General features: G+C 29.9%; 1 protein-coding gene and 1 pseudogene across 3 annotated transcripts; both read right to left on the bottom strand.

The window, feature by feature from the left end:
- Positions 1 to 19,211: 19,211 nt before the first annotated feature.
- LOC126842170 (uncharacterized) lies at positions 19,212 to 51,639 on the bottom strand. 3 transcript variants are annotated; one of them, XM_050579057.1, is made up of 5 exons: positions 50,960 to 51,639; positions 50,585 to 50,732; positions 50,355 to 50,467; positions 49,262 to 49,403; positions 19,212 to 19,284 (listed from the first exon to the last, which is right to left on the bottom strand). In XM_050579057.1, the coding sequence occupies exons 1-5, from the start codon at positions 51,044 to 51,046 to the stop codon at positions 19,220 to 19,222; spliced, it is 555 nt and encodes a 184-aa protein (XP_050435014.1). In that variant the 5' UTR covers positions 51,047 to 51,639; the 3' UTR covers positions 19,212 to 19,219. The 3 variants fall into 3 exon arrangements, with proteins under 3 accessions (XP_050435014.1, XP_050435015.1, XP_050435012.1); XM_050579055.1 differs by lacking the exon at positions 19,212 to 19,284 and adding an exon at positions 48,782 to 48,961; XM_050579058.1 differs by lacking the exon at positions 49,262 to 49,403 and having other exon boundaries at positions 19,213 to 19,284.
- An 870-nt stretch (positions 51,640 to 52,509) lies between these two features.
- Positions 52,510 to 61,757, bottom strand: LOC126842168 (bifunctional glutamate/proline--tRNA ligase-like; annotated as a pseudogene).
- Between the last annotated feature and the right edge of the window lie 10,332 nt (positions 61,758 to 72,089).

The following is a 72,089-nucleotide window of genomic DNA, read 5'->3' as shown; positions in this document are numbered from 1 at the left end:
TATATTGATTTGCCATTGCTTCTTTAGTTATTAATAAATACTTTGTAGCCTGCATAGCCTGAGTGTCGACTACCGTTATTTTAGTGTGATCGCCCGTTAAGCTCCTCGGGCGATATAGTAAATTTATAAAGGAGACTTTAGGGTTACTTAGGCGTAAAGCGGACTAGCCAACCGTTTCCCGTCAGGGGCCGTCTACTTTAACCTTATCGACGAGCACTCAGACTAGTTTGGTAAGCTAGTCAAGTAGCGACGTTACAACATTTTAATTATTTCATTTAGTAGGATGATTTACCTATGTAAATATGTATGATCACTATCGAGTACTATCACTAACCGTTTAGGGTTTTTAAAATTGTTTTTTGACTTAATTTGTGGTTTTAGTATTTTTACTTTGGAAAATTCAGACATCGTAGGTAAACTATGTGGAAATCAACAATTCAAGCTAAAAAAATCTCATAATTGTCATTAAAGTTGAAAATATAGTTTGTATTCTTTGAAATTGACAAACATATAACTTTACTTTTTTAAATCATGTATCTGATTTCACTTTCCAGATAATTTTTTTTTTAGGAAGTATTATTGTAAATTATTTAGTAGAAAAACATTTATATACCTATCTAAAAATAACATAATACATGGATTAATTAAAAAAAAGTTTACTGTTGTTAAAATAATAATATATATATAAAATGAAAAATATTTTTTTAAATAATAATAATAGTTTATTCGATGCACTGAATAAAAATTGTTCGGATCTAAAAACAATCGATTTTTAGTTTTTTACACCTGGAGCTACTTTTGTGTGCTTAAATTTATATACATTATTGACATAAAATATCTATGTGTTCATTCCGCTCTAATAAGAAAGAACTATATTATATGATCTATTTAATTTTAATCACATTATACATAGCAACATACATAGCATTATACATAGCAACATCTTATGCTATTGTAATCATTTCAGTTTTTACTCCCTGGCTTTATAATACTTATTCAACCAACGAATAAATGCATTTTTACACAGTGTTATAATAAAAAATTATAGGTATGTTTTTTAAAAGCATCAGCAGAAGTCCCTATATCATCTTTTTAAATTCTTAAAACAGTTGTCTTTAGATTATTTTAGCGTTCAACATTTTGTGTTCTTAGACCGTTTTTATGAGTAGTAATCAAAAATCAAAAAAATTGTCTGAACATTTATTTTTACTAACTATTTAATGTTAATTTTTTATATTATATGTATGTATATATATATATTTTTTGAGCTGCTGTTGATATAGCTTGAACTAAATTAGATACTTATTAATATTGATATTTTGGTTTTTTGGTGGTGTGATTTCAGACATAGGGCATTATTAAAACATAAAAATAAAATATTAATTTCAAATCATTTTATTGCATTTTAACATTTTGAAGCATGGTGGTATAAGTAATATACCACTTTTTCAAAAAATAGCCTACTCTCGCACAGTGGTATATATTTATTACCACCTTCATAATCATGTTCAGAGAAAATCGGAGATAAAAATGCTGTGCTTCAAAGGGTTAAAATTTATATTGAAAATCGACATTTAATTTACTATTTTATTATTTATAGAAGTATAATATAAGTATTCACTCCACCCTAAAAAAGTATAGTAAATCTATAGATTTTGCTATATTTTTTTAAATTGATACTACAAAATAAAAAATAAAATTATTTTAAAATTTTTGATTATTATCATTTAGTAGGATGAATTGTTGGTTAGCCATCTAAAAATATATCAACATATGGATTTATACCTTTCATGGTTTACTTAAAAAAGTATTAATGTATATATCAATTTATCTATTATGTATAAAATATGTCTGGATAAGTATCAAATAATTTAGGTATTTTATGCACTGAATATTATTATTATTATTATTATTTTGTACTCTGACCGTTTTTATAATCACCGCCGGACACTAGAATAATCAAAAATATTTGCTACAAATTATTTCAGACATTTCATTCATGTTTTGTACTCTTGAGTTCCCAAGTAACCGTCACACGAACATATCATTCTTCCACACTTTTAAACTTCTAATAACCAACAAACGTCAGACCTTAAGTATCAAAGTGCCTTTAGCATTGAAGGTCCAGATCCAAAAACTAAAAGATTTGCATCGAGACATTTCATTTAACCTCTCTTTGGACATTTTTATAAGCTCTGCCAAATAGTCGATCAATAATAATGTATTTATCACTCTTCACTTCTTTCCCTTTTAAGTTTTAATATAAACTAGACATTTCATTCATGTGATTTACTCTTGATTTCTTAAACACTTATGAACTTCTGTTAAACCACCAGACCTTTAATATACATATTTAATGCATTATGCTGTTGGTTAGCTAGACTTACTCTACACTTAATCAGTACTTAGCTTGCAAAATATTTGTCCATAACTAGGTATGAATTCTGATTACTAGATACAGCCTATAGGTACCATGAATTATAACGTCATTCCTTTAAGAGTACTCGTTTTAGAAAAAAAAGGCTTGAAGAGTGAAAACAGTTCCAAGTTATGCAACACAAAAGGGACAACGTATACTAATGGCTAACTGTTAAACACGTAGTCGTTTTCTGTAGGTGTTCTGTACACGGGATTTATGCAATATATTATATTTTGTTTTTGCGAATAGTCAAATGATAGAGCAGTTGAAAACAACGTATTATGACATCTGTGTATACAAATCCTAGTACTGTATATCTGTATTGTCGGCTTACGATTTAATACTAGTATAACCATCGATTTTCCAAGCTCTTAGAAAAAGCTTACACACTAACACACACATAAAAAACCGAATTCGAGCGAAATGGTGTTATAAGGTGAAAATTAATTAAAAGCATTGGATTTAAAAAAAATTCGGGTTGTTACTTTGTGAAAAAACCCAAATTAGTTTTGTAAATTGTCAATCTAGTAAAATAGAAGTATAATAGGGCTTTGAAAAAATAATATAGTCTATGAAGTATAAATAGTTAGTAAGAGCTTGCTCTAATGGAAGTATATAATATATAAATATTAATTTTATTGAGAATAAGCGATTATAAATTAAACTATAAAGTACAAACGATTGAAATATTATTCGTTGACTATTCCAACTAAATTAACAAATACATGACATTGTATATGGGCTATTTGGCCCACAATGTTCTTGCAAAAAAATAAAAACTGGTACAGTGGGGTCGGGGCATAGTTTTACTGTTTTTTTTTTTTCATGGTCGCTATCTGTATTTAAGCCAATGTGACTACGGAGACTCTGGTAAAATAGAAGTATAATAGAGCTTTGAAAGAATAATATAGTCTATGAAGTATAAATAGTTAGTAAGAGCTTGCTCTAATGGAAGTATATAATATATAAATATTAATTTTATTGAGAATAAGCAATTATAAATTAAACTATGGAGTACAATGGAATGAAATATTATTCGTTGACCATTCCAACTTAATTAACAAACACATGACACTGTATACGGGCTATTTGGCCCACAATGTTCTTGCAAAAAAATAAAAACTGGTACAGTGGGGTCGGGGCATAGTTTTACTGTTTTTTTTTCATGGTCGCTATCTGTATTTAAGCCAATGTGACTACGGAGACTCTGGTAACACATCACTTTTCAATAAAAACGTGAAAGCATAGAACAAGACTTAAATATTTATTCGAAAGAATTTCTCGGTATAAGTACTTTCCATAAACTGGACAGGTCATCTAGATAGCAACTTTTGCCTTATTTAAATGTAAGTTTGATTTTATTTTATATAATTACTTTTTGTCAAAAGAAAAACAACTCCAAATTATCCTATTTGTTTTCTACTGTCACGCCGTCCCCTAAAACTCATCGGTAAACCTTGGCCAGATTGCAAACGGAATCGGCGAGTCATTGTACTTTGTTCTGATCTGTTCTGCGCAATAGCAGCTGCTCCCCTCGTGGGTATGTACCTATTATAACAAATCTCCCGGGTGGTGGCGATCAATGAAGCTATTCGAGGGTAGAGGGTTCAGTTACATACATATATTGTACACAGAGTTCATTTGTGTACCGTCCACGGTCTGGGAAATACTGCCGCCCAAGTCTGTTCTTGAATGCTGTGAAAAAAGGGCCGCGTTAAGTGAGTTTTAGATTATTATTATTTTTTAAATGCACGCACGTAATATAATAATATATTAGGTACGCCATGATTTACACGAATGTGCAAGTTTGTTTATTTATTATCGCCGGGTTTGCACCGTGTACTTGGATTTGCTCTCAAATATTAAAAAAATACTTTACAATTTTTACAAACCGTAAAATGTTTCAATGAAATTGTTAAACTTATTTTGTTACTGGTTAATACCTATTTTTGTAGCCAACAACTCAAAATGCTCTTAATGCTATTATTAAATTTATAAAATACAAGTACATTATTTCGTCGAGTGTACTATAAAGCCAAAATAATGACCTCAGCAAATTCTACAAGGAAAATCTTATTAGTATAGTATCTGCAAAAAACTTTTAGATATGATATGATAATAATCTAAAAGATTTTTTGCAGACACTGTATTGGTAACGAATTTTCTACATTAGTAAGACACTAGTGCAATAGCACTAGCATAGGTTAAAACAAGAACGTTGTGAACATTATTAATTATTGTAATATAACTTACCCATTTTTGTCAAAAATGACTTAACCCATTTTACCCGTTATCCGTCGATTATAGTCTCTTGTTAACTTTATTTATTTTTTACTTCTGTAAAAAGTCTTTACTATTTACTATTGTAAAATGTATTATATTGTTTACTGCGGGCTAGTTCCGTTCAGAATAAATACATTATTTCGTCCGGTGTACTAAAAAGCCACATAAATTACCGCAGCAAAATTATACAACGAAAATCCTATTAGTATAGAGTCAGCAAAATTAACTACCTACATAACTTATTTCTTTTATATTAAAATTCTTCATAAAACAACATACCCTAAAAAAAATGTTTAAGTTCTGATTTAAAATATATTTCTATAAATATTTTTTAAATGTATTAACATATATAATTTATCAAACACAAATGAAAAGTTTTAAATTGTATTCTGACCAAAGAAAAAAAAAACAAATAAAAGTTTTTATTATACTTAATATAATAGTTATCGCATTGTAAATGCCATAGTTATGGCCAATGTAAAGTAAAACATATCCACAGCGAAGAAAATTTACTAAACAAATCCTTTCAGTGCCGTGTCTGTGAAAAACGTTTAGATATGATATTCTACGATAATCAGAACAACTTTTCACAGACACTGTATTGGTAGAGAACATTCTGCCTCAGAGTCAAGTCGTGCATAAGCAATTGAAATAACAAAAATAACTCATAGTGAGATTTCTTTAAAAATCCTACTAGTATTGCGTTTGCATTAAATCGTTTAGATAAGAAATATTAGATAATCAAAATGATTTATAGCACACGCTATAGTGGTAGTAAACAGTCTACGTCCGAACCTGATCTAGCTATTGAAAATTTTATTTTTTCATCTGTATAATATTTTAGGTTTTTTACCAAGTAACAAATGTGAAAACAATATGTGTAACTTATATTAGTGTAAAAACTTATTATTTTAGTGATTTTACACAAAAAATGGTAGAGAATAATTTTGTAATAATTTTTGCTTCAGTGTCTAAGCGTGCTTAAGATATTGAAACAACCAAAATGGCTTTAATGATTCTTTAAGAATGTGTAATGATGTAAATTATTATATAAACATTGTACACGTGCCTCATATGTTCTATTAATGTGTGATTTTTTTTAAAATCCTACTGGTATGGCGTGTGCTATAAGTCGTTTAGATATGACATATTAGATAATCAAAAGGATTTATAGCACAACCTACATTGGTAGTGAAAATTCTACGTCAGAACCTGATCTAGCTATTGAAAATTGTATTTATTAATCTGTATAATATTTTAAGTTTTTTACCAAGTAAAAAAAGTCAAAACAATATGTGTAACTAATATGATTGTAAAAACTTATTATTTTAGTGATTTTACACAAAAAATGGTAGAGAATAATTTTGTAATAATTTTTGCTGCAGTGTCTAAGCGTGCTTAAGATATTGAAACAACCAAAATGGCTTTAATGATTCTTTAAGAATGTGTAATGATGTAAATTATTATATAAACATTGTACACGTGCCTCATATGTTCTATTAATGTGTGATTTCTTTTAAAATCCTACTGGTATGGCGTGTGCTATAAGTCGTTTAGATATGACATATTAGATAATCAAAAGGACTTATAGCACAACCTACATTGGTAGTGAAAATTCTACGTCAGAACCTGATCTAGCTATTGAAAATTGTATTTATTAATCTGTATAATATTTTAAGTTTTTTACCAAGTAACAAATGTCAAAACAATATGTGTAACTAATATGATTGTAAAAACTTATTATTTTAGTGATTTTACACAAAAAATGGTAGAGAATAATTTTGTAATAATTTTTGCTGCAGTGTCTAAGCGTGCTTAAGATATTGAAACAACCAAAATGGCTTTAATGATTCTTTAAGGATGTGTAATGATGTAAATTATTATATAAACATTGTACACGTGCCTCATATGTTCTATTATAGTGTGTTTCTTTAAAAATCCTACTAGTATGGCGGTTGCTATAAATCGTTTAGAAATGACATACTAGATAATCAAAAGGATTTATAGTACATGCAACATTAATAGTGAAAATTTTACGTCAGAACCTGATCTAGCTATTGAAAATTGTATTTATTAATCTATATAATATTTCAAGTTTTTTAACAAGTAACAAATGTCAAAACAATATGTGTAACTAATATGATTGTAAAAACTTGTAATTTTAGAGACTTCAAAGGCCAATTGTGCTTGACCAATTGAAGAAATAACTATATTGGAAATAATGATTCTTTTGATTTGTTTCAGAAATATTATAACTTGCCCCGTGTGTTCCATAATATATTAATTCTTTATCCAGGTTACTAAAAATTTAGAAATAGCTATAGTGGATGTCTACAAGAAAAACCTTACTAATATGTAAAAGAAAGGTTAGGAATTGAGTTGAACTGGCTACATGCAAGTGCTAAATATTCGCATTAACGTATTATTACTGTGTACAGGATACTGTCAAACTGAGGAAATGTCCACAGCGAAAATCGACTAAAAAAATCCTATTCGTATACTCTCTGTGACAAAACTTTTAGATGTGATATATTAAGAAAATCCAAAACCTTTGTCACATAGAGTGTATTGGTAGAGAACATTCTACTTAGAACCTAAAAATTGTGCGTGAGCAATTGAAGAAGATGTCTTCAGTAGATGTCTACAAGAAAAACATATCCACAGCGAAGAAAATTTACTAAACAATTCCTATTAGTACCGTGTTTGTGAAAAACGTTTAGATATGATATTTTATGATATTCAGAACGATTATTCACAAACACTGTATTGGTAGAGAACATTCTGCCTCGGAGTCAAGTCGTGCTTAAGCAATTAAAATAACAAAAATGGCTCGTTGTGTGATTTCTTCAAAAATCCTACTAGTATGGCATTTGCTTTAAATCGTTTAGATATGATATATTAGATATTCCAAATGATTTATAGCAATATTTTAGGTTTTTACCAAGTAACAAATGTAAAAACAATATGTGTAACTTATATTATTGTATAAACTTATTATTTTAGTGATTTTTCACAAAAAATGGTAAAGAATAATTTTGTAATAATTTTTGCTGCAGTGTCCAAGCGTGCTTAAGATATTGAAACAACCAAAATGGCTTTAATGATTCTTTAAGAATGTGTAATGATGTAAATAATTTTATAAACATTGTACACGTGCCTCATATGTTCTATTAATGTGTGATTTCTTTAAAAATCCTACTAGTATGGCATTTGCTTTAAATCGTTTAGATATGATATATTAGATATTCCAAATGATTTATAGCAATATTTTAGGTTTTTACCAAGTAACAAATGTGAAAACAATATGTGTAACTTATATTATTGTATAAACTTATTATTTTAGTGACTTTACACAAAAAATGGTATAGAATAATTTTGTAATTATTTTTGCTGCAGTGTCAAAGCGTGCTTAAGATATTGAAACAACCAAAATGGCTTTAATGATTCTTTAAGAATGTGTAATGATGTAAATTATTATATAAACATTGTACACGTGCCTCATATGTTCTATTAATGTGTGATTTCTTTTAAAATCCTACTGGTATGGCGTGTGCTATAAGTCGTTTAGATATGACATATTAGATAATCAAAAGGATTTATAGCACAACCTACATTGGTAGTGAAAATTCTACGTCAGAACCTGATCTAGCTATTGAAAATTGTATTTATTAATCTGTATAAAATTTTAAGTTTTTTACCATGTAACAAATGTCAAAACGATATGTGTAACTTATATCATTGTAAAAACTTATTATTTTAGTGATTTTTCACAAAAAATGGTAAAGAATAATTTTGTAATAATTTTTGCTGCAGTGTCCAAGCGTGCTTAAGATATTAAAACAACCAAAATGGCTTTAATGATTCTTTAAGAATATGTAATGATGTAAATAATTTTATAAACATTGTACACGTGCCTCATATGTTCTATTAATGTGTGATTTCTTTAAAAATCCTACTAGTATGGCGGTTGCTATAAATCGTTTAGATATGACATATTAGATAATCAAAAGGATTTATAGCACACTGGTGACACTTAGGTTTTCTTTTAAAGTTTTTAATTATTATTCGTTGTGCGTTTACATATCAGCGAAAAGTATTTTCCACTTTCCAGATCAGCGCTGTGCCGTTTGCTCTATAAATCTGATTATCTTGAAGTAGCTGTGTAAGTACTGATATTAACATTTAGACTTACAAAGTGAGAAGCGCTATCTACGACTATAGGGATGATAAAACTAGCTTACTGTTATTTTGGGCCATAGATTTCTCTAAATCTGTAAATGGACTTGCTGAACTTGGAAAAATAGTCAAAATGAAAATTGATAAGTTTTAATACACCATCTAATATATAAAATGTCAATTCAAATAGCCGACGTCCCGCCAGTCGCCTAATCGTCTCTTCCATGGGATTCATATAATACATCTCGCTCATTACACAAGCATCTGAGGCGGCTTAGGCAGCGCGTGGCGTTGGCGCGCGTTTTTATCATGTCACAACGTTATCGTATCAAATAATAACGGTGACGGCGTGTGTTGTTTTTTTTGCCGAGATTGTACTTTCTTTAAATTAAATTAAACGTAAAATTATTATTATTATTATTAATTACACTGTTGTTCATTGTCATACGTGGTTTTTTATTCATTAGTGTTTCCCGGTGTGTCAAACGTTATCATATATATAGTAATAAAAATTAAAAACGGCGAACGGCGTTTTGTTTTTTTTGGTGAATTTTTGTCTTTGTAGTTTGTTATATTATATATATACAATTATATATTAAACGTATAATAGTTATTATTAATTACATATTTGTCCGTAATTCGCTCACGGTTTTCGTTCAAGAGAAATCGACGTGTTTCCCGGTGTGCAAACATTACCTATTAATATGCGTCGTTGGATATCGGTACGTTTTTTAGATTTAGAATATATATAATAATATATAGTATAGTAGTATATTACATTTTGCTTAAACCAAATTATCAAATTAATTAGATGTACAAAATTCTTATCTTTTTCAAACCGCTGTGCGTGCTGATAACGATACATTTCATATTTTTTGTTGAAAAATTTGTTGACATATACATCTACTATTTATTTTTAATTAAATAACTTACTGACTTATTTTATAAATATGTAAATTATTTGTTTAAGGCCAATACTATAGTGAAATCATAACCGACGCGTGTCCGTTTAGAAGATTGATTGCTACTTCTATCTACTCTGTCTTTAATTAGTACAATAAGTAGTTATTATTGTTACCATCGGTTACAGACTATTATCCTTTGCCGTCACCGATTAATTTGCCTGCGGCCATCAGAGAACTTACACCGTAGAAGTTGATTTTTTGTTATTTATGAAGTATTTTTTAATAATTAGTGCCTATCTAATCTCTATACTCAACCCTAATTTAAATTGACAGTTTTGTTTAATTTTACAGTGTCTTAACCGACTTCTCTTAACGCTTTAGTTTCTAAACGTGCACACACATACGATACTGATGTACAAATAATTAAAACATTAATTATTTCACATTTTTTTGTTAAAGCTGTACAATTATGATCACTACATAGAATACAAATTATTTTAGTTTTTTTATATATTTTTTTTTAATGATATATTATTTCACGTTAAATTGGCATTATTTGAATACGTTTTAATTATTTCATTTAGTAGGATGATTTACCTATATAAATATGTATGATCACTATCGAGTACTATCACTAACCGTTTAGGGTTTTTAAAATTGTTTTTTGACTTAATTTGTGGTTTTAATATTTTAACTTTGGAAAATTCAGACATCGTAGGTAAGCTATGTGGAAATCAACAATTCAAGCTAAAAAATCTAATAATTGTCATTAAAGTTGAAAATATAGTTTGTATTCTTTGAAATTGACAAACATATAACTTTACTTTTTTAAATCATGTATCTGATTTCACTTTCCAGATAATTTTTTTTTTAGGAAGTATTATTGTAAATTATTTAGTAGAAAAACATGTATATACCTATCTAAAAATAACATAATACATGGATTAATTTAAAAAAAGTTTACTGTTGTTAAAATAATAATAAATATATAAAATGAAAAATATTTTTTTAAATAATAATAATAGTATATTCGATGCACTGAATAAAAATTGTTCGGATCTAAAAACAATCGATTTTTAGTTTTTTACACCTGGGGCTACTTTTGTGTGCTTAAATTTATATACATTATTGACATAAAATATCTATGTGTTCATTCCGCTCTAATAAGAAAGAACTATATTATATGATCTAATTTATTTTAATCACATTATACATAACAACATACATAGCATTATACATAGCAACATCTTATGCTATTGTAATCATTCCAGTTTTTACTCCCTGGCTTTATAATACTTATTCAACCAACGAATAAATGCATTTTTACACAGTCTTATAATAAAAAATTATAGGTATGTTTTTTAAAAGCATCAGCAGAAGTCCCTATATCATCTTTTTAAATTCTTAAAACAGTTGTCTTTAGATTATTTTAGCGTTCAACATTTTGTGTTCTTAGACCGTTTTTATGAGTAGTAATCAAAAATCAAAAAAAATTGTCTGAACATTTATTTTTACTAACTATTTAATGTTAATTTTTTATATTATATGTATGTATATATATATTTTTTTTGAGCTGCTGTTGATATAGCTTGAACTAAATTAGATACTTATTAATATTGATATTTTGGTTTTTTGGTGGTGTGATTTCAGACATAGGGCATTATTAAAACATAAAAATAAAATATTAATTTCAAATCATTTTATTGCATTTTAACATTTTGAAGCATGGTGGTATAAGTAATATACCACTTTTTCAAAAAATAGCCTACTCTCGCACAGTGGTATATATTTATTACCACCTTCATAATCATGTTCAGAGAAAATCGGAGATAAAAATGCTGTGCTTCAAAGGGTTAAAATTTATATTGAAAATCGACATTTAATTTACTATTTTATTATTTATAGAAGTATAATATAAGTATTCGCTCCACCCTAAAATAGTATTGTAAATCTATAGATTTTGCTATATTTTTTTAAATTGATACTACATAATGAAAAATAAAATTATTTAAAAATTTTTGATTATTATCATTTAGTAGGATGAATTGTTGGTTAGCCATCTAAAAATATATCAACATATGGATTTATACCTTTCATGGTTTACTTAAAAAAGTATTAATGTATATATCAATTTATCTATTTTGTATAAAATATGTCTGGATAAGTATCAAATAATTTAGGTATTTTATGCACTGAATATTATTATTATTATTATTATTTTGTACTCTGACCGTTTTTATAATCACCGCCGGACACTCGAATAATCAAAAATATTTGCTACAAATTATTTCAGACATTTCATTCATGTTTTGTACTCTTGAGTTCCCAAGTAACCGTCACACGAACATATCATTCTTCCACACTTTTAAACTTCTAATAACCAACAAACGTCAGACCTTAAGTATCAAAGTACCTTTAGCATTAAAGGTCCAGATCCAAAAACTAAAAGATTTGCATCGAGACAGTTCATTTAACCTCTCTTTGGACATTTTTATAAGCTCTGCCAAATAGCCGATCAATAATAATGTATATATCACTCTTCACTTCTTTCCCTTTTAAGTTTTAATATAAACTAGACATTTCATTTTTGTGATTTACTCTTGAATTCTTAAACACTTATGAACTTCTGTTAAACCACCAGACCTTTAATATACATATTTAATGCATTATGCTGTTGGTTACATTCTAAACGTACAGTACGTCATTACCGAATAATGGCATAGACGGTGATTTCTGAACAAATAAGGATTTTAATTCAACCAATATCTAGACATATAACGTATACGTTTGAAAAAGTTTTGTTGCACATAGGAACACCATATCAGACACATAGCCGACTGACCTCTAAACATTTCTATCTATTTTTAACCATAGCTATTACCAAGCCCGTGAAGTAAACAACACCTCAAACAATTCAAATTAAAAAAAAAAATAATTGTACTTTAAGCAAGTAGCACACTCGCTTTAGTAGTAGGACATTTCTGATCTGACAGATAGCTAGACTTGCACTACAGTTAACCGGTACCTAGCTTGCAAAACACTTTTTCGAAACTAAGTATGAACTATGATTACTGGATAAAGGTACTATGAATTATAACGGTATACTGTAAAACGTAGTGAGCTGACTCGACACCGTGGCCGGCGTAGCCGGGCACCCCCCCGGAACCGCTGTGTACAGACATATAACATACTACGTTTAAACAAATTTTGTTTCACAAAGGCAAACCTTAACAGACATTTAGCTGACTGTCCTCTAGACATTTTTATCTGTTTTCAACTCATAAAGTTAAGCGGGATGACACCGGCCTTTATTGATGACGTGGTCTATAATTTAAAAACTTTTACCAAAGACAATTTCCATTATACACTTTTTCCCAATGGCCAGCTTCTTATCAAGTCACTTTAACTTTTTAAAATTTTAATTTAAACTTAATTTTAAACCTGTTACCTCTTCATAGACTGTAGCCTACAAACCTAGGATCAACCCAAGTAAGCAACACCGGACACTTGATATTTATTAACCGTCTAACTTCTAGACTATTCTTTTCAATTTAAAATTTAAAAAAATTACAGATACATAGCTAGACTTACTCTACACTTAATCAGTACTTAGCTTGCAAAATATTTGTCCATAACTAGGTATGAATTCTGATTACTAGATACAGCCTATAGGTACCATGAATTATAACGTCATTCCTTTAAGACGTATCGCGATGGCTCGACACCGTGGCCGGCGCATCCGGGCACCCCCCTAGGAACCGCTGTGCACTGACTTCCACATACCGTGGCCGGCGCAGCCGGGCACCCCCCTCGGAATCTGTGAACTCCCCAAAAATACTTTGCAGCGAGGGGACGTGAGCGTGCCCGGCGTAGCCGGGTACAGTACCGGGAATCTGTGACCTACCCGCCCGACTCGGGGGCCTGGGGGCGGAGCCCCCAACTAGAGCGAAGCTCTAGTATAAGTAATAATTTTGTTAATTGAGAGTTCTAATTGAATTGGTCATTTCAACACAAGTCATGAAATTTTACACTAACCACAAAAAACTTCAATACTCCAGAAATTTAACTTAATTCCCACTTACACCTATTTACTAACTTATTTTTAGGATTCCTGGTATTCATAAGCCTTAGTTTAAAATAGTCTAACTTTGACTATGATTCAATAAATTGAGATTAAACATATTTGACTTGCGTGGTTTTGCAGGGAATAGATGATTATAGCAAAATTGAAATACATCTTTATTTTTAGGTGGAGTAAAACAGTGATTAGGTATGGCCATTAAGATTATGGGTTATTTTCTACTAGCTGTAACTAATTAAAATTTCTACAATTTTAATTGTTGTTCCCCATTACAGAATAAGCGTAGATTATTCATTTTGATAAATTAACTATGAGTTCTTATACTACACTTATACCGTAATAAGTGTAAACATGCTTCAATCGATGTGATTCAGAGGTAAAACTTCTGGGTTTCTGTAATAAAGCTTTGCTTACACTCGTGTTTAATTTGTATATGTTTAAACTCAGGCTTAAGTCATTTTGATAAATTAACTATAAGCTCTTATACTAATTTTTGAAAATGTGATTTGTGTTCTAGAATTAACGTAGTGAGAAGCCAGCTGAGAATCAGAATAAAAATGGACGATTATTGCCGTGAAATGTGCCCAGGTTCCAGGGCTCGTGGCGGCCGCAAACCCTCGATGCCAACTTACTATACTAAAATAGTGTTTTGACGATAATTTGTTTATAATTTAATTAATATGATTTTGTAAAATATTTATCGTCGGTGTATTGGGGTGTATGGACTGCCCCTTAGAATAATAGACTATTGGCAACACAACGTACACTGACACCAAGACACTAAAAGGTATTTTAATATTTTATGATTTTAATATTTTATTTTTCATTTACTTATATGTTTATCACGGTTTTCACTTAGAAATCATTATTTTTTTGGCTCAAGTGAATTTTATCGGTCATATAAAAACAAACTAATATTGTGAAACTGATTTCAAATAAAATAATAACAATTGAATCATTAAAAAAAAAAGCATGTAATTATTCAGTATTTAAAAATATTCAATTATACATATATCTAAACATACCTATTTAAAAAGTGATTAACAATAATAAAATGTAAAAAAATGAGTTGTATTCATTTTGCTTAATGATTTCAGTTGACAAAAATTACTTTTGTCTTACTATGTTAACATTCATATTGTTGAGAACATTTAAGGAAAAAAATAATACATGACAATAAAATGTAAAACATTTTGATATAAAAAATTGTGTTTTTAATTTTTATTCGTGGCAGGACTACTTTAGACTGTAATTCCAATCTTACGAAGACATCACATTTTTCGGTGAAATCGTTTCGACGTGAGGATTGTTTTTTTAGCAGAATTTGTCAAAGGTGTGTTTAATATTATTTAATTTGTTTTTTGTTGATTTAATCTCAACTGTTTGTAAATCATTTGATACCTAGTTATTAGCTTTATTATTTATACCTACTAAATTTATGACATAATTAGTTTACGTTAATTTTATTTTTTAGGTGAACAGAAGCACAAAGCCGCGACAATTTCCAATTATTTAAAATCTCACGTTCCACGATGGACCAACAGAGTAAAATTAATTTTTTTATCCAAAAAAAAAGATAATTTTGTATAATAGTTTATCCTAACCAACTTTCTGTTTCCAACGTTTTATGAGCCCTCGGCTTTCCGGACCTATTTATCGTTTAAAATCATGTAATTATTAATAATGTAACCCTACTTATTTCTCTCTTTAGTACTGTTTAATTGTCGAGCCAAATATTTTTTTTACCTATAAGAGGATATTACCGACCTATGGGAAAAAAACAACATAATATACAATAATAAGTCAGTTTCATAAACAAACTGAGTAAATTCAGAGTTAAGAGTATCCATACTTCATGCAGACACATAAATACTTAGATATGCAATCTAGTATCTCTAATATCTTATCTCTAATCCCCTATCTCTATTAATTCACCTGCATACTCCTCCTTCATATTACTCTATAATTCCTTAATACTCCTCCATAGTTCGTCCATTATTCCTCCATTATCCACAATGACATCAGTACTGTTTTCATCCATGGACCATGTCAAAAATAAAATAATGTCTTAATTTTTTTTAAAATTTTTTTTATAATTCTGTAGTACTTATACATATATTAAACAGTGCACTAACGAAATACAAGATCAAAATAATTAGCTAATCAAACAAAACTACATTAATCGTATGTGACATGCACTAATTTAAAAACAGTAAAAAATGTAATCCAACCCTTAAATCGAAAATAGTTTTTTAATAACTATGTTTTCAACTTGATCCACAGTATAGTGTGCGCGGTCTGAAAATACAAAATATTAAACAATTTTTAAACAAACGAATCGGGCCAACTTAATAGCAAAAAACAAGATGACAATATTAACGTGTTACACTGGCAAAACATTTTTATTTCAAATTGTTGAATTATTGAAGAAAGGTTAATAAAATGTTTTATAAAAGCTGAACGCGTATCTCGCATGTTTCTATTTGTGTTTTGTACGACAGCAAAAAAAAGGTCACTCGATTATTTAAATGTCAATAATGAAAATTGTTTGACCAAAACATTTTCCTACTTTTCTACTAATATTTAAATCTCATTATTCACTTGAAATTATTATTCACTTATTCAGTATTAATTATTTTGTTTAAGTGAATTACGTTTTAAAAATGACATGAACATATTTATCAATCTTATCAAATTACAAGTTTAGTGATGGCTTCAATATGATAAATTAAGTACTGTAAAAAATTGTGTTTTATTCTTTATAAATAGTTAGAAAAAGTTATCAAGTTACATACAATTTATTCACAATAAACAAATATAATTTTTTAATTTGCTTATTTTAAATATTGGATTAGTAATTTTAATTGACCAAACGGCTCGTTTTTTTTCACTTTGTATTTTTTAATGATAAAATGATGCTCTTTTAAGGTGTACAACTAAAAGTCTCATCACATATTATTGGTGAAACATACTTTAAAAAGTGTTTGTTTTTATATTAAGCACAATTTTTAATTGTTTTGAGCTTGAACTTTTTTTAAACCACATAATTTGTTATTTCCAACTTCTTTAACTGTGATAAAATAATTAATTAGTTTCTAGATTAAAACTAACATTTTTTGCGTATAATTTTTTAAAAATGGTTTATTTTTACAAAATTGATGCAATATTAATTTTTTTTCACATTTGCCAACTACTGTTTTTGAGGCACTATCGAGTAAACTATTATTAACCCAAGGATTGCAGTCGTCAGGCATTCGATTGGTGTACAGTCGCAATGAAAACCGAGCACTTAATTACAAAATATTGATGAAAAATAAACGAACAGTGTGTTGTAAGTTTTGTTTTATCGATTATATCGTTAGACATCTGTGTTATATAAATCTATTTTAATGGTTCAAGTTTACAGTTACTTTGTTTAGTTAAATTATCTTAAACAAAAAATGTTCAACTTCAGTGTTTAATTATACAGTATTTTTTAAAATTAACAGAGTTACATATTGGATCTTAAATAATATTTTTAAAAAAAACTAGCTGATAGAAGACAAGGAGTTTTTATTTTTACTAAAATTACTTATATGCCAGGAAGACTGATTTATTTTATGCGCCTCACCATATTTAAAAAAAAAACATACTATGTAAAAAAACAAACTTCAATCTCAAAAAAATATTCAATATATCCAATGAACGATTTTTCATTGTTAATCGTTATTATTATATTAATAAATTCCAAAACCTACTTTTGTTATCAGAAGAAATCTGTTATCAAGTATCAAGTTTTATTAGTTGTAGTTATATGCACTTATGTAACGGACCCACCCTTATCAGGGCTAATAGATACATATATATATATATATTTATTACATTGTACAACTTATCAGAACTAACATATACATATATCTATACATTATATTATATAACTTCTCATTATTAAATATTGCTAAATATGAATGTACCACACGTGCCGATTTCACATCAGACCCAAAAGGTCATTACAGCATCTTGCGAAAGCAGACAACTTGCAATTTTGTTCACAGTTGACCTCAAACACGAGGCCAACCACTAAGAGAAACTTAACGTTTTTGGCAACTACCGTGCGAATCTCACATCGAAGCTAGCCAATTTCGACCATGCGAAGGCTGCACTCTCATGCCTCTACCCTTCCTCCACCGTTGACATAAGCGGATGTCATGGACGAGCGAGGTCATCCACACGCGGACTTTCGATAATTGCGAGGATTCCCACGGCCATTCAGCGAGCGGACCAACATATAAGGGAGAACTTCAGTCATAGCAGGGCAGATGTACTGGGACCACCATACACTACACTTGAAGTTTCTACCTATCATCTTCTTTTGAAGTCTTAAGCGGCTTATAATTGTCTTAATCATCATATTTTTGAAGCATACTGAACTTATGCTATTAACTGTTTGTCGTTGTACATGTTTTATAAGTATATTAAATTAAATGTTTGTGATTTACTCTGAAGTTATTCTATTAAATATCTAAAAACCTATCACCACGATTGTAACAACACTCAAACAGCCTGCAATACATACGTACAGGGCTACAGGGTTGCTACACTTATTAGATTTAGATTTTTATTTTTGTATTAATTAATTTTAATGATATAATAAATTATATAGCTATCCATTTAAAAGTAACCAAAAAGAATCATATCCAACCGTCCCGTTCCTGTCAATCTTGCAATTCTTTCCTTTATAAAGAGCTCTGGGTTTTCAGCTTAATTAATGTTTATATTAATTTTTTTAAGTCTTACACACTCTCTGGTTTTTTTTCTCTATCATTTTATATTTATTGTTTAAAATCATGTAATTATTAATAATGTCGAGCCAAATATTTTTTGTACCTATAAGAGGATATTACCGACCTATGGAAAAAAAACAACATAATATACAATAATAAGTCAGTTTCATATACAAACTGAGTAAATTCAGAGTTAAGTGTATCCATACTTCATGCAGACACATAAATACTTTGATATGCAATCTAGTATCTCTAATCCACTATCTCTAATCCACTATCACTATTTAATTCACCTCCATACTCCTCCTCCATATAACTCTATAATTCCTTAATACTCCTCCATAGTTCGTCCATTATTCCTCCATTATCCACAATGACATCAGTACTGTTTTCATCCATGGACCATGTCAATAATAAAATAATGTCTTAATTTTTTTTAAAATTTTTTTTTATAATTCTGTAGAACTTACACATATATTAAACAGTGCACTAACGAAATACAAGATCAAAATAATTAGCTAATTAAACAAAACTACACTAATCGTATGTGGCATGCATTAATTTAAAAACAGTTAAAAATATAATCCAACCCTTAAATCGAAAATAGTTTTTCAATAACTATGTTTTCAACTTGATCCACAGTATAGTGTGCGCGGTCTGAAAATACAAAATATTAAACAAATTTTTAAACAAACGAATCGGGCCAACTTAATAGCAAAAAACAAGATGACAATATTCACGTGTTACACTGGCAAAACATTTTTATGTCAAATTGTTGAATTATTGAAGAAAGGTTAATAAAATGTTTTATAAAAGCTGAACGCGTATCTCGCATGTTTCTATTTGTGTTTTGTACGCCAGCAAAAAAAAGTCACTCGATTATTTAAATGTATCTTTAGTGGTTATGAACATTTTACACAACGCATTTATCGAAAATTATATTATAATGTTAATTACTTGATAACGCCGATTTATGTTCTTGATAAGTAGGGAAGTGTTTGGTAACTTTAAAATCGTGCTTTATCTCTTCAATTATACAGTCTAATGCTTCATAACGTATAAAACACGTATACAACCCGAAAATGTATGTTGCCCTTCTCTACAGAACAACAAGAAAACATTTAAATATATATTCAATTTTACAGAAAAAACTAATAGTTCTTTTGCAAAACCACCATTAACGACTTGCTGTGATTGTTTTAACATTATAACATCAGTTGTATAGTAGTTAAAGAGTTTTTTTGTCATATTAGGATCAATAGTGTTTAGCTTCGATGCTATTGGTTTTACAACGATGGGGGATTTTTTAGCAACTCTATAAATATCATCTAGTTTGTACCTGGGGGGGGGGGGGGATTAAAGTTTTAAAAAACAAAAAAACTTAAAAACTATTTATAATATTTACTGAGCTCTGAAGAAGGAACATGGAAGTGTTTCAAAACGTTGGCGAAATAGTCAAGATATCCAGATGGGAGTAACCGCAACGCGTGTAAATACAATACCCCATTCAAGTTATTTTTTTTTTTTGCTTTTATTTGTAAAGGATCATATCCATTTTTGTTAAATTTTAACAATAAAAAAGCCAATACTGTGGGGTCAGGGCATAGTGGGACGAGGAGGTCACAGGGTGTACAGGAATTATTACAACTGAAAGTGATAAAATCACACAAATTAACGTCTCGATGCGAATCAGTATTTCCACGCCAGTAAAATCCAAACCAAGCACAGTGTAAACAGTTTACAAATTAGCAGCAAAGCGTTTGTTTGATAGTGATTTTAACATTTTTATTTATAATTGTTCCTGTAGAGTGTAAACGGTCACACTATGCTTTGATCCGTTATGCCTCGACCCTACTGTATTGGCTAACTCGGATACACTCACTTTCAAATAGACCCGTTGATGCTAATTTGTAAACAGCTTATTAGGAAATATTAAATTTTTTTTATTTAAGTTTTTTCCTTTTGGGGTAAAATCGGCAACGAATCATCCAAAAATGGTTCTGTTATTTAGTATTTTTTTATGCGTAAAAAAGTCATTCACTAAATCGACTACTATGAATATCACAATGTTTTTACCGATGGGAAGCACAAACAATCACACAAGTATTTTATTTGTAATACTAGAGCTTCGCTCTAGTTGGGGGCTCCGCCCCCAGGCCCCCGAGTCGGGCGGGTAGGTCACAGATTCCCGGTACTGTACCCGGCTACGCCGGGCACGCTCACGTCCTCTCGCTGCAAAGTATTTTCGGGGAGGTCACAGATTCCGAGGGGGGTGCCCGGCTGCGCCGGCCACGGTATGTGGAAGTCAGTGCACAGCGGTTCCTAGGGGGGTGCCCGGCTGCGCCGGCCACGGTGTCGAGCCATCGCAATACGTCTTAAAGGAATGACGTTATAATTCATGGTACCTATAGGCTGTATCTAGTAATCAGAATTCATACCTAGTTATGGACAAATATTTTGCAAGCTAAGTACTGATTAAGTGTAGAGTAAGTCTAGCTATGTATCTGTAATTTTTTTAAATTTTAAATTGAAAAGAATAGTCTAGAAGTTAGACGGTTAATAAATATCAAGTGTCCGGTGTTGCTTACTTGGGTTGTTACCACTTTTACCAATTTTTATGAACTTCCAATGTCCAGTTCCTTATCAGCGGGCGGAATTCGTGTTGAAAACTGAAAAGGACGGCAGGTCTCCGAGTGTTTTAGCATTCGCTCGCTCTGCGTCGTCGCTTCGCTTCGCCAATTAAAAATATCCTAGGTTTGTAGGCTACAGTCTATGAGGAGGTAACAGGTTTAAAATTAAGTTTAAATTAAAATTTTAAAAAGTTAAAGAGACTTGATAAGAAGCTGGCCATTGGGAAAAAGTGTATAATGGAAATTGTCTTTGGTAAAAGTTGTTATATTATAGACCACGTCATCAATATAGGCCGGTGTCATCCCGCTTAACTTTATGAGTTGAAAACAGATAAAAATGTCTAGAGGACAGTCAGCTAAATGTCTGTTAAGGTTTGCCTTTGTGAAACAAAATTTGTTTAAACGTAGTATGTTATATGTCTGTACACAGCGGTTCCGAGGGAGTGCCCGGCTACGCCGGCCACGGTGTCGAGTCAGCTCACTACGTTTTACAGTATACCGTTATAATTCATCGTACCTTTATCCAGTAATCATAGTTCATACTTAGTTTCGAAAAAGTGTTTTGCAAGCTAGGTACCGGTTAACTGTAGTGCAAGTCTAGCTATCTGTTAGATCAGAAATGTCCTACTACTAAAGCGAGTGTGCTACTTGCTTAAAGTACAATTATTTTTTTTTTAATTTGAATTGTTTGAGGTGTTGTTTACTTCACGGGCTTGGTAATAGCTATGGTTAAAAATAGATAGAAATGTTTAGAGGTCAGTCGGCTATGTGTCTGATATGGTGTTCCTATGTGCAACACAACTTTTTCAAACGTATACGTTATAGGTCTAGATATTGGTTGAATTAAAATCCTTATTTGTTCAGAAATCACCGTCTATGCCATTATTCGGTAATGACGTACTGTACGTTTAGAATGTAACCAACAGCATAATGCATTAAATATGTATATTAAAGGTCTGGTGGTTTAACAGAAGTTCATAAGTGTTTAAGAATTCAAGAGTAAATCACAAAAATGAAATGTCTAGTTTATATTAAAACTTAAAAGGGAAAGAAGTGAAGAGTGATATATACATTATTATTGATCGGCTATTTGGCAGAGCTTATAAAAATGTCCAAAGAGAGGTTAAATGAAATGTCTCGATGCAAATCTTTTAGTTTTTGGATCTGGACCTTTAATGCTAAAGGTACTTTGATACTTAAGGTCTGACGTTTGTTGGTTATTAGAAGTTTAAAAGTGTGGAAGAATGATATGTTCGTGTGACGGTTACTTGGGAACTCAAGAGTACAAAACATGAATGAAATGTCTGAAATAATTTGTAGCAAATATTTTTGATTATTCGAGTGTCCGGCGGTGATTATAAAAACGGTCAGAGTACAAAATAATAATAATAATAATAATATTCAGTGCATAAAATACCTAAATTATTTGATACTTATCCAGACATATTTTATACAAAATAGATAAATTGATATATACATTAATACTTTTTTAAGTAAACCATGAAAGGTATAAATCCATATGTTGATATATTTTTAGATGGCTAACCAACAATTCATCCTACTAAATGATAATAATCAAAAATTTTTAAATAATTTTATTTTTCATTATGTAGTATCAATTTAAAAAAATATAGCAAAATCTATAGATTTACAATACTATTTTAGGGTGGAGCGAATACTTATATTATACTTCTATAAATAATAAAATAGTAAATTAAATGTCGATTTTCAATATAAATTTTAACCCTTTGAAGCACAGCATTTTTATCTCCGATTTTCTCTGAACATGATTATGAAGGTGGTAATAAATATATACCACTGTGCGAGAGTAGGCTATTTTTTGAAAAAGTGGTATATTACTTATACCACCATGCTTCAAAATGTTAAAATGCAATAAAATGATTTGAAATTAATATTTTATTTTTATGTTTTAATAATGCCCTATGTCTGAAATCACACCACCAAAAAACCAAAATATCAATATTAATAAGTATCTAATTTAGTTCAAGCTATATCAACAGCAGCTCAAAAAAAATATATATATACATACATATAATATAAAAAATTAACATTAAATAGTTAGTAAAAATAAATGTTCAGACAATTTTTTTTGATTTTTGATTACTACTCATAAAAACGGTCTAAGAACACAAAATGTTGAACGCTAAAATAATCTAAAGACAACTGTTTTAAGAATTTAAAAAGATGATATAGGGACTTCTGCTGATGCTTTTAAAAAACATACCTATAATTTTTTATTATAAGACTGTGTAAAAATGCATTTATTCGTTGGTTGAATAAGTATTATAAAGCCAGGGAGTAAAAACTGGAATGATTACAATAGCATAAGATGTTGCTATGTATAATGCTATGTATGTTGTTATGTATAATGTGATTAAAATAAATTAGATCATATAATATAGTTCTTTCTTATTAGAGCGGAATGAACACATAGATATTTTATGTCAATAATGTATATAAATTTAAGCACACAAAAGTAGCCCCAGGTGTAAAAAACTAAAAATCGATTGTTTTTAGATCCGAACAATTTTTATTCAGTGCATCGAATATACTATTATTATTATTTAAAAAAATATTTTTCATTTTATATATTTATTATTATTTTAACAACAGTAAACTTTTTTTAAATTAATCCATGTATTATGTTATTTTTAGATAGGTATATACATGTTTTTCTACTAAATAATTTACAATAATACTTCCTAAAAAAAAAATTATCTGGAAAGTGAAATCAGATACATGATTTAAAAAAGTAAAGTTATATGTTTGTCAATTTCAAAGAATACAAACTATATTTTCAACTTTAATGACAATTATTAGATTTTTTAGCTTGAATTGTTGATTTCCACATAGCTTACCTACGATGTCTGAATTTTCCAAAGTTAAAATATTAAAACCACAAATTAAGTCAAAAAACAATTTTAAAAACCCTAAACGGTTAGTGATAGTACTCGATAGTGATCATACATATTTATATAGGTAAATCATCCTACTAAATGAAATAATTAAAACGTATTCAAATAATGCCAATTTAACGTGAAATAATATATCATTAAAAAAAAATATATAAAAAAACTAAAATAATTTGTATTCTATGTAGTGATCATAATTGTACAGCTTTAACAAAAAAATGTGAAATAATTAATGTTTTAATTATTTGTACATCAGTATCGTATGTGTGTGCACGTTTAGAAACTAAAGCGTTAAGAGAAGTCGGTTAAGACACTGTAAAATTAAAAAAAAACTGTCAATTTAAATTAGGGTTGAGTATAGAGATTAGATAGGCACTAATTATTAAAAAATACTTCATAAATAACAAAAAATCAACTTCTGCGGTGTAAGTTCTCTGATGGCCGCAGGCAAATTAATCGGTGACGGCAAAGGATAATAGTCTGTAACCGATGGTAACAATAATAACTACTTATTGTATTAATTAAAGACAGAGTAGATAGAAGTAGCAATCAATCTTCTAAACGGACACGCGTCGGTTATGATTTCACTATAGTATTGGCCTAAAACAAATAATTTACATATTTATAAAATAAGTCAGTAAGTTATTTAATTGAAAATAAATAGTAGATAAATATGTCAACAAATTTTTCCACAAAAAATATGAAATGTATCGTTATCACCACGCACAGCGGTTTGAAAAAGATAAGAATTTTGTACATCTAATTAATTTGATAATTTGGTTTAAGCAAAATGTAATATACTACTATACTATATATTATTATATATATTCTAAATCTAAAAAACGTACCGATATCCAACGACGCATATTAATAGGTAATGTTTGCACACCGGGAAACACGTCGATTTCTCTTGAACGAAAACCGTGAGCGAATTACGGACAAATATGTAATTAATAATAACTATTATACGTTTAATATATAATTGTATATATATAATATAACAAACTACAAAGACAAAAATTCACCAAAAAAAACAAAACGCCGTTCGCCGTTTTTAATTTTTATTACTATATATATGATAACGTTTGACACACCGAGAAACACTATTGAATAAAAAACCACGTATGACAATGAACAACAGTGTAATTAATAATAATAATAATAATTTTACGTTTAATTTAATTTAAAGAAAGTACAAACACGGCAAAAAAAACAACACACGCCGTCACCGTTATTATTTGATACGATAACGTTGTGACATGATAAAAACGCTCACCAACGCCACGCGCTGCCTAAGCCGCCTCAGATGCTTGTGTTATGAGCGAGATGTATTATATGAATCCCATGGAAGAGACGATTAGGGGACTGGCGGGACATCGGCTATTTGATTTGACATTTTATATATTAGATGGTGTATTAAAACTTATCAATTTTCATTTTGAATATTTTTCCAAGTTCAGCAAGTCCATTTACAGATTTAGAGAAATCTATGGCCCAAAATAACAGTAAACTAGTTTTATCATCCCTATAGTCGTAGATAGCGCTTCTCACTTTGTAAGTCTAAATGTTAATATCAGTACTTACACAGCTACTTCAAGATAATCAGATTTAAAGAGCAAACGGCACAGCGCTGATCTGGAAAGTGGAAAATACTTTTCGCTGATATGTAAACGCACAACGAATAATAATTAATAACTTTAAAAGAAAACCTAAGTGTCACCAGTGTGCTATAAATCCTTTTGATTATCTAATATGTCATATGTAAACGATTAATAGCAAACGCCATACTAGTAGGAATTTTAAAGAAATCACACATTAATAGAACATATGAGGCACGTGTACAATGTTTATATAATAATTTACATCATTACACATTCTTAAAGAATCATTAAAGCCATTTTGGTTGTTTTAATATCTTAAGTACGCTTTGACACTGCAGCAAATATAATTACAAAATTATTCTCTACCATTTATTGTGTAAAATCACTAAAATAATAAGTTTTTACAATAATATAAGTTACACATATCGTTTTGACATTTGTTACTTGCTAAAAAACCTAAAATTTTATACAGATTAATAAATACAATTTTCAATAGCTAGATCAGGTTCTGACGTAGAATTTTCACTACCAATGTAGGTTGTGCTATAAATCCTTTTGATTATCTAATATGTCATATCTAAACGACTTATAGCACACGCCATACCAGTAGGATTTTAAAAGATATCACACATTAATAGAACATATGAGGCACGTGTACAATGTTTATATAATAATTTACATCATTACACATTCTTAAAGAATCATTAAAGCCATTTTGGTTGTTTCAATATCTTAAGCACGCTTTGACACTGCAGCAAAAATAATTACAAAATTATTCTCTACCATTTTTTGTGTAAAGTCACTAAAATAATAAGTTTATACAATAATATAAGTTACACATATTGTTTTCACATTTGTTACTTGGTAAAAACCTAAAATATTGCTATAAATCATTTGGAATATCTAATATATCATATCTAAACGATTTAAAGCAAATGCCATACTAGTAGGATTTTTGAAGAAATCACACAACGAGCCATTTTTGTTATTTTAATTGCTTAAGCACGACTTGACTCCGAGGCAGAATGTTCTCTACCAATACAGTGTTTGTGAAAAATCGTTCTGATTATCATAAAATATCATATCTAAACGTTTTTCACAGACACGGTACTAAGAAGATTTGTTTAGTAAATTTTCTTCGCTGTGGATATGTTTTTCTTGTAGACATCTACTGAAGACATCTTCTTCGATTGCTCACGCACAATTTTTAGGTTCTAAGTAGAATGTTCTCTACCCATACACTGTATGTGAAAAAGCCTTTGGACTATTTTAATATATCACATCTAAAAGTTTTTCACAGACAGTATACGAATAGGATATTTTAGTCGATTTTCGCTGTGAACATTTCTTCAGTTTGGTAGTAACCTGTACACAGTAATAATACGTTAATGCGAATATTTAGCACTTGCATGTAGCCATTTCAACTCAATTCCTAACCTTTCTTTTACATATTAGTAGGGTTTTTCTTGTAGACACCCACTATAGCTATTTCTAGGCTTTTCAGTAACATGGATGAAGAATTAAAACATTATAGAACACGCGAGGCAAGTTTTAATGTTTCTGTAACAAATCAAAAGAATCATTAAATCCAATCTAGTTATTTCTTCAATTGGTCAAGCACAATTGGTCACTGAAGTCTCTAAAATTACAAGTTTTTACAATCATATATTGTTTTGACATTTGTTACTTGGTAAAAACCTAAAATATTATACAGATAAATAATTACAATTTTCAATAGCTAGATCAGGTTCTGACGTAGAATTTTCACTACCAATGTAGGTTGTGCTATAAATCATTTTGATTATCTAATATGTCTTATCTAAACGATTTAATGCAAACGCAATACTAGTAGGATTTTTAAAGAAATCACACAATGAGCCACTTTTGTTATTTCAATTGCTTACGCACGACTTGACTCTGAGGCAGAATGTTCTCTACCAATACACTGTATGTGAAAAAAACTATTGGATTATCTTAATATTTACATCTAAAAGTTTTTCACAGACAGCATACGAATAGGATTTTTGTAGTCGATTTTCGATAATGCGAATATTTATTTGTTCTTTTTCTATTGCTCACATACTTTTTTACCGCCGAATATTCTCTACCAATACAGCGTTTACGAGAAACGTTAGGATATTATTATATGTCTTACCTAAATGTTTCTTGCACACGCTATAATAGTAGGATTTTTTATTAAACTTCTGCTATAAATATTTTCTTGGCATCTCAACAATCTGAACAAAGAAATGAAACATTATAGGGTACACACCAGATACGTGAATAATGTCTTTGGACTGTAACAAATTACACTATTACACATTTTTATAAACAAGTCTAAAAATATATTAAATCCAAATTCAAGTAAGCACTACTTCTCACTTGTGGTTAAAATTGTTTTAGTTAATCTTTTACAATTATAACTTTATAACTGAATACAATTTATAACTGTCATTTGTGTTTGATAAATTATAAATTTTAATACATTTAAAAAATATTTATAGAAATATATTTTAAGTCAGAAATTAAACTTTTTTTTTAAGGTATGGTTCTTTATGAAGAATTTTAATATAAAAGAAATAAGTTATGTAGGTAGTTATATTACAATTATAATATTATTGTACACAACATTCTTGTTTTCACGCAATAGTATCCCAGTGAAGTAGAATATTGTCTACCAATATAGGGTCTGCAAAAAAACTTTTGGACTATTATCATGTTATTACTAAAAAAAATTTGCAGACTCTATACTAATAGGATTTTCGTTGTATAATTTTGCTGCGGTAATTTATGTGGCTTTTTAGTACACCGGACGAAATAATGTATTTATTCTGAACGGAACTAGCCCACAGTAAACAATATAATACATTTTACAATAGTAAATAGTAAAGACTTTTTACACAAGTAAAAAATAAATAAAGTTAACAAGAGACTATAGTCGACGGATAACGGGTAAAATGGGTTAAGTCATTTTTGACAAAAATAGGGTTGTCACCATAAAATTAAATTTTTTATTCTGAACTAATAAGGGGGTAAATTATTGCAATTTTGAACTTAACCCCCTTTACCTGAACGCAGTCGTATAAATACCAATAAACATTGTAAATACGTGAAATTTTAACATTTAAACATTTGTTGGGTAGTCTAAAAATACAAATTACTGTAATGCAATAAGTTTTTATGAAACGTAAGGGAACTTAAATAAAAATTGAAAAAAATAATTTTACATACTTATCCCTATCATAATGCTTTCACTATTTTAAGTATAATAAAAACTTATACTTGTATTTTTCCTTTATTCAGAATACAATTTAAAACTAGTTATTTATGTTAAATAAATTATAAATGTTATACTTTTAAAAAACATTTATAATAGCTGTTTTAAATCGATTATAATAAATATTTACAATTTTTTTTTTAAGGTAGGTATGTATTTTTGTTAATCATTTTAATTTAAAAAAAAATGTTAGGTAAGTTAAATTACAATAATTAATAATGTACACAACGTTCTTGTTTTAACCTATGCTAGTGCTATTGCACTAGTGTCTCACTAATGTAGAATATTCGTTACCAATACAGTGTCCGCAAAAAAACCTTTTAGATTATTATCATATCATATCTAAAAGATTTTTGCAGATACTATACTAATAAGATTTTCCTTGTAGAATTTGCTGTGGTCATTAGTTTAGCTCTATAGTACACTCCACGAAATAATGTACTTTTATTGTATAAATTTAAAAATAGGTATTAAACAGTAATAAAAAAAATTTCACAATTTTATTGAAACATTTAACGGTTTGTAAAATTTTTATTATTTGAAGTATAATAAAAACTTTTATTTGTATTTTTTTCTTTGGTCAGAATACAATTTATAACTTGTCATTTGTGTTTGATAAATTATAAATTTTAATACATTTAAAAAATATTTATAGAAATATATTTTAAATCAGAAATTAAACATTTTTTTTATGGTATGGTTTTTTATGAAGAATTTTAATATAAAAGAAATAAGTTATGTAGGTAGTTATATTACAATTATAATATTGTTGTACACAACATTCTTGTTTTCACGCAATAGTATCTCAGTGAAGTAGAATATTGTCTACCAATAAAAGGTCTTCAAAAAAACGTTTGGACTATTATCATGTTATTACTAAAAAAAATTTTGCAGACTCTATACTAATAGGATTTTCGTTGTATAATTTTGCTGCGGTAATTTATGTGGCTTTTTAGTACACCGGACGAAATAATGTATTTATTCTGAACGGAACTAGCCCGCAGTAAAAAATATAATAAATTTTACAATAGTAAATAGTAAAGACTTTTTACAAAAGTAAAAAAAAAATAAAGTTAACAAGAGACTATAATCGACAGATAACGGGTAAAATGGGTTAAGTCATTTTTGACAAAAATGGGTAAGTTATATTACAATAATTATTAATGTACACAACGTTCTTGTTTTAACCTATGCTATTGCAATAGTGTCTCACCAATGTAGAATATTCGTTACCAATACAGTGTCTGCAAAAAATCTTTTAGATTATTATCATATCATATCTAAAAGTTTTTTGCAGATACTTTACTAATAAGATTTTCCTTGCAGAATTTCGCTGAGGTCATTAATTTGGCTTTATAGTACACTCGACGAAATAACGTACTAGTATTGTATAAATTTAATAATAGCATTAAGAGCATTTTGAGTTGTTGGCTACAAAAATAGGTATTAACCAGTAACAAAATAAGTTTCACAATTTCATTGAAACATTTAACGGTTTGTAAAAATGTTAAAGTATTTTGTTTAGTATTTGAGAGCAAATCCAAGTGCACGGTGCAAACCCGGCGGTAATAAATAAGCAAACATACACAATCGTGTAAATCATGGCGTACCTAATATAGTATTATATTATGTGCGTGCATTTAAAAAATAATAATAATCTAAAACTCACCTTAACGCGGTCCTTTTTTCACAGCATTCGAGAGCAGACTTGGGCGGCAGTATTTTCCAGGCCATGGACGATGCACAAATGAACTCTGTGTACAATAAATGTATGTAGCTGAACCCCCTACCCTCGAATAGCTTCATTGATCGCCACCACCCGGGAGATTTGTTATAATAGGTACATACCCACGAGGGGAGCAGCTGCTATTGCGCAGAACAGATCAGAACAAAGTACAATGACTCGCCGATTCCGTTTGTAATCTGGCCAAGGTTTACCGAAGGGTTTTAGGGGACGGTGTGACAGTAGATAATTTGGAGTTGTTTTTCTTTTGACAAAACATAGTTATACAAAATGAAATTAAACTTACATTTAAATAAGGCAAAAGTTGCTATCTAGATGACCTGTACAGTTTATGGAAAGTACTTATACCGAGAAATTCTTTCGAATAAATATTTAAGTCTTGTTCTATGCTTTCTCGTTTTTATTGAAAAGTGATGTGTTACCAGAGTCTCCGTAGTCACATTGGCTTAAATACAGATAGCGACCATGAAAAAAAAAAACAGTAAAACTATGCCCCGACCCCACTGAACCAGTTTTTATTTTTTTGCAAAAACATTGTGGGCCAAATAGCCCATATACAGTGTCATGTATTTGTTAGTTTAGTTGGAATGGTCAACGAATAATATTTCAATCGTTTGTACTCCAATACTACTATACTCCATACTATATTATTCTTTCAAAGGTCTATTATACTTCTATTTTACTAGATTGACAATTTACAAATCTAATTTGGGTTTTTATCGCAAAGTAACAACCCGTATATTTTTTAAATCCACTGCTTTTAAATAATTTTCAACTTATAATAACATTTCGCTCGAATTCGGTTTTTTATGTTTGTGTTTGTGCGAAAGCTTTTTCTAAGAGCTTGGAAAATCGATTGTTATCCTAGTAATAAATCGTAAGCCGACAATACAGATATACAGTACTAGGATTTGTATACACAGATGTCATAATACGTTGTTTTCAACTGCTCTATCATTTGACTATTCGCAAAAACAAAATATAATATATTGCATAAATCCCGTGTACAGAACACCTACAGAAAACGACTACGTGTTTAACAGTTAGCCATTAGTATACGGTGTATTAGTATACGCCTTTTTTTTTCTAAAACAAGTACACTAGTCGGTTACCTATTATTTGAAAAATAAAAATGTATTCGAAAACTATGATACTGTTTTTCGGCTTGGCATTGTACTTGTTGGAATGTCAGGGTAAACCGCCTACTCCAAAACAACTTGTAAGTATATTGAACAATAAACATTTATGATTAATAGAAAACGCTAAGATTTTACCGCCCCCCATTTTCGCATCAAAGAGTACTTTTACTGTTCACTTACTAACAATTATTCCTAATAATAAAAATCCACATAATATGAATGTCAGTTTGTCTTTTTTATTTCGCTAATGAAGGCTCAGTTTTACAGGTAAATTATACTAATATACATTCTTATTTTGAAACAATAGGAAATGATAAGAAACATAGTCAGAGAGTTGTTGGCCAAGATGGCACAGGCTATGAAGGATTAAAAGATGTATTAATAAAAGTAGTCGCTAAAGGTAATATTCAATAGAGATAAATTCAATAAACATGTTGAATAAAATGTTCAAAAACGATTGAAGAGACACATTTTAAATGTTCAAACGTATCAATTGCAAAACTGTAAATTATTTGATTTTTTTATATACTAAAAATCATAACTTTTCTTAACAAAGCAGATAAAAAATTGGAAAAAACGGGAGAGTTTATAGATATAATTTATCTATATAGAATATAGGTATACAAATATAGATATGATACATTTTTTTTTTAATGTAGAATTTAATACTACATCATTATTCTTAAATTACAATTATTTGAAATAAAAATCATTTACAAGGGTTACAAACTGTTATTTTCAATTTCTTAAAAGATTTTGGAAAAAAAAAAAATTTATTTTGTAATTTTAGAATATGTTGATAGTGTACTACAAGAATATAAATTGGAAGATGTTATAAACGCCGTCAAAGATTTTGTAGACTCCATAAGTTTGGAAAACGATTGTACGGTAGAAGATTGTACGGTAAATAAAAAACTATGATACTGTAGTATATATAATTATTCTACTTATGTGGTTGTTTGTGCTTCCCGTCGGTAAAAACATTGTGATTTTCATAGTAATTGATTTAGAGAAGGACTTTTTTACGCATAAAAATACTAAATAACAGAACCGTTTTTGGATGATTCCTTGCCGATTTTATCCCAGAAGGGAAGAACTTTAATTTAAAAAAAAACTATAATTAAGAAAAAATGTTAAGATTTTACCACCCCCATTTTCGCATCAGAGAGTTTTTTTACTGTTCATTTAATAACAATTCTTAATAATAATAATAATAATAATCCACATAATATAACTTCCAGTTTATCGTTTTTATTTCGCCAATGAAGGCTTAGTTTTATAGGTAAATTATATTAATATACATTCTTATTTTGAAAACAATAGGAAAAACAATTAACATAGTCAGGAAAAATGTGAATGGCGAAGGCTATGAAGTATTAACAGAAAAAGTCGCCAAATTAAAATTATCCATAGATTTCCCTGGCAAGGATCAGTTGTTGTTGGAATCAAAAGGTAATATTCAATAAACATGTTGAGTACAATGTTCAAAAACTATCGAAGAGACATTTTTTAAATATTCATACGTATTATTTGTAAAACAGTAAATTATTTAATTTTTTTATATACTAAAAATCATAACTTTTCTTTACAAACCATATAAAAATTGAAAAAACGGTAAAGTATTTTTGATGGTGTACAAAACAATTACCAAAATATAAAATACATGGAAATTTTCTTACATTTTTAGTCTTATTAAAAATGTAGAATTTAATATTACATCATTATTCTTAAATTACAATTATTTGAAATAAAAATCATTTACAAGGACAACAAACTGTTATTTTCAATTTCTTCAAAGTTTATTGAAAAAAAAATTATATTTTGTAATTTCAGAATATGTTGATACTTTACTCCATGAATACACATTGGAAGAAGTTATAAGCGTCGTCAAAGATTTTGTAGTTTGGCATACGATGGTACCGTACAATTATAAATAAAAATGTTAAAATCACTTTCAAACAAACGCTTTGGTGCTAATTTGTAAACTGTTTACACTGTGCTTGGTTTGGATTTTACTGGCGTGGAAATACTGATTCGCATCGAGACGTTAATTTGTGTGATTTTATCACTTTCAGTTGTAATAATTCCTGTACACCCTGTGACCTTCTCGTCCCACTATGCCCTGACCCCATAGTATTGGCTTTTTTATTGTTAAAATTTAACCAAAATGCGTATGATCCTTTACAAATAAAAGCAAAAAAAAAAAACCAGTACAGTGGGGTCGGGGCATAGTGGGGACGGAGCATAGTTGGGTCGGGGCATATTGGGGACGGGGAGGTCACAGGTTTACAGGAATTTTTAAATCTGAAAGTGATAAAATCACTTTCGAAAAAACGCTTCGATGCAAATCGGTAGTTAGTATTTTCAAGCCAGTACAGTCCAAACCAAGCACAGTATAAACCAGCAAAGTTAAAAAGTTTTAAATGAAGGTTCTGTATTTACAAATGAGCATCAAAGCGTTTATTTGAAAGCGATTTTATCCGAGAGGACTAGTACAGTAGAGTATTGGCATAATGTAATCAAAGCAATGAGGAAACGGAGAGGTCACAGGTCTACAAGAATTATTATAAATAAAAGTGATAAAATTGAATAAAATTGAATTTGTGTAAACTTTAAGTCAAAAGTGGTACTTGAGCACAAAACCTAATAGTATCATTCTGCATAGATATAAATAAAATTGTTTTAATGATTTGATCAATTTTTTTTAAAGATTTTAGGTGTTTTTGTTAAAATATACGCAATGTGCGAAAACACGGTTTTCCGGCAATTAAAAAAAAACTGTAGTGCCGAATTTTTCACCCGCTTAATATGTTATGGATACATATGAGTTCCAACTACTGGCAAATTTTCAACCCAAAAGTTTTAAAATGACGGCTAAAAACCCCGAAAAACAATAAAACTTGTACCCCCTCCAGGGGGGCGGGAAATGGGTATATTTTGAATTTGACAAAACTGACGTGCGCGGGCATAACAAATAAATATTTCTTATACATTTCAACTCGATCCGACTCTTTTTCTCGATACTATAGCCAGTAAAAGTTCTAACTTAAAAACTCGTACGGTTTTTTTTTTTGTTGTTTTAATTTTCGTCCGTGAAGACATAAACTTTTTCAACTTTTACCCCCCCAAAGTACAAACTAGACAAAATTTGTGATTTATAGAGTTGCTATTCAAAGGAATTGGTCTAGTATTAAAAAAGTTACAGTGTATACAGCGAAAAAAAAAGCCCACATCAGAGTAAAACCAATACCTTCTCGCTTTGCATCGAAGCTAAAATAACTTGAATGGGGTATTGTATTTACACGCGTTGCGGTTACTCCCATCTGGATATCTTGACTATTTCGCCAACGTTTTGAAACACTTCCATGTTCCTTCTTCAGGGCTCAGTAAATATTATAAATAGTTTTTGAGTTTTTTTGTTTTTTAAAACTTTAATCCCCCCCCCCTCAGGTACAAACTAGATGATATTTATAGAGTTGCTAAAAAATCCCCCATCATTGTAAAACCAATAGCATCAATGCTAAACACTAATGATCTTAATATGACAAAAAAACTCTTTAACTACTATACAACTGATGTTATAATGTTAAAACAATCACAGCAAGTCGTTAATGGTGGTTTTGCAAAAGAACTATTAGTTTTTTCTGTAAAATTGAATATATATTTAAATGTTTTCTTGTTGTTCTGTAGAGAAGGACAACATACATTTTCGGGTTGTATACGTGTTTTATACGTTATGAAGCATTAGACTGTATAATTGAAGAGATAAAGCACGATTTTAAAGTTACCAAACACTTCCCTACTTATCAAGAACATAAATCGGCGTTATCAAGTAATTAACATTATAATATAATATTCGATAAATGCGTTGTGTAAAATGTTCATAACCACTGAAGAGACATTTAAATAATCGAGTGACCTTTTTTTTGCTGGCGTACAAAACACAAATAGAAACATGCGAGATACGCGTTCAGCTTTTATAAAACATTTTATTAACCTTTCTTCAATAATTCAACAATTTGACATAAAAATGTTTGGCTCCATTAAGTTGGCCCCCCCACATCGGAAATTTGAACTTCTTTAAACATCATCGGATTGTGCTACGATAGTGCTGGTTTGTGCCGAAAACCCCATCGTTAGTGCTCCCCCCGTTCCAAAGATATACCGTTTTTAAAGTGGGGGGGCCATCTTAACGATAGCCCCCCCACATTGGAAATTTGAACTTCTTTTAACATCATCGGATTGTGCTACGTTAGTGCTGGTTTGTGCCGAAAACCCCATCGTTAGTGCTCCCCCCGTTCCAAAGATATACCGTTTTCAAAGTGGGGGGGCCATCTTAACGATAGCCCCCCCACATTGGAAATTTGAACTTCTTTTAACATCATCGGATTGTGCTACGTTAGTGCTGGTTTGTGCCGAAAATCCCATCGTTAGTGCTCCCCCCGTTCCAAAGTTATACCGTTTTCAAAGTGGGGGGGCCATCTTAACGATAGCCCCCCCACATCGGAAATTTGAATTTTTTAAACATCATCGGATTGTGCTATGTTAGTGCTGGTTTGTGCCGAAAACCCTATCGTTAGTGCTCCCCCCGTTCCAAAGTTATAACGTTTTTAAAAACACATTGGTAATTACAATTGTTTTTAGTATAGCCGGGTTCTGCATTATAAAGTATATAACGTGTAAATAGTATATATAATTTTTTTACGTAATAGCTACCTAATTGTTTTATTATATTATGTTATTAACTGGTAAGTAAATGAATACATACATAATAGATATTTTTAAGAAAACTTATATTCAAATATAAAATTTATAAAGAATGTTTTTATTGCTATAAATATCATATAATATATGAAAAAAATATATTAATATATCGTGGAGATATATTATTTTTTTTATATTGGAATAATATTCTTATAACAATTTTATGATATTTTAAATGTTTTATAATTTGTTTGTGTTTTCCGGGATTATTTTATGACATTTATTTAAGCGAATTGAACTTTTCGTAACATCTTTGTATCTTTAATGTGAAATATTATGCCTCTACAAGCTTCTGCAAGTACTTATACGAAAGATAACTATTAATTAGCTGTATCAAAAACAAATGAAATTTGAGTACAAATAATATATTCTTTAAAATATTTAATTATTATTTTTCTCTATAAGACACCGTGCATTAGGACACTCAGCGCTACAGTAGGCAACAACAGAAACTATTAATCCCATAAGAATGCATTGCAAAATGTAAAAGTTTAATTATTTGTTATTTTAAAATTGATTTTTGTATAATTAATTGTTTTAATCAAGTTGTTTGATACACAAAAAATGAATAAACTATTAGTTTGTACAACCGTAGAGCTTTTTAGAACGTCTTTATTACACGTATACACAAGTCACCCACATTAAATCGATCGTTATTCACATCAGTTATTATGAAGAAATTTTCAAAGATATTAGATAAAAAAAAAATAAACTTCTAAATAGGTAAGTAAATGAATACATACATAATAGATATTTTTAAGACAACTTTTACGCAAACATAAAATTTTCATACCAATGTGTTAAATGAAAACATTTATCATACTTTAGTACAAATAAAAAAAACTGATTATGTCATAATATTCACACAATTAAAATAATACTTTAATCAAATAAAAATAGGACTCTTTTATAACCTAAAATTTTTTTTATATCAATTGAATGATTTTTTTGATAACTTTGATAACTAAATTAAAATAAAATTATACATTTGTACAATCTGTTATTTGGAGTACATAATAAATGTCATAAAATGGATGAAAATAGTACTGATGTCATTGTGGATTATGGAGGAATAATGGACGAACTATGGAGGAGTATTAAGGAATTATAGAGTAATATGGAGGAGGAGTATGCAGGTGAATTAATAGAGATAGGGGATTAGAGATAAGATATTAGAGATACTAGATTGCATATCTAAGTATTTATGTGTCTGCATGAAGTATGGATACTCTTAACTCTGAATTTACTCAGTTTGTTTATGAAACTGACTTATTATTGTATATTATGTTGTTTTTTTCCCATAGGTCGGTAATATCCTCTTATAGGTAAAAAAAATATTTGGCTCGACAATTTAACAGTACTAAAGAGAGAAAGAAGTAGGGTTACATTATTAATAATTACATGATTTTAAACGATAAATAGGTCCGGAAAGCCGAGGGCTCATAAAACGTTGGAAACAGAAAGTTGGTTAGGATAAACTATTATACAAAATTATCTTTTTTTTTGGATAAAAAAATTAATTTTACTCTGTTGGTCCATCGTGGAACGTGAGATATTAAATAATTGGAAATTGTCGCGGCTTTGTGCTTCTGTTCACCTAAAAAATAAAATTAACGTAAACTAATTATGTCATAAATTTAGTAGGTATAAATAATAATAATAATAAATAATATAAATAATAAAGCTAATAACTAGGTATCAAATGATTTACAAACAGTTGAGATTAAATCAACAAAATACAAATTAAATAATATTAAACACACCTTTGACAAATCCTGCTAAAAAAACAATCCTCACATCGAAACGATTTCACCGAAAAATGTGATGTCTCCGTAAGATTGGAATTACAGTCTAAAGTAGTCCTGCCACGAATAAAAACTAAAAATACACAAGTTTTTATTTCAAAATGTTTTACATTTTATTGTCATGTATTATTTTTTTCCTTAAATGTTCTCAACAATATGAATGCTAACATAGTAAGACAAAAGTAAATTTTGTCAACTGAAATCATTAAGCAAAATGAATACAACTCATTTTTTTACATTTTATTATTGTTAATCACTTTTTAAATAGGTATGTTTAGATATATGTATAATTGAATATTTTTAAATACTGAATAATTACATGATTTTTTTTTTACTGATTCAATTGTTATTATTTTATTTGAAATCAGTTTTACAATATTAGTTTGTTTTACAATATAAATCTTGCTATTAATAAAACAAATTTTATTGTTTCTATAAGAGCTATTACAAACTACATTTTTTTATATGACCGATAAAATATATTTATAAAAATATTTATTAGGGTAAAACAGATCCGTATTCACTTAAGCCAAAAAAATAATGATTTCTAAGTGAAAACCGTGATAAACATATAAGTAAATGAAAAATAAAATATTTAAATCATAAAATATTAAAATACCTTTTAGTGTCATGGTGTCAGTGTACGTTGTGTTGCCAATAGTCTATTATTCTAAGGGACAGTCCATATACCCCAATACACCGACGATAAATATTATACAAAATCATATTAATTAAATTATAAACAAATTATCGTCAAAACACTATTTTAGTATAGTAAGTTGGCATCGAGGGTTTGCGGCCGCCACGAGCCCTGGAACCTGGGCACAATTTCACGGCAATAATCGTCTATTTTAATTCTGATTCTCAGCTGGCTTCTCACTACGTTAATTCTAGAACACAAATCACATTTTCAAAAATTAGTATAAGAGCTTATAGTTAATTTATCAAAATTACTTAAGCCTGAGTTTAAACATATACAAATTAAACACGAGTGTAAGCAAAGCTTTATTACAGAAACCCAGAAGTTTTACCTCTGAATCACATCGATTGAAGCATGTTTACACTTATTACGGTATAAGTGTAGTATAAGAACTCATAGTTAATTTATCAAAATGAATAATCTACGCTTATTCTGTAATAGGGAACAACAATTAAAATTGTAGAAATTTTAATTAGTTACAGCTAGTAGAAAATAACCCATACTCTTAATGGCCATACCTAATCACTGTTTTACTCCACCTAAAAATAAAGATGTATTTCAATTTTGCTATAATCATCTATTCCCTGCAAAACCACGCAAGTCAAATATGTTTAATCTCAATTTAATGAATCATAGTCAAAGTTAGACTATTTTAAACAATAGCTTATGAATATCAGGAATTCAACAATAAGTTAGTAAATAGGTAAATAAGTTTTTTGTGGTTGGTGTAAAATTTCAATTTTATGACTTGTTGTTGTCGTTTTTGAAATGACCAATTCAATTAGAACTTTCAATTAACAAAATTATTACTTATATGGTGTATTAAAACTTATCAATTTGAATATTTTTCCAAGTTCAGCAAATCAATTTACAAATTTAGAGAAATCTGTTGCCCAAAATATTTGGCTCGACAATTAAACAGTACTTAAGAGAGAAATAAGTAGGGTTACATTATTAATAATTACATGATTTTAAACGATAAATATAAAATGATAGAGAAAAACAACCAGAGAGTGTGTAAGACTAAAAGAAATTAATATAAACATTAATTAAGCTGAAAAACCAGAGAAATCGTTTATTTTTCATCAATATTTTGTAATTAAGTGCTCGGTTTTCATTGCGACTGTACACCAATCGAATGCCTGACGACTGCAATCCTTGGGTTAATAATAGTTGGCTCGATAGTGTCTCAAAAACACTAGTTGGCAAATGTGAAAAAAAATTAATATTGCATCAATTTTGTAAAAATAAACCATTTTTACAAAATTATACGCAAAAAACGTTAGTTTTAATCTTGAAACTAATTAATTATTTTATCACAGTTAAAGAAGTTGAAAATAACAAATTGTGTGGTTTGAAAAAAGTTCAAACTCAAAACAATTAAAAATTGTGCTTAATATAAAAACAAACACTTTTTAAAGTATGTTTCACCGATGAGTCACAACACTTTTAGTTGTACACCTTAAAAGAGCATCATTTTATCATAAAAAAACACAAAGTAAAAAAAAAACGAGCCGTTTGGTCAATTAAAAATACTAATCCAATATCTCTAATAAGCAAATTAAAAAATTATATTTGTTTATTGTGAATAAATTGTATGTAACTTGATAACTTTTCCTAACTATTTATAAAGAATAAAACACATATTTTTACAGTATTTATTTATCATATTGAAGCAATCACTAAATATGTAATTTGACAAAATCTATTAATATGTTCATGACATTTTTAAAACGTAATCCACTTAAGCAAAATAATTAATACTGAATAATTGAAAAATAATTTCAAGTGAATAATGAGATTTAAATATTAGTAGAAAAGAAAGAAAATGTTTTGGTCAAACAATTATTATTATAAATTAAAACAAAATTATTATTAATAATTTAAAGATAATTAAGATTAAGAAGTCCTGTCATTCAACAAGTCTAATATATAAAATGTCAATTCAAATAGCCGACGTCCCGCCAGTCCTCTAATCGTCTCTTCCATGGGATTCATATAATACATCTCGCTCATAACACAAGCATCTGAGGCGGCTTAGGCAGCGCGTGGCGTTGGCGCGCGTTTTTATCAACGTTATCGTATCAAATAATAACGGTGACGGCGTGTGTTGTTTTTTTTGCCGAGTTTGTACTTTCTTTAAATTAAATTAAACGTAAAATTATTATTATAATTATTAATTACACTGTTGTTCATTGCCATACGTGGTTTTTTATTCAATAGTGTTTCCCGGTGTGTCAAACGTTATCATATATATAGTAATACAAAATTAAAAACGGCGAACGGCGTGTTTTGTTTTTTTTGGTGAATTTTTGTCTTTGTAGTTTGTTATATTATATATATACAATTATATATTAAACGTATAATAGTTATTATTAATTACATATTTGTCCGTAATTCGCTCACGGTTTTCGTTCAAGAGAAATCGACGTGTTTCCCGGTGTGCAAACATTACCTATTAATATGCGTCGTTGGATATCGGTACGTTTTTTAGATTTAGAATATATATTATAATATATAGTATAGTAGTATATTACACTTTGCTTAAACCAAATTATCAAATTAATTAGATGTACACAATTCTTATCTTTTTCAAACCGCTGTGCGTGGTGATAACGATACATTTCATATTTTTTGTGGAAAAATTTGTTGACATATTTATCTACTATTTATTTTCAATTAAATAACTTACTGACTTATTTTATAAATATGTAAATTATTTGTTTTAGGCCAATACTATAGTGAAATCATAACCGACGCGTGTCCGTTTAGAAGATTGATTGCTACTTCTATCTACTCTGTCTTTAATTAATACAATAAGTAGTTATTATTGTTACCATCGGTTACAGACTGTTATCCTATGCCGTTACCGATTAATTTGCCTGCGGCCATCAGAGAACTTACACCGCAGAAGTTGATTTTTTGTTATTTATGAAGTATTTTTTAATAATTAGTGCCTATCTAATCTCTATACTCAACCCTAATTTAAATTGACAGTTTTTTTTTAATTTTACAGTGTCTTAACCGACTTCTCTTAACGCTTTAGTTTCTAAACGTGCACACACATACGATACTGATGTACAAATAATTAAAACATTAATTATTTCACATTTTTTTGTTAAAGCTGTACAATTATGATCACTACATAGAATACAAATTATTTTAGTTTTTTTATATATTTTTTTTTAATGATATATTATTTCACGTTAAATTGGCATTATTTGAATACATTTTAATTATTTCATTTAGTAGGATGATTTACCTATATAAATATGTATGATCACTATCGAGTACTATCACTAACCGTTTAGGGTTTTTAAAATTGTTTTTTGACTTAATTTGTAGTTTTAATATTTTAACTTTGGAAAATTCAGACATCGTAGGTAAGCTATGTGGAAATCAACAATTCAAGCTAAAAAATCTAATAATTGTCATTAAAGTTGAAAATATAGTTTGTATTCTTTGAAATTGACAAACATATAACTTTACTTTTTTAAGTCATGTATCTGATTTCACTTTCCAGATATTTTTTTTATTAGGAAGTATTATTGTAAATTATTTAGTAGAAAAACATGTATATACCTATCTAAAAATAACATAATATATGGATTAATTTAAAAAAAGTTTACTGTTGTTAAAATAATAATATATATATAAAATGAAAAATATTTTTTTAAATAATAATAATAGTATATTCGATGCACTGAATAAAAATTGTTCGGATCTAAAAACAATCGATTTTTAGTTTTTTACACCTGGGGCTACTTTTGTGTGCTTAAATTTATATACATTATTGACATAAAATATCTATGTGTTCATTCCGCTCTAATAAGAAAGAACTATATTATATGATCTAATTTATTTTAATCACATTATACATAGCAACATACATAGCATTATACATAGCAACATCTTATGCTATTGTAATCATTCCAGTTTTTACTCCCTGGCTTTATAATACTTATTCAACCAACGAATAAATGCATTTTTACACAGTGTTATAATAAAAAATTATAGGTATGTTTTTTAAAAGCATCAGCAGAAGTCCCTATATCATCTTTTTAAATTCTTAAAACAGTTGTCTTTAGATTATTTTAGCGTTCAACATTTTGTGTTCTTAGACCGTTTTTATGAGTAGTAATCAAAAATTAAAAAAATTGTCTGAACATTTATTTTTACTAATTATTTAATGTTAATTTTTTATATTATATGTATGTATATATATATTTTTTTTGAGCTGCTGTTGATATAGCTTGAACTAAATTAGATACTTATTAATATTGATATTTTGGTTTTTTGGTGGTGTGATTTCAGACATAGGGCATTATTAAAACATAAAAATAAAATATTAATTTCAAATCATTTTATTGCATTTTAACATTTTGAAGCATGGTGGTATAAGTAATATACCACTTTTTCAAAAAATAGCCTACTCTCGCACAGTGGTATATATTTATTACCACCTTCATAATCATGTTCAGAGAAAATCGGAGATAAAAATGCTGTGCTTCAAAGGGTTAAAATTTATATTGAAAATCGACATTTAATTTACTATTTTTTTATTTATAGAAGTATAATATAAGTATTCGCTCCACCCTAAAAAAGTATAGTAAATCTATAGATTTTGCTATATTTTTTTAAATTGATACTACATAATGAAAAATAAAATTATTTTAAAATTTTTGATTATTATCATTTAGTAGGATGAATTGTTGGTTAGCCATCTAAAAATATATCAACATATGGATTTATACCTTTCATGGTTTACTTAAAAAAGTATTAATGTATATATCAATTTATCTATTATGTATAAAATATGTCTGGAAAAGTATCAAATAATTTAGGTATTTTATGCACTGAATATTATTATTATTATTATTATTTTGTACTCTGACCGTTTTTATAATCACCGCCGGACACTCGAATAATCAAAAATATTTGCTACAAATTATTTCAGACATTTCATTCATGTTTTGTACTCTTGAGTTCCCAAGTAACCGTCACACGAACATATCATTCTTCCACACTTTTAAACTTCTAATGACCAACAAACGTCAGACCTTAAGTATCAAAGTACCTTTAGCATTAAAGGTCCAGATCCAAAAACTAAAAGATTTGCATCGAGACATTTCATTTAACCTCTCTTTGGACATTTTTATAAGCTCTGCCAAATAGCCGATCAATAATAATGTATTTATCACTCTTCACTTCTTTCCCTTTTAAGTTTTAATATAAACTAGGCATTTCATTCATGTGATTTACTCTTGAATTCTTAAACACTTATGAACTTCTGTTAAACCACCAGACCTTTAATATACATATTTAATGCATTATGCTGTTGGTTACATTCTAAACGTACAGTACGTCATTACCGAATAATGGCATAGACGGTGATTTCTGAACAAATAAGGATCTTAATTCAACTAATATCTAGACATATAACGTATACGTTTGAAAAAGTTGTGTTGCACATAGGAACACCATATCAGACACATAGCCGACTGACCTCTAAACATTTCTATCTATTTTTAACCATAGCTATTACCAAGCCCGTGAAGTAAACAACACCTCAAACAATTCAAATTAAAAAAAAAAATAATTGTACTTTAAGCAAGTAGCACACTCGCTTTAGTAGTAGGACATTTCTGATCTGACAGATAGCTAGACTTGCACTACAGTTAACCGGTACCTAGCTTGCAAAACACTTTTTCGAAACTAAGTATGAACTATGATTACTGGATAAAGGTACTATGAATTATAACGGTATACTGTAAAACGTAGTGAGCTGACTCGACACCGTGGCCGGCGTAGCCGGGCACCCCCCGGAACCGCTGTGTACAGACATATAACATACTACGTTTAAACAAATTTTGTTTCACAAAGGCAAACTCTAACAGACATTTAGCTGACTGTCCTCTAGACATTTTTATCTGTTTTCAACTCATAAAGTTAAGCGGGATGACACCGGCCTTTATTGATGACGTTTTCTATAATATAACAACTTTTACCAAAGACAATTTCCATTATACACTTTTTCCCAATGGCCAGCTTCTTATCAAGTCTCTTTAACTTTTTAAAATTTTAATTTAAACTTAATTTTAAACCTGTTACCTCTTCATAGACTGTAGCCTACAAACCTAGGATATTTTTAGTTGGCGGAGCGAAGCGACGACGCAGAGCGAGCGAATGCTAAAACACTCGGAGACCTGCCGTCCTTTTCAGTTTTCAACACGAATTCCGCCCGCTGATAAGGAACTGGACATTGGAAGTTCATAAAAATTGGTAAAAGTGGTAACAACCCAAGTAAGCAACACCGGACACTTGATATTTATTAACCGTCTAACTTCTAGACTATTCTTTTCAATTTAAAATTTAAAAAAATTACAGATACATAGCTAGACTTACTCTACATTTAATCAGTACTTAGCTTGCAAAACCTTTGTCCATAACTAGGTATGAATTCTAATTACTAGATACAGCCTATAGGTACCATGAATTATAACGTCATTCCTTTAAGACGTATTGCGATGGCTCGACACCGTGGCCGGCGCAGCCGGGCACCCCCCTCGGAATCTGTGACCTCCCCGAAAATACTTTGCAGCGAGGGGACGTGAGCGTGCCCGGCGTAGCCGGGTACAGTACCGGGAATCTGTGACCTACCCGCCCGACTCGGGGGCCTGGGGATGGAGCCCCCAACTAGAGCGAAGCTCTAGTATAAGTAATAATTTTGTTAATTGAGAGTTCTAATTGAATTAGTCATTTCAACACAAGTCATGAAATTTTACACCAACCACAAAAAACTTCATTACTTCAGAAATTTAACTTAATTCCCACTTACGCCTACTTACTAATTTATTTTTAGGATTCCTGATATTCATAAGCCATAGTTTAAAATAGTCTAACTTTGACTATAATTCATTAAATAAGATTAAACATATTTGACTTGGGTGATTTGCAGGGAATAGATGATTATAGCAAAATTGAAATACATCTTTATTTTTAGGTGGAGTAAAACAGTGATTAGGTATGGCCATTAAGAGTATGAGTTATTTTATACTAGCTGTAACTAATTAAATTTTCTACAATTTTAATTGTTGTTCCCTATTACAGAATAAGCGTAGATTATTAATTTTGATAAATTAACTATGAGTTCTTTTACTACACTTATACCGTAATAAGTGTAAACATGCTACAATCGATGTGATTCAGAGTTAAAACTTCTGGGTTTCTGTAATAAATCTTTGCCTACACTCGTGTATAATTTGTATATGTTTAAACTCAGGCTTAAGTCATTTTAAAAAATTAACTATAAGCTCATTTTTAATTTTTGAAAATGTGATTTGTGTTCTAGAATTAACGTAGTGAGAAACCAGCTGAGAATCAGAATTAAAATGGACGGTGTATTGGGATATATGGACTGCCCCTTAGAATAATAGACTATTGGCAACACAACGTACACTGACACCATGACACTAAAAGGTATTTTAATATTTTATGATTTAAATATTTTATTTTTCATTTACTTATATGTTTATCACGGTTTTCACTTAGAAATCATTATTTTTTTGGCTCAAGTGATTACGGATCTGTTTTACACACTTTTAACATTATTATAAATATATTTTATCGGTCATATAAAAAAATGTAGTTTGTAATAGCTCTTATATAAACAATAAAATTTGTTTTATTAATAGCAAGATTTATATTGTAAAACAAACTAATATTGTGAAACTGATTTCAAATAAAATAATAACGATTGAATCAGTAAAAAAAAAAATATTTTATTATTCAGTATTTGAAATTATTCAAATATACATATATCTAAACATACCTATTTAAAAAGTGATTAAAAAAACCAAACCATCAAGCTTAACGGGCCTTTAAGGCCCAACGCTGCCATCAAGATGGTTTCTTGACGAATTCGCTTCCGGGACGGGTCGTCAATCCGTCGCCGGAGAGGGGGATGGCGGTTCCTTTTTACCGGACGATTGCTCGCCCAGCAAACGGAGTGCCTGTGACCGAGTGTCGAACCGGCGACAGTGAGCGCTAACACACTGCCGCGTTACCCACTCGGCCACTCCTCCTCCTCCTAAAAAGTCATTTATTCACATTTTTTTACTTGTGTTATTTAAAAAAAATTACTTAAAATAATTTTGTGAAAATATTTGAATTTTACAATATATATTCTGGTTTTGTAATGTTAGTATTCTCTAGTCATAATGACAAGAACTCTTGGAAAGTTTGTGTTTTGCAAAATTGATCATTTAACGATGACCCTGACGTATATCGACTAGATACAACTTTACTAGACTCACTTTAATACAAAAGCCCATATATCACAACTAGAGACCCCGAGTGACTGTCAGTGACTTATTTTAAATACAATAAATTATCTGCATATTTTTTCATACACAAAGTGTCCTCATTAGCTAGTGTTTTTTTTTTGGACTTGGCTTTTTATTTAAACCATAAATGATCATTGATTTGAGATTTCACAAACTGTGTTTACAATATTTAAACTGTTTCTAGACCGAAGGCGTTCTCAAACTAGTGTTTTTGGGGCACTATCGAGCCAACTATTATTAACCCAAGGATTGCAGTCGTCAGGCATTCGATTGGTGTACAGTCGCAATGAAAAGCGAGCACTTCATTACAAAATATTAATGAAAAATAAACGAACAGTGTGTTGTAAGTTTTGTCTTATCGTTTATATCGTTAGACATCTGTGTTGTATAAATCTATCTTAATGGTTCAAGTTTATAGTTACTTTGTTTAGTTAAATATTCAATATATCCAATGAACGATTTTTCATTGTTAATCGTTATTATTATATTAATAAATTCCAAAACCTACTTTTGTTATCAGAAGGAATCTGTTATCAAGTATCAAGTTTTATTATTTGTAGTTATATGCACTTAATAGATTTAGATTTTTATTTTTGTATTAATTAATTTTAGAGATATAATAAATTTTATAAAAATCCGTTTAAAAGTAACCAAAAAGAATTATATCCAACCGTCCCGTTTCTGTCTTTCTTGCAATTCATTCCTTTATTAAGAGCTCTGGCTTTTCAGTTTAATTAAAGTTTATATTATTAATTTCTTTTAGTTTTACGCACTCTCTGGTTGTTTTTTTTTCTCTATCATTTTATATTTATCGTTTAAAATCATGTTATTATTAATAATGTAACCTTACATATTTTTCTCTTTAGTACTGTTTAATTGTCGAGCCAAATATTTGTTGTACCTATAAGAGGATATTACCTACCTATGGAAAAAAACAACATTATATACAATAATAATTCAGTTTCATATACAAACTGAGTAAATTCAGAGTTAAGAGTATCCATACTTCATGCGGACACATGAATACTTGGATATGCAATCTAGTATCTCTAATCCACTATCTCTATTAATTCACCTCCATAATCCACAATGATATCAGTACTGTTTTCAGAATGACCTACAGCCGTAAGACATATCCATGGACAATGTCAAAAAAAAAATAATGTCTTAATTTTTTTAAAATTTTTTTTATAATTCTGTAGTACTTATACATATATTAAACAGTGCACTAACGAAATACAAGATCAAAATAATTAGCTAATCAAACAAAACTAAATTAATCGTATGTGACATGCACTAATTTAAAAACAGTTAAAAATATAATCCAACCCTTAAATCGAAAATAGTTTTTTAATAACTATGTTTTCAACTTGATCCACAGTATAGTGTGCGCGGTCTGAAAATACAAAATATTAAACAATTTTTAAACAAACGAATCGGGCCAACTTAATAGCAAAAAATAAGATGACAATATTAATGTGTTACATGGGCAAAACATTTTTATTTCAAATTGTTGAATTATTGAAGAAAGGTTAATAAAATGTTTTATAAAAGCTGAACGCGTATCTCGCATGATTCTATTTGTATTTTGTACGCCAGCAAAAAAAAGGTCACTCAAATATTTAAATGTCTCTTCAGTGGTTATGAACATTTTACACAACGCATTTATCGAATATTATATTATAATGTTAATTACTTGATAACGCCAATTTATGTTCTTGATAAGTAGGGAAGTGTTTGGTAACTTTAAATTTGTGCTTTATCACTCCAATTATATCTTTTAATTCTTCATAACGTATAAAACTTTCAAGTGACCCGAAAATGTTTGTTGCCCTTCTCTACAAAACAACATGAAAACATTTAAATATATATTCAATTTTACAGAAAAAACTAATAGTTCTTTTGCAAAACCACCATTAACGACTTGCTGTGATTGTTTTATCATTATAACACCAGTTTTATAGTAGTTTAAGAGTTTTTTTGTCATATTAGGATCAATAGTGTTTAGCTTCGATGCTATTGGTTTTACAATGATGGGGGATTTTTTAAGCAACTCTATAAATATCATCTAGTTGGTATCTGGGGGGGGGGGATTAAAGTTTTAAAAAACATAAAAAACTCAAAAACTATTTATAATATTTACTGGTCTTTTCAGGTTATTTTTTTTTTTGCTTTTATTTGTAAAGGATCATTTGTATTTTTTTTTAATTTTAACAATAAAAAAGTCAATACTGTGGGGTCAGGGCAAAGTGGGACGAGGAGGTCACAGGGTGTACAGAAATTATTATAGCTGAAAGTGATAAAATCACTTTCAAATAAACGCCTCGATGCGAATCAGTATTTCCACGTCACGTCCAAGTCCAAACCAAGCACAGTGTAAACAGTTTAAAAATTAGTACCAAAGCGTTTGTTTGAAAGTGATTTTAACATTTTTATTTATAATTATTCCTGCAGAGTGTAAACGGTCACACTATGCTTTGATCCGTTATGCCTCAACCCCACTGTATTGGCTTACTCGGATACATTCACTTTTAAATAGACCCGTTGATGCTAATTTGTAAACTGCTTATTAGGAAATATTAAATTTTTTTTAATTAAGTTTTTTCCTTCTGGTGTAAAATCGGCAAGGAATCATCCAAAAACGGTTCTGTTATTTAGTATTTTTTTATGCGTAAAAAAGTCATTCACTAAATCGACTACTATGAATATCACAATGTTTTTACCGATGGGAAGCACAAACAATCACACAAGTCTTTTATATGTAATATAGTATCATAGTTTTTTTTTACCACGCAATCTTGTACGGTACCATCGTATGCTAAACTTTCGGAGTCTACAAAATCTTTGACAACGCTTATAACTTCTTCCAATGTGTATTCATGGAGTAAACTATCAACATATTCTGAAATTACAAAATATAATTTTTTTTCAATAACCTTTAAAGAAATAAATTGAATATTTAAAAAATGTCTCTTCGATAGTTTTTGAACATTTTACTCAACATGTTTATTGAATTTACCTTTTGATTCCACCAGCAACTCATCCTTATCAGGGAACTCTATGGATAATTTTAATTTAGCGACTACTTTTATTAATACATCTTTTAATCCTTCATAGCCTGTGCCTTCTTGGCCAACATTTTCCCAGATTATGTTACTTATTATTTCCTATTGTTTTCAAAATAAGAATGTATATTAATATAATTGACCTATAAAACTAAGTCTTCATTAGCGAAATAAAAACGCCAAGCTGACAGTCATATTTTGTGGATTATTATTATTATTAAGAACTGTTAATAAGTAAACAGTAAAAAGACTCTTTGATACGAAAATGGAGGCGATAAAATCTTGATGTTTTCTATTAATCATAAATGTTTATTGTTCAATATACTTACACGTTGTTCTGGAGTAGGCTGTGCACCCTGACATTCCAATAAGTACAATGCCAAGCTGAAAAACAGTATCATAGTTTTCGAATACATTTTTATTTTTCAAATAATAGGTAACCTACTAGAGTACTTGTTTTAGAAAAAAAAGGCTTGAAGAATGAAAACAGTTCCAAGTTTTGCAACACAAAAGGGACAACGTATACTAATGGCTAACTGTTAAACACGTAGTCGTTTTCTGTAGGTGTTCAGTACGCGGGATTTATGAAATATATTATATTTTGTTTTTGCCAATAGTCAAATGATAGAGCAGTTGAAAACAACGTATTATTACATCTGTGTATACAAATCCTAGTACTATATATCTGTTTTGTCGGCTTACGATTTAATACTAGTGTAACCATCGATTTTCCAAGCTCTTAGAAAAAGCTTACACACTAACACACACACATAAAAAACCGAATTCGAGCGAAACGGTGTTATAAGTTGAAAATTATTTAAAAGCAGTGGATTTAAAAAAAAATCGGGTTGTTACTTTGTGAAAAAAACCCAAATTAGATTTGTAAATTGTCAATCTAGTAAAATAGAAGTATAATAGAGGTTTGAAAGAATAATATAGTCTATGAAGTATAAATAGTTAGTAAGAGCTTGCTCTAATGGAAGTATATAATACATAAATATTAATTTTATTGAGAATAAGCGATTATAAATTAAACTATGGAGTACAATGGAATGAAATATTATTCGTTGACTATTCCAACTAAATTAACAAATACATGACACTGTATATGGGCTATTTGGCCCACAATGTTCTTGCAAAAAAATAAAAACTGGTACAGTGGGGTCGGGGCATAGTTTTACTGTTTTTTTTTCATGTTCGCTATCTGTATTTAAGCCAATGTGACTACGGAGACTCTGGTAACACATCACTTTTCAATAAAAACGAGAAAGCATAGAACAAGACTTAAATATTTATTCTAAAGAATTTCTCGGTATAAGTACTTTCCATAAACTGTACAGGTCATCTAGAAAGCAACTTTTGCGATATTTTAATGTAAGTTTAATTTTATTTTGTATAATTATGTTTTGTCAAAAGAAAAACAACTCCAAATTATCCTATTTGTTGTCTACTGTCACACCGTCCCCTAAAACCCTTAATATTAAACCCTTATTATTAAATTTATACAATACAAGTACATTATTTCGTCGAGTGTACTATAAAGCCAAATTAATGACCACAGCGAAATTTTGCAAGGAAAATCTTATTAGTATAGTATGTGCAAAAAACTTTTAGATATGATATGATAATAATCTAAAAGATTTTTTGCAGACACTGTATTGGTAACGAATATTCTACATTAATGAGACGGCCGGCTTCCATGTCTTTAGGTCCGATTTCAATTCTGAGCGGAACTCCCTACAAAAAAAAAAACAAACACAAAGTGTTAACAAACATGAGAAAACATTTTTTTACATTTATAGTACCTTCAATTCCCAGTGGTTGAATTTCCAACCGGGTGAATAATTATCCCTCAAGTCGGTCTCCGCTCGAATACTGTTTGGAGACGGGACCGGATCTTGATCTCCCAAGAGTGCGTTTTTCACGGTATCGCACAAATTCAACAGTCGATCTTTGACGCTCGGCTCTGTGCTGGCGCCAACGCCACACGGTACGATAATGACCTGAAATCAATTGTTATCAAGTTCAAACCAATCCGTCCAGCTACAACAACAACTATAATACATAAACAATCCCATTGTTTTCCGTTACCTGAACTTTGCGACTTTGGGAGGCAGCAGAAGACCACGGTCATCGCCGTGCACCATCACCATCACTCCAATGGTCCGTGTCGTCATGCCGTAAGATATTTGATGAGCGTACTCAGGCTGATGAGTGTCTGGATGCTCGAACTGAACATCAAACATTCGTGCGAAATTCGTTCCCAAGTAATGTGAGGTGGCCGCTTGAATGGCTCTACCGCTCGCCGGAACGTAGGCTTCGACGGTGGTGGTAAATACGCCGCCAGCAAACTTCTCCTTTTCGGTTTTTTTCCCTGGCACCACGGGTACCGCAAGCAAGTCTTCGTACACTTGTTTATAGAAATCTAAAACATCACATTGGCATAAAATTCTACAATCAAATCAAATTTCTCAAGTTATTTGTCGCGGGTTAACAAGAAGCGCTTTTCTTTCCGAAACGATGACACTCGACAGTTCAATACTGTCCAACGACAATGTTGCAGTATTTTTTTTTGAAAAGAAATCATTGCTGTAAGACCATTTCCTTTTTGACGATTATGATTTACCTAAGACTTTGAGTACATCCCGTTCGGCTTCATCTTGGGTTGCGTACGCATGATGACCTTCTTGCCATAAGAATTCGCGAGTCCTCAAAAACGGTTGAGGATGTTTGAACTCCCAGCGCTAAAAGAAAACATTAGGACAATTTCAATGATTTCAATGGGTTTAAATTATTTTAATAATTGCATTATTAACATTCGAATTATTCTCTCAATTTAATTTGTCAACAAAATTGAGACGCAATAACATTTTAGCTTCGATGCAAAGCGAGAAGGTATTGGTTTTACTCTGATGTGGGCTTTTTTTTTCGCTGTATACACTGTAACTTTTTTAATACTAGACCAATTCCTTTGAATAGCAACTCTATAAATCACAAATTTTGTCTAGTTTGTACTTTGGGGGGGGGGTAAAAGTTGAAAAAGTTTAAGTCTTCACAGACGAAAGTTGAAAAAACAAAAAAAAAAACCGTACGAGTTTTTAAGTTAGAACTTTTACTGGCTATAGTATCGAGAAAAAGAGTCGGATCGAGTTGAAATGTATAAGAAATATTTATTTGGTATGCCCGCGCACGTCAGTTTTGTCAAATTCAAAATATACCCATTTCCCGCCCCCCTAGGGGGGTACAAGTTTTTTTTGTTTTTCGGGGTTTTTAGCCGTCATTTTAAAACTTTTGGGTTGAAAATTTGCCAGTAGTTGGAACTCATATGTATCCATAACATATTAAGCGGGTGAAAAATTCGGCGCTACAGTTTTTTTTTAATTGCCGGAAAACCGTGTTTTCGCACATTGCGTATATTTTAACAAAAACACCTAAAATCTTTAAAAAAAATTGATCAAATCATTAAAACAATTTTATTTATATCTATGCAGAATGATACTATTAGGTTTTGTGCTCAAGTACCACTTTTGACTTAAAGTTTACACAAATTCAATTTTTTTTTTTTTTTTTAACTAAAAACCCAGTGTACCAGATGTGAGAAACGAACAGTCACTAAAAACTATCAGTTGGTAACGTCTATCCGTGTTAGATTAGTTTAGGGCCCAATGTTCGGTATCATAATATTGTGTTTATTACATGATATCACAGGCGACTAAATCGTGTAACTGATTATAGTAGACACTCGATTTATTGGGAAAAAAACCTGTCCGTGTACTTTTTAAGACAATTAATGATTCTGATACGACAAAACCACTGTCGTTATCTCGTTATTTTATAGCCTGCGTTATATAACCTTACCGAAGGTTAACTATGAGTATTTAATGTCCAACTACCTGCAAATAATGAAGAGGACTGTTGTTTTTTGGATTCAGATTAAGTGTTGGTTTTTATGCAGTATACCGACTCAAAATGTTTTTTTTACTACACAATTTTTTTAAAGGAAAACTAATGTTTTGTGTATTGTTATACTGTTATTTATTTAAAGAGCTTCACGCTTGGTGGTTTAAATTGTCTAATATTAGATAATCTGCTTCGTGCTAATTTTATTTTTTTAGTTTATCAACTTGTAGCTCTAATTTTGTAAAAAATATTTCATTATTTTATTACTATGTACTATTACTATTAAGATAAATTTTAATAATAATTAAGTCATAAATGATAATACTTTATTTTATGACTAAGAAAATCGATTTTTCTTTAGAAAATAACAAGAAAATAATATACAGGATGAGACAGTAAAACGGCGATTTTCTAATGTATTTAAATGGTAAAACCCGTTTCACTAACCCACCCTTTACATTTTAAGGATCTATGAAAAGGTTTTTTTAGTTGCATTTTATTTTGTACATTGTCAATCTAGTAAAATAGAAGTATAATATAGCTTTGAAATAATATAATCTGTGAAGTATAAATAGTTTGTGTGAGATTGCTATAATGGAAGTATATAATACATAAATATTAATTTTATTGAGAATAAGCGATTATAATTTAAACTATGGAGTACAAACGATTGAAACATGAATCGTCGACCATTCCAACAAAATATAACAAGACATTGTATTTGTGTTATTTGGTCCACTAAGTTTTTGCAAAAAAAAAAAAACCAGTACAGTGGGGTCGGTGCATAGTGGGGACGGAGCATAGTTGGGTCGGGGCATAGTGGTGACGGGGAGGTCACAGGTTTACAGGAATTTTTAAATCTGAAAGTGATAAAATCACTTTCGAAAAAACGCTTCGATGCAAATCGGTAGTTAGTATTTTCAAGCCAGTACAGTCCAAACCAAGCACAGTATAAACCAGCAAAGTTAGAAAGTTTTAAATGAAGGTTCTGTATTTACAAATGAGCATCAAAGCGTTTATTTGAAAGCGATTTTATTCAATTTTATCACTTTTTTTTATAATAATTCTTGTAGACCTGTGACCTCTCCGTTTCCTCATTGCTTTGATTACATTATGCCAATACTCTACTGTACTAGTCCTCTCGGATAAAATCACTTTCAAATTAACGCTTTGATGCTCATTTGTAAATACAGAACCTTCATTTAAAACTTTCTAACTTTGCTGGTTTATACTGTGCTTGGTTTGGACTGTACTGGCTTGAAAATACTAACTACCGATTTGCATCGAAGCGTTTTTTTCGAAAGTGATTTTATCACTTTCAGATTTAAAAGTTCCTGTAAACCTGTGACCTCCCCGTCACCACTATGCCCCGACCCAACTATGCTCCGGCCCCACTATGCACCGACCCCACTGTACTGGTTTTTTTTCTTTTATCATATACGTACCACTACATTATTCCATTGGTTCAACTTCAAAGGCAAATCTCTGTAGGATTGAATCCATTTTGCAAATGCTGGATACATAACAGTTTCACTAGTAGGTCTGATAGCAATGTGTTCTTGTAATTCTGTATCGCCAGATTTTGTTACCCATGCTACCTATAGTAATTTTTAAACATACAACGAAACTATTAAACACAATGAATTGAAACAATCGTTGTCTTTATAATTAAGAACAATATATATAACCTTAACATATCACTGTATTTAAACAGTAATATTATAATTTATAATATTGTATATTATAATTTGTTAAAGGTGGTTATGGGTATAAAATTTAAAGTGTTTTTTATAAATCTCTTACCTCTGGTGCAAAATCTTCTATGTGCGCTTTTTCTTTTTCCAAAACCGCTTTCGACACAAATATTGGGAAGTAACAATTGCGCACGCCCAATTGCCTTTTGATAACATTGTCAAACCATTTTTGTAGCTGCTCCCAAATACCGAACGACCATGGTCTTAATACATAACAACCGCTAACATCATAGTACTCAATCATCTCTCCTTTAGTCAACACCTGAGAATACCAGTCAGGTAAATCTACAAACTTCTTGGCTTCTAATCCTAACCGAGTAATTTTCTTCACACCGGCCTCACTGGCGTTTGCAGAAGCTGTTGATTTTTCTTGTTAATTCTTTTGGTCTACTTTTTTATCTGATTTTCCGACATTTTTCTGAGATGGTGGCGCTGATTGAGGTTTAGAAGTTTGAGCACCAGCTTGATATTCTTTACCGACAGTACTTTTGTATTCTGCTTTTAATGCTAAGAGCGCTTTAACAGCTTTGGATACAGCGTCTTTACTAGCACCCGATGATTTCAGCTGTCTAACTTTGTCTCCCTGTTCGGTCACACGAGCATAGAGTTGCTCTTCTTGGTTGGTAGTGCTAGGTGCATTTGTCGGCGGTGTGGGAGCAGATTTTGCTGGGGGCTGATTAGGTTGATAATCTTTTCCAGAAGCTTGTTTGTATTCTGCTTTTAATGCTAAGAGCGCTTTAACAGCTTCAGATACAGCGTCTTTACTAGCACCCGATGATTTCAGCTGTCGTACTTTGTCTCCCTGTTCGGTCACACGAGTGTAAAGTTCATTTTCTTGGTTGGTAGTATTTGCACAATTTGGAGTTTGAGCTTGATTGCTTTTTTTTTTCTGATGCTGCTGAATTACCACTACTTACTGTTGCTTGTTGCTTGGTATGACCATCTGGTACAGAAAACAAGATTACAGGGCATTCTTTGCTTGTGTGAATACTGAAAAAAAAAATAGTATCGAGTCAAACAATGTACATTTTCTATATTTTTAAGGAAATTACGATTTATGAAGAAAATATGAGTCAGGGTAAACAACAGATAAGCGCTATTTCTGAATAGCCTATTTGGACCCCCCGGTACATTGGAGTGTGACAAAAATGTTTTCAGTATTTTTAATAATAACATTAAGTAATTTTGATGCTAATACAATGACACTAAAATCAAAATCCTAAAAATGTTTGTGTAAAATATATTTGAATTATGTTTAAAAGAATATTGGTAAAATGTATTCTACTTATCAATAATAAATTAAGTCATAGCCTATAATAATATTAAATATAAAAAAAAAACAAAATCATAAATGTATAAATACCTAAACGGCTGATAGGGAGTGTCGCATATGAAGTAACCAGGCCGACGTTGCAACTGTATAACTTGGCCTTTTTTCACATTGCGCAACTCTGGATCACCCAACATTGGTACTTCTAAACGAGTCTTACACGACGATAGATCTTCCAAGTCGCTTACATATTGTTTGAAATCTTCATCTTTAGCCAGTACAGGTTTACTTATTAAGTGATTGAAAAATACACAAAAACAGGGTACAAGCGCTGGTACGTCGGAAGATTTGTTTTCAGCAGGTACAATTTTTGGCAGCCATGTAAGTTTTGTGGTTTTTTTGTAATCGGTATCATTTAATGCTGTTTTTATGTTGATCGATTCAATCTTGCCACTTGAATTTCTAAAAATCAATCAATAAAATATATTAACACTCCTAATTGGTTATATTTAAAATTGAACTAGTATAAAATATAAATAGAAGACGACAAATACAAAAAAACAAAAAAAAGAACTCAGAATTCTATAATAATTACTTGTTGATTTTAGTCACGATAACGTTTCCCCAGTTTATGAACGTGACTTTAGCTCCAACGCCACTACTAGCCAAGCCCTCGGCGTCAACATAATCGATAAGCAACGTAGGAGTGATCCATACGTCTTTTGTGCCCAAGTCAGGATTTTTTGGATGTCTCTGTACATTCTTTATAACATACGGTTCTTTAACATCTTCAACATAGACCGGAACTGATGCGTTTAGTTCCACCGTAGTATGACGTGGAGCAACGGGGTCTACTATACGTTTGTTAATCGACCAAATTTTATCCCACTCCATCGTAACGACTGTACGAGAAGATCCTTGAGCAATAATAAATTGACGCAGAGCTTCCACTTGCATACCTCTCCTTAACACTCCTCTAACAGTAGGCATGCGTGGGTCGTCCCTTTAAAAGACAAACAAATTACATTGTAAATAATTTGTTTGACACGAAACAGTAAAATGTACGACTTATAAAAAAAAAAAAAATTAAACGTAAGAGTATAATATGTTTGCACTTGTTATATTGATGGCTTAATGCACACTTATCACAAGTAGACTTTTTTTCCAAAATACACTTTTTGATATCAATGAGCCATCAGTATTTGATACTGACTAACACTGAAAAATGTTTGATCTCATAATAGCAATAAATTTAAATTTAAAGCAAATAGTTAGAAACTTTGTTTCGCTCTCCTGAACAAATTCAATTCTGCGACATGATAAGTGTGCACTAATCTATCGATTTAGCCTTTAGAAATTTGATTTACCACTTACCAGCCATCCACCAAGCCTTCGTCAACAAACCACGTTAATTTTCTTTTAGACAAAACAGTGTTGGTCATGTTCAATCTACTGTACGACCAGACATAAGGCCGAGGGTTCAATTCCAGCGCGTCACAAAACCAATAGTACTGTTGATCTCGGTCGGCGTATTCAGTTGTACGTAAAGCATGTGTCACACCTTCCAAACTGTCCACTATTGGACACGCAAAATCGTACGTGGGATAGACCCTATAAATTGAAAATAAAGAAATTAAAATATTTAAGTATAACATGTTTTAATACGAGAAACAACTAAGAAATATTTGATTTACTTGTATTTGTTTCCAGTACGAGGATGAGTCTCAGGCTTACAACGGTAAATCGCAGGATCCCGCATACATCCGTTGTCCGAGAGCATGTCTATTTTGGCTCGGACACAACATTTCAGTCCAGTAGGGGTCGCGCTCAGCATCTCGTTCCATAATTTCACATTTTTATCGACAGCTAATGGAAGATATTTGTTTGTTAAACGTGATATCTTTACAAGATAAATTATTTAAGTTAAAATCCATTTTCAAACTTATAAATATTTACAATTGTTGCGGTTTTTCGATTCTATTCGCTTTTCTCGTTCTTGTTTCATTGTTTCCGGATCTGTATCATCGACATACACCATTCCTTTTTTTAACATTTGTTCACACAAGCTAATCATTTTGTCGAAATAATTTGACGTATACGAAAATACGTCCGGCTTGATTTCAAGTAGTTTTACGTCTTCCAAAATAACCTACAACAAAAAGTGTAATTGAACGTTTAAACTTAAAATTTAATTTGGCTTATTTCAGCTAGAAACCTTTTCGTAATCTTCTTTTTCTTTGGCTGGATTTGTATCGTCAAATCTCATAATCAAACGACCCTTAAATTGTTCCTGATAATACTGATTAAGAAGTGCGGCTTTTGCATGACCGATGTGCAAGTACCTAAAATTACATTGTTAAGGGTACACTTACACATTTTACACGTTCCTACTTGTCAACTGTAATATCCTTTATAAATGTGTTCTATTGTTTTTGAAAACTTACCCGCTTGCTTCAGGCGGAAACCTAACGACGACCTTTCCCAATTCAGCTCCAGGAAGTTCAACAAATTTCCCTTGTTCCTTCGTGTCAGGGTTTGAATTTTTCGTTTGACTTTGATTTTTATCTTCGGCATTTTTGAAAGACGGCAAAGAGGAAATGAATTGTGACCATCTTTCAACGTGAGTGAGCTTGTTTGACATGCAAATGGCTTTTTTGTCTTGCAAATTTTCTAGCCAACAGAATACCACAATATCGGCTATGGTCAAAGTCGTACCAACCAGATATTTTGATGTGGTCGATGTAGCACTTAAACTTTTATCCAAATACTGAAGTTTTTCGACCTGATTTTTCTTTTCATCGTCGACAACAAAACTCAGCCAACTGTCTACCAACAATTGTTCTTCTATGTCTTTCCCATACAAATAAGAACAATTGGTTTTTCCTTTATTCGATGTGCCATGTTTATTTGACACTAGCCTGGCTATATAACGGGTCAAATCTATATCTTTATACGAGTTTGGCACTTGTACACCATTTATAGAGATTAAAGATTCGGTCTCTTTAATCTCGATTGATGCTATTTTAGCAGTGGTATGTGAAGCGGCTAAAACAAGACACGAAAAATTTAATAAAAAAAAATTATAAGAACATTTTTAAATTTTATATAGTTGATATAATCATTTTAGTACGGTAATTTAGTTTTGACTTCAATGTAAATCTTAGGTTAACTTTATACGTCGTCGGCGTAATTCGTAATCATCATACCTGAATTAGGCCGACAATATCTTAAAAAACAAGTTTTGAAAAATAACACTTAAGGAATGCTGATCTAAAATGAATTTAATAAAACTTTTAAAACATTTTATGTATTAAGTAAATAAATATAGCTGCAGCCAAATCATTTTTCGGGTAATCTTCAACAACAATGTTAAAAATGTTAAATAAAATAATAAAACATTATTATTAAAAGCATAACGTAACAATATTGACTAGGACAAATGTTAATATATTTGTTAAAATTGTATTTTGAACTCTGTATAATATGAATATTGTACCTGAATTATTTTGTACTTTTATAGGTTACACTAATCACGTTCAGGACATATTTAATTGTTAAAATCAATTGTCTAACTGTTCAAAATCAAAGGGTAGCTAGATTGTCTGTATTGTTTGTTTTTCGTCGTAACAATATAATTTAGTATTAATGACAAATTCTTTTTAAAGTATATACTTTTACTTCAACCGTATAGTTAACATCTATTAAGATTTACTTTGAATCTGATACTAATTTACTGTACTGATTTACTTTTTTTTTTGGTTAGATTAAATTATTGACATATTTTCTGTCTCAATCCGTTCGGATCAGTGAAGCTAATAGAGCATTATTAAAGTACTTTTACTCACCCAAACGCCGGTGGTAAATTTTTTCCGCCATCGAAGAGGTACTCCGTAAAATTAACGAATGCTCTAGATAATTAACCCGAACGTCGTTAAACGCACATCAAACTGTATTGTAATTTGTAAACAAAACAAAATTGTTTATCCAAAATTGTTGCTTACCGCAGTACTATTGCGTCAACGAGTAACGCTGACACGTGTAATAGGCACAGCAGTAGCTGTGAGCTTTCCCAAACAAAATATAATATTATAAATGAAAGGTCTGCTGTTTAATTCACGTTGAACGCGGAGCCACATGAAACAAAACAAGTGAATGTAATGTAATACGGCAATATAATATTGAATATTTGACATGTGGCCGGTATCAGAGTAGCTGCTGCTGTTTGATAAGTGATAACAGCACACGATATTCTGTGATAACAGTTCTTCCAAATGATAATAACTGATAACAAGGTTTGGACTTAGCAAAGATGGGAGCACGACACGGAGCCACTCGACAAGGAGCCACTCGACAAACAGCCACCGAAAATCGACACGGAGCCACTCGACAAACAGCCACCCGAAGAGATACCAACATGTACAATATTTATGTAAAATGTACGATTATTATTTGTGTATGTTGTGCGGCCGACACCACATATTATAACGGAGTAATAGCAAAAAATGTAATTTCCAAATTGTATATCAATTAAAATAAAAACAGTAATTTTGTAGAAAATAATTTATTTGTATTAAAACCCCTATTGTATAGTAGACATTGTTACTATGTTCATTGTAAACATTTCAATTTACTCAACAGGATTTATTGTTTACTCATGCTATTAATAATAATTATTATTTCTAAATACTTTTACTCTATTATTATAAATAATTATACATTTTTATATTATTGATACTTATTTATTAATATAATACATAGGTAAAAAAATTATGTATATTGCAACGATATTAATTGAATAATATTTTAACTTGCTTTCATGTATTCCAATTAAATTACAAATATATTTTAAATATAAAACAAATGAAGTTATTGAACATTGTTTAATTTGTGTGCATTTTCATGAGTATCGGAATGAACGATCCATGTATATATTATATATACAACTAAAAAGTATTTGATAAAGGTTTTTACTTTTTATTGACTTAGAACTAATTATTAAAAACTCAGAAGCAAAGGGTTAGAATTAGATAAATACCGATATAAAAATCCAAAAAAAGTACATTTTTAGCTAATTGGCAAATGTGTATATTTTCCACCCATTTGGCTTATGCTATAGGCCATCTATATAAATTGGATTTTTTTATCTGATTAATTATTTCTATTTTTACTATCTATATATATATATATATAAATTAATGTATGTGTGTGTGTCCCTCACAATTTTCATCAGAGTTTGTAGAAAAACAGCATTATATATTTATTTTGTGTTAATATATGTAGAATCATAAAATATAAATGAATAACCAAATTATAAAAAATGAATAACATGTATTGCTTTATAATAGCCCGTAATACTTTATAATATTAGCGGGGCGCGATAAAACATTAATATTTACTACTAAGTCATCCTCAAGTCTCAACAATGTGCATCGGGCGAGCCAAAAATTGTTCATTGTTCGCTATAGCAAAATCCCAAACAAGTCAAATATTAGCGTGATGAAATTATGATGCAAAAAAAAAAGGACCATGACGGGCGGGAGGCAGGTAGACGAGGAATCCGATGATAATTAAGCGGCGATCGACGGACGAAGTACCCAGCGGGCGCGGGTAGACGTGCAGTGCCGGGCGCGCACGTATGTCGATTTCGGCGAACTTTAAAAGTCTGTAACTTCCAAACTAAGTGCGAGCGGCGCAAATTCTTTACATATTCGTAATCAACATTAAAAGTACTGTCGATTTAAAAAAATAATCGAAAAAAAGGGTGCCCGGTAAAGTAGATTTATACCATAATTATTTGTAATGTTCTAACTGTATTTTGTTATTTTTCCAACTATGTTCAAAATTTAAAAACTATAAGCCAAGTGGAAATAATTTAGTAAACATTTTTTATAAACTTGATTATATTAATTTAGTATTTTTCTTTAATAATGCACAATTGTTTCTAACTTTAATACTAAAATAACTTGTATGAAATCCGTTGTGTTCATAATATGTACACTATTAGTTTTTATTCAACAAATGATTAATATTATATGTTTATTACTGCTGATAATAACTTTTAAAAATAAACATGTACATAATCATTTTAGAAAATACATTTTTGTCAAGGCTGTTAGAATACTTAAGCCAAACAATTTTTTTTTTATTAAATCGTGGTCAATAATAAAATAAATTTTAATAATTACAACATTAAAAATAGATAAAAACAGTAAAATCATCAATTTTTTTAGTAAAAACTATTTCCTTGCAGTCTTTTGTTAAGTACCGGCCACCGTCAACGTGTTGAACCATTATATTTTTTTTTGATAGCTCGAATCTCATAATTATTTAACATCAGTGATGGATGGCCGCAGTTGGTAACCAACCGTTAGTTTGTATAAACTTGACCATAGTAAACTTAGTAATATTAACGTTTCGTTAATAACTTTTTAACCGTATGAGACCCACTTCACGTTAATTATAATATCACACACTAAGTATCAATCATTTTGTGAAACCCTTGTGTACTCTATGCACATGTATAAAAACATCTAGATAATGCAATCGACAACGCCAATACACATGTCACTTAAATTTAAGTTATAGCTAACTTTTAACTTGTATAATATAATAGTGTGAAATAAGGAAATCTGTGTTTATAAATATAAATTTAATATAGATTGTATTATAAACTATTAACTATTAACTCCAGCCTTCCCCTTGTATCTGACCTTGTTTACACATAAACTGGAGTGATCTATTTTATATATTAGCTGGACATTAGTGATAAGTCTGGTGAGTGATCATATCTAGATCCAAAAGAACCATACCGGTTATTTTAGACCCCAAAAAACTACTGCCGGCTTAATAATATATAAACATTTTATTCAGCATCGGCAAGGCGCCAGTCTACCATATGTTGTCCCTGTTTGAATTTACTATTGTGTAGCTAAGTATAAACAAATACTAACAATTAAGCATTGGTAGTATATATGGAAAAAAAATGTCAACCACAAAATAAAAAATAGCTGTATATTTCAATAACAAATGGAACTTATCACAGATGTTATAAAAATAGCGTAGACAGTAGACACAACGCGGTCACACGGCGCGCGTAACAGTGTTTTTGTATACTATTATAATTTATAACTTATAAGGTTCTGGTCAAACAATAAGTGTCAGCTAAAATACGTTCGATGACATTATTTTCGACTTAAATATTTTTCGGCTAATATATTTTCGGTTAATATATGTTTTGGTTCTAAATTTTTTTCGGAATTATTATTTTCGGCATATATATAACATGGTAACTAATACACAGATATGATAATATATAATACAAAATTAAATAGTATTTAACTATAATTTATTATTGTGTTATTGCCTATTGGAAGTTGTAAAGTATTTAAGTAAATGTGTTTAATTTTATTGTCGGGTATCGAATAGTTTCGTATGAGGTATTCACGATGTATTGTTTTAAATAGATAGGTTTAATACATCGGTATTAAATAATTAAAAATAAAAAGTATAATTTCATTGAAATTTGATCAATGAATATTCTGCTTTACTTATTATAAAACGTGTAAGTATGTTTTAAAAAACATTTTTTTTTACAAACTCAAGAGACAATTTATTGTTGGTAAATTATCACTATAATATAATATTGTAAATATTGTTTCATATATTTTCAGTTTTTTTTTTATATAAATTTCAATAATAGAAACTGATTTGATTATAACTTAAATAAAAAAACTCAAAACAGGAGACAGGTCACACAGTGAATTAAAAATAGTTCAAGCCTTATTGCATTAGTTATGAAATGTACAAGTTTTCCCCTTTAAATAAACAATACTAGCCGCACAACATACACGAATAATAATCGTGCATTTTTTATAAATATTGTATATGTTGGTACCCCTTCGAGTGGCTGCTTGTCGAGTGGCTCGGTGTCGATTTTCGGTGGTTGTTTGTCGAGTGGCTCCGTGTCGAGTGGCTCTTTGAGGTGTAACCGCAAAGATTAATAAGGTGGTGGGCACTGAACTATATACAGTGTATACTATATAGCAGCATAGGTGGTTTTTTGGGGGGGCTTTAGTCCCAGACAATATTTAGACACTAATGTAGCCTACAATATATTTATTTTTCGTAAATTTTCCACTTTACGTATGTGTGGGCAGCTATATTTTGTCATTTTTTTTCATTAATGCAATATGTATAATATTACAATCGAAGTTGATTATCAACTCATAACGAAATTATTACTATATAGTACATTTAATTTATAAATTATAAATATAAATATAACAACCAAAGCCGCTACTGTAGTAGTGTTAATAATTTTTTTTTTATAATTATAATTCTAATAGCACAATCAAAAATTGACCTTTTAACGCCTATAAAGAAAACGGTAAACTTTAAATTAAAAGGAAAATTGGGATCCGTCTTATTAATACAATCTAAAATTACATTGAGTTGTTTTTTATCAAACTTCCGCCAAAACTGAGAAAAATAGGTAATTTAAAAAGTTATAAAACTAGAAAAAAATAATATTTGTACGCCTTAAAATTAGTTAGAATGTACTTATATGATATATTTTCCCGCTCACAATTATCGTCCCTTATTTACTTTTCTTATTTTATCTGATAATACTAATTTATAGTTCTCTATTATAAAAAAAAAACATATTTTATATTGTTATTAGTGGTAATTGTCAGCTAAGCAAAGATTTAAGTAACGAAAAATATGATATTTGATTTAAATATCACACAAAAATGTCTTTGAAATAATAGCTATCTAAATAAAAAAAATATATATATCTAACAGGGGAACAAATGTACCCAATGAACTTAAATGTACTTTACATTATTTTGTCTATTTATTTTAGCTAAAAAATGTCCAAAAAAACTAAAATTTAGTTTTATGTTCTCGACGAGGTGAGAAAAAGGGCTAGAATACTATTATTTCCATCCGCTTACTTCGTCTATAATTTAAAAAGCAAATAACACAAAAATGATTTAATACACTACAAACCAGTTTTTGGTGTCACTATACTTAATGAATGAACTAAATATTTAGGTTAAAATTTGACTTCTAAAAGTTATCTTAAACATTTATCCTTCAAAATAATACCTACTGTAAAATTGTTGTGTTTAAATTTACTACAGTAATTATAATTCAACTTAAGTATATAACAAGCTCCGTTTGCCAAAACAAACTGAAATATTTTTTATGTATTAAAAACACTATCTGTACTATTTGCAGTAAAATAGACAATGAATCGGTTATATTTTTTAGCATGGCATATACCCCAAAATGTTTTAACATAAAAAAAAACCATTTCATTTTACCACGGGTTTTCAATTATTTTTATAATATCTGCAATAAGTTTGCTTTATATATAGATATATATACAATGTTTATATTTTGTATTTGTTTATACTTAGCTGTGGAAAAGTAGTCTACAATGACAATAAAAACCCTTCATCATACCCTCCCAATAGGTCTTGCCACTAGACGGTTGGCGGTCAGCCGCCTGGATAATAAAACATTAGAAGTTGTCTTGTGTAAAATGACACATAAACCACAATCAAACGTTATCCAACTAGTCTAAAAAAAACTAAGTATTAAAATATATATAAAAAAAAGCACATTTGAAAAAAAATGGTTTTTATACTTTTTTAGGTAATAGAAAATTAAATAAGAATTTTACTAAAATAAAAAAACCAATTGGGTTCGGGGGGGCTAAATCACATATTGGGGGGGGGGGGGTAATTCCCCTTTAGCCCACCCCTAGGTCCGCCTATGTATGGCAGTGTCTGTTTTCTCACAAGTTGTATCACTTGGCTTGTTTCCTGCTCCCAACAGTCACAATTATGACTGTGATTATAACCACAAAACACAACTAATAAAAACAATAGCGTTATGCTATTTTCGTATCCGAATGTTTCACGAAACCAAAAAAATTAACGAAGACATAATAGGTAAAAATAAAATAAAAACATTGACGCGACTTGCAATATTTCAGAATGTTTAGTAACCACTAACTACGGACTGATAATAATTTCCTTCTTTTTACATTTTCACTTATTACCAAATAATTTATACTTAATAATTTTCTAAATTCAAAAACTTATTAAATCGTTAATGTTCTGCATGAGTACCAATTTTGTTGTTTCTTTCATTATCTTTTATCAGCGGTTAAAACAAAAAAAATGATATCGACAATATGAAGTCAGAAACAATCATCGAAAATTATTGAACAAAGTTAGATACGGCAAGTAAAATAACGAAACCGAATCAACATGGCGGCCTCTGAGGCTAGTCACTTTTGTTACATGGGAAATATGCATTGGGCACCTTCCTTGTATATAGTTCAGTGGTGGTGGGTTTATGCCATTCGTTTGCCGACTCCCGTCGCTGCCGTGTGTCGTCGTTTAACGTATTTCCGAAAAAAAAAAACAACAATGTGCTCTTATTCTTCTCAGTTCGCACCGTCTGAACAAAAGTTACAATTTACATTACTATATTTTAATCGTCAATGCAAAATATATTTTTTTTTTATTGTGTGGCAGTCAGCGCATGGTACGATAAATTATACCTTGTAAAGGTAAGGCTTGAATTATTTAAGTAGTATTATAATTTAAAAAAAAAAAAACTAGTAATTTGTCGAATCGGCATGGAAAAAAATTGTTAATTGTTAGTAGGATTTATGAAAAAATATTATATGTACAAAATATCGTTATTGTGTGCTCGTTTATATGAGCGCTTTGAAGCGGTTGACATTTATAATAATATGTATAGACTATTTTGTTTATCACGGTTTTGAAAAGAAAACCTATTCTTTTAACTGATCATACAACTACTATCATACTGTTCGGCTTAAATGTATTAACATTTCTTTAACCTTAAAGCAAGCAGTGGTGCCTTTGAGATTTCTGTTGGCTGTTGAATTGTGGTGTTTACACCGCTCTCAATTTTGAGTGGGATAAATGTTATCAACTAGAGAATAGAGACTAGTATAGATAATTAAGATGCGACCACATGGAGGTTAATTCAGCTATTGATTTAAAATATTCTCAAACATGTAATTTTTTCAGGCATAATATATTTTACTTATTGATGGCTGCACAAAAAACCTCCTAAGTTGAAAAATTGGCTTTTCTTTTTTTTTCAATTTGTAAGGTTTTGCTTTGTACTCATCGTTATACATTAATACATTCAAAAATAAATATATTTTTATTCACTTGCTATGAAATTATGATAAACAACAATTTCTTGCTTACTGTGTTAAGTTTCAATTTGGTATCCTTAAAAACCCAACCTGAACAGTAAAACTTTTAGGTCAGCCCATTTCACGGTCACGTATAATTGTATTATAGAACAGTGGCCCAGTCCTGACCTGCTTTAAGCTAACCTTTAATTTTTGAACTGGGTGTATACGCTTAGTTGTAAATAATATTGAGCTGGTTCGGCAGCAGAACATTATGCACAAACTTGCTGCTTGGTTTAGAACAAAACAATTTAATCATTCGTGTTACTATTTCATTTATTTTAAATGTAATAGTTATTCCAAAATTAGGGATAGGTATGTGAATATTATATTAAAAAATATGTAATTTTAGAGTTCTGGTATTGGACTTGTTGCATTAAAATTAAATTTTAAACCAAGATAGTATCCATATTTTGTCATTTTTAACTTATTATATTAACTCATATTTAAGTTTAAAAATTGAATAGATTTGATGTGTTAATACACTCAAACGTTATTTACGTAATGTGTCTAGCGTGTTTTTATCAAATTTTCTTCGTCCGGGTTACTGAAACACCAAGGGGATGTTCGTATAGGAAACGTTAAGTATTGAGTTGAACTGGCTTTAAAATGTCCACAGAATAGTTCTACTAAATAAATCCTACTAGTATAGTGTTTGCAAAAAACGATTAGATATGATATATTATAAAAATCTAAACGATTTTTTGCAAACACTGTATTGGTAGAGAATATTCTACTTCAGTGAGACACTAATGCGTTAGCATTGATATAGGTTAAAACATAACAGTGGTGTATGTTACCTATTATCATTGAGTATATATATACTCAATGGTACTAATAATATGAGGTTTTTTCCACATTCACATTAATTGTATATACTATTCTAATTAAAATTTTTAATATTTTCACATTATAACTATACACATAATTTTCAAACTAAAATATTTAATCAACAATATTTTATATTAAAATAAAAAAAGTGATAGTCCAACCGTTGTCCACCGACAATTAAAAAAAATGTTTTACACTTTCACACATGTGTTTGAAGAATAGAATATCAGCTATATTGTTAGCCATTTGACTATCTGTTGATTATTTTTTAAACAAATGTGTGAAAGTGTAAAACAGTTGGTTGATTTAAAACAATAATTCGACTATTTTGTACTTGGTTAATCTGAACAACTAGATAAATGTCAAACAGAATTTAACAAATTCAGACTCTTGAAATTATACGTCTAATAAAATAAGATAGGAAAGTTATTTATAAGAAATTTGTTAAATATGTAAGGTACTCATCTCTGAGAAAAAAATTTAAATTTATAATTACACTAATTATTTTCCAAATAATGTACTCAAACAAAAAATTTAATTAGGCTGATATTTTATAACATCACTAAATATATAAAAGATGTAGCAAGAATCTACTTGGGTACTTATAGGTACTTATAGTTTTTAGGTAATTAAAATAACTACAAAAGTCACACATCAATCACACCGTATACAAACATTTTTTGGTATTAAGTAAAAAAAATGAATGAATATTTTTGTGTTTTTTTTCGCTAATTTTTTTTAATAAACTCTTAAGTTGTATACCTTACGTATACCAATACCAATACAATAGTATAGCAACTCTATAAATCAGAAATCGTACCTGAAAGGTATTTTATTGGGCTAAAAATTAAAAAAAAAGTCACCCCTTCCCCTAAAAAAAATGCTAATTTATTTGATTGCCTTTTGAACGAGTTTTTATCGAAATGCAATATTGTTTTCTTAATGTTTTCGACATTGAAATTTCAATTTATCTACTATTAACAATGAAATCATAGTTATCATCAGTTATCTCTATAATTACTAATCCATTAATTTTGATCTTGGTCATAGACATACATTGTAATTAGATGACAAACTCCGTATAATCGATTAACGAAAATTTGAAACCGACAGCCATTTGCTGGTGGGGCAAAAACGATAGTTAAATATCGATACTTTAGGTATTGACATGTTAGTATCATAGTCATATCGATATCACTGTATACAAATATCGATAGCTCACTATGGTTTTCCTTCACCGTATATAAAGGCGTTGTGCTTTAATGATCAAACGTTGAGTATTAAAATAATGGATGTCCACCAAGCTTATCGCCCGAGAACAATGTGATAGCAACAATATATCACAACGTTATACAGCTATATGGTTTATATAATTCAAAAATCAAATTATAATTATTTTTACTAAGTATCAAAAACGTGCTGGGGCTTACACGCGTTGTAATAAATCTACTGTGATTACTATTAGGCGTAATACAGTTATTATTATAACTGCATTTTAATTTTTATAGTCATAGAAAACGTTTTCTGTACAAGATAGATGGACATAATAATAAACGGACTACCCGGTGTTCAGGTAGCCGATTGCGCTCTGTATTCAGCGTTTGAGCTATATTGTGTACTTTTTTAAAATAAATTTGATATTGTTTAAAAATTGTATTTAATTTAAAAGCAAGTCAGCAGCAGGCTCGATCGACCGGCGGGCAACACCCTAGTCGCGTGGTCGAACGATCGGCCATTTTGTAGGGAACGATGCATTACAATAGCTGCTATTGTTACAACAGGGGTCGCGTGGAGGGTGCCATGCCCCTTGGCTGGTGCTTGGGATTAACAATTTAAACATATTCACTACTACAGTGTAAATAAAAACCGTTTTGTATTTTTCTCATTGATCATCGACGGTTAACGTTCAGACTCCAAACGGAATCGGCGAGTCATTGTACTTTGTTCTGATCTGTTCTGCGCAATAGCAGCTGCTCCCCTCGTGGGTATGTACCTAATATAATAAATCTCCCTGGTGGTGGCGATCAATGAAGCTTTTCAAGGGACGAGGGTTCAGCTACATACATTTGTTGTCCACAGAGTTGATTTGTGCATCGTCCACGTCCTGGAAAATATTGTCGCCCAAGTCTGCTCTCGAATGCTGTGAAAAAAGGGCCGCGTTTAGGTGAGTTTTAAATTATTATTATTTTTTAAATGCGCGCACATAATATAATAATATATTAGCTACGCCATGATTTACACGATTGTGCATGATTGCTTATTTATTACCGCCGGGTTTGCACCGTGCACTTGGATTTACTCTCAAATACTAAAAAAATACTTTAAAATTTTTACAAACCGTTATATGTTTCAATGAAATTGTGAAACTTATTTTGTTACTGGTTAATACCTATTTTTGTAGCCAACAACTCAAAATGCTCTTAATGCAATTATTAAATTTATACAATACTAGTACG

This window comes from Adelges cooleyi, unplaced genomic scaffold (genome assembly GCF_023614345.1).
Source record: "Adelges cooleyi isolate 19-005CV unplaced genomic scaffold, UGA_ACOO_1.1 ACOO_flye_CR_arks_rails_tigmint_CR_PRNA_448, whole genome shotgun sequence".
In the NCBI taxonomy this organism is placed as follows: Eukaryota; Metazoa; Arthropoda; class Insecta; order Hemiptera; family Adelgidae; genus Adelges; species Adelges cooleyi.
The sequence above is the reverse complement of the archived record's forward strand: the minus strand, read 5'-3'. Positions and strand labels throughout refer to the sequence as shown.

What these genes read in the sequence shown, in the direction of transcription:
- LOC126842170 (XM_050579057.1), bottom strand. Translation starts at nt 51,046, where the DNA reads ATGTATTCGAAAACTATGATACTGTTTTTCAGCTTGGCATTGTACTTA. An exon ending in GTTGCTGGTGGAATCAAAAG is followed by an intron (nt 50,468 to 50,584) that starts GTAAATTCAATA and finishes TTGTAATTTCAG; the next exon opens with AATATGTTGATAGTTTACTC. An exon ending in ACATAAATTGGCGTTATCAA is followed by an intron (nt 19,285 to 49,261) that starts GTAATTAACATT and finishes TTGTATTTTCAG; the next exon opens with ACCGCGCACACTATACTGTG.